The 72,089-nt window shown below is 39.6% G+C and overlaps 1 protein-coding gene across 1 annotated transcript; it reads right to left on the bottom strand.

Moving 5' to 3' along the window:
- Nucleotides 1–36,094: 36,094 nt before the first annotated feature.
- NECTIN3 (nectin cell adhesion molecule 3) lies at nt 36,095–70,269 on the bottom strand (the record flags this gene model as incomplete). The annotated part of the gene is made up of 8 exons (XM_080612681.1): nt 36,095–36,687; nt 44,034–44,185; nt 46,615–46,754; nt 48,752–48,930; nt 55,602–55,940; nt 56,457–56,471; nt 66,873–67,071; nt 70,159–70,269. The coding sequence occupies 8 exons, from the start codon at nt 70,267–70,269 to the stop codon at nt 36,095–36,097; spliced, it is 1,728 nt and encodes a 575-aa protein (XP_080468807.1).
- Between the last annotated feature and the right edge of the window lie 1,820 nt (nt 70,270–72,089).

The following is a 72,089-nucleotide window of genomic DNA, read 5'->3' as shown; positions in this document are numbered from 1 at the left end:
CTCCAGTCCCCTGATCATCCTCGTGGCCTCCTCTGGACTTGTTCCAACACTTCCATGTCCTTTTTATGTTGAGGACACCAGAACTGCACACAATACTCCAAGTGAGGTCTCACAAGAGGAGAGTAGAGGGGCAGGATCCCCTCCTTCGAGGTGATCATAAAACATAACATTATGAAGAAGTTTGCTTTGGTTTTTGCTGCACAGGAAAAGTGGTAGAGAGGAGATAGAACGGGAGCATGAAAGAATCTATAGCAAGCTGATTAGCTACAGTAGGAGATAAGCCTGTTAGCTCTAATTATTGTTCCATGACATTTATATGAAGTAAAAACATTGAAGAATACGCCTAAGTCCTGAGTATTCCCATACAGTTGATCACAATTGCACCTGACATGTGAGAAATTGTATATTAGAAAAACCAGCATTTTTGAAACATGAAAAAATAGCAACTTCTGTATTATGCAGTCAAAGAAATAAGGGTATCTTGTCACAAATATGCAGAAATTGGAAACAGGGCAAATGTATTAATGGGTGGGCATCAGAACTCCAAAATCCCCACTTCACCATCGAAAGATCCCAGTGTTTCAGATCCAAGCTTATTCACACACCACCTATCTTTCCCCTCTCTAGTGAAGAAGCTTTATTTGCTTTTCCTGATAAGGGGTGACAAGTCGATTATATTTGAATTTCAGATGTTACATGACTACGAAAATTATGCCAAGGACCAAAATAAATAAGCTGTTAGCAGGGGGGCAAACAAACCATCTATCCTTAACAACTTCATGGCTCCCCTCTTCAGCTTCCCCTGCCTGCTGGTGCAAATTTACTCCATGCAGAGAACAATCTCCGAAGAGCATATATGATGCAAAGCCTGATCTAAAGCACGGTGGAGGACTTTAAGCCCCCGTGGAAGATGTCTGTGAGCCCGCTAGCTGCCTGGACTGCTTTAAGATATGGTGTGACACAGGGTGGGAGAGGGAAGGTCTCCAGTGTGCAGCAAGACAGTGATGAGCCTGGTTTAGCCTCCGGAGGTCACAGTGGTACAAACCTCTCAGTCTTACCTGGCAAGACAACAGCAGTGACCGCTACCTCCCCCTTTGTCACTGTATTTCCATGTGATGCTGTATGACTTTCATGCTCAGCATTTCTGTTGGTGTTCTCTATAAGGAGCTCTCCCAGGCTACCTAATTCCCAGCTTTGAATTCAACAGAGATGTTCTGGCAACACAAAGGCTGTGTTAGCCTCTAGTGCATGCTTTGCATCACCCCCTAACTTAGAACCCTGATTGATTTACCTCACACTCAATAGAAACCCTCTAACCAACCAGTTCAGTTCAGCACAGGTGCAGCATCAGTTTCCTCATTTCCTTGTATCTGTTCATTTTCATTTCTACGCTAATTTGACTTTTCACTGTTCTTTAATCACAAGCAGCAGCCTCTTACAAATTTCTTGTTCTGTTATTTACTCACCTGCATTCAGGTGCTGTCTGCGACCAAAACCACCCCAGAAGTGTTTCAGTGACTCCGCTAGGTTTTGACTTGCTCTGAAACATTATCCTTCTCAGTCTTGCACCAGGAACGGACACTCTAATACCTGAGCTCATTGCTTCAGAAGATAAGGAACAGGAATCTTGGGCAAATGAACTCCCGTTGGCAGAGTTCCATTCGGCAGCAACTGGGCAAAGAAAGCAGACAGCTATGAAAGAGAATTCTGCTGTTCTTTATTTTCAGTGTCAAAGCAATTTATTAGAAGTAGGCTGACCTACAAAGAGGAAGGTCTGCTGCTGTGCAAATGCCAGCTCTCCTTACATGCCCCCTTACTACAAAGCACTGATACGACAGACTTGAGAAAGCAGCATTCCAGTTCAGACTACAGTCTCACTACAGCAACAGCCAGGCCTTCCCACTGCAGACACATGCAGAAGCACAATAGGTTTGCCACCTGAAGTCAATGCAGCCTGCGTGCTCTCAATCCTGGGCTCACAACCGCAGCCTAGCAGTGCCCACACACAGCAGACTTGCCCTGCCTGCTGAATAGATTCCCCCAAAACCAATAGTCTAATCAAGGCAGCTGTTACAGATGTTAGTGAGGACGACATCCTCCTCCCCACGATCCAAGATCTGCCCATAGCACCCTTCTCCACATGCTCACAGCACCCCGCTTCCCTTCCTGCACACATCCCTGCCTGTCTGGGCAACCACCCTGCTTGCGGAAGGCAGGCAGGAAACACAGCCAAGGCCCCCTCATTAGCACGCTGCTCTCCTCCTCAGAGCCAGAGAGCTGAGACAGGTCAGCACTGTTGGTAACAGCACACACAGCTGGAGACCAGGCAACATCTCATTAGGCACTTGCAAATCCGCCTTTAGAATTGAAAATGAAGCTCAAACACTAAAGCGGCTGCAGAAATGCATCTTTGGCCAGCCTGAGTATATCCTCAATGTACCCACTCAATCTTCCACCTGGAAGAGCATTACAAATGTCCTGCTCAACATGCCATGGCACTGTGAAGGATTTCTTGCAGGCCTTCCGATTAAGTTCAGATTTCCTTTATTATTCAGTAATGGGTCCAGATGCTTGCTTCCCAGATTCTTCCATGCTGCCAAACCTGGCTCCACTGTGACTGAGGGTTGACGTTTCTTACTGAGGTGCAGGAGCAGAGATGCAGGGGGTACAGCCAGGCCTGGATGAGCAGAACATGTGCCAGTTTAGATTAGAGCCGGAAAGAAAAAATCAACGCATCCTTCTAAAAAAGCCCAGGTCTTTGTTTCAAAGCGTTTCTGAACATGAGGTAAAGAAATGCTCTCTGCCCTTTTCTGCACTGACTGATGAGCTTATATGGTCTGAGCTGCACAGAGTACACTGAAGGGCATCCCAGCTTCCTTCTGACCCACCAGCCAAGCTGCCTTTATGGCATCTCCCCTTGTCCTCTTCCTTCAGCCATCACAGAGTAAAGCAGGCTGCCTCCTGTGCCTAACTGCTTCCCTTAACAACTAAAAATTCCTTTTCAATTTACGAGAAACTTGATTTTTTACCTCTTTCTCCAGCCTTTTGCTATTTTTGATGTACCCTTAGCATGAGACTGATCAGCATCTTCCTGCTAGCAAGGTTTTGAATACCTTAGAATTCACACTTTCTACCCAGTTTCCCAAACTAATTGAACATGTTTATGCATTTTATAAGCTAACTATTTTTCAGCACTTAAAGTAAAGTACCGCTTCTATTTAAACTTGTTACATGCTGCTCCTTAATAATGTTCTTCACCAAGCAGCTTAGGACAGGAAGACAGCACTAAGAACAAGAACAAATAGGCCAAACAATCAAGACAAGAGGAAGAACAGTTACATAAAGATTCCATGGCAATCAATGAGTTCTTTTCAACAGATTACCCCGTTTAGACCAATAACAAAACAGCAAACAAGAAAAAGGTTGTATATATCTTATTATATATCTTATATATCTTACTATAGCTGACAAGTTTGTAACCCAAGCACTTGCATGTTTCTGGGCATCAAAGAACCTTTTCTCCGCTTTCCTATCTGTACAAACAAAGGCGGAAATCCCATGTGTCTCCTCACCCATAACTGGCCGACCATTGGGTTACAAACCCATCACTGCTTAAACTCTATGTGTCGTAGCTGATGTAGCATAATGTGGTAGGCAGAAGGGTTGTTATACTGAAGGAAACACTGCTACCCTGAAAATGGCTATTTGAAAGTAACGGTAACTGGTTTATATCCCAGGGGTATTATCGCTACTGCACTCAGATGTCGACAATTAATTAGTTCATCGTCTGCCCTTGATGATTACGTGGCACTTTCTCCATGGCAACATTGATTTGTGCAGTTCGGTTTCAGAAGGAGAAGAAACCCACAGGTTCCAGCACCGCTGGCAACACCGGTAGCGAGAGCGCTCAGGCTGCAAATCCTATGAGACAGTAGCTGTTGGTCTAACTTCTGCTGTGCTTCAGCGCTGGCAGGTTTCGCCTTGCCTTGTGCTTAGCTGGCCCTCTGTGATGGGGCTTGCAGCTGATTAGCCATGTGTTGACTCATTACTTCAGACACGTTAGAAAACCAGCCAAAAGGAACAGCATGGGCTTTATCACATTTCAGGTTCCATCCTCGTCTAAACAGAGCTGGGGGGCTACTGGGGAGGTGCCATTGATTTCTTGCCGTGTTACAGCAGGACTTGCTTTATATATTCCCCATTGCCAGGCCTGATCATGCCTCTGACACCTTCTACTCTGTAGTAATAATAAGAAACAGCACCTTGGCTTTAGACTTGTTTTCTGTGTTGGAAGATCCAAAGGCAGTCAGTACATTGGGTGAAACACATTCAAGACATCTAATAACTTCCCATGCGGCGAAATCCTCCGAGTCGCACAGTGATACACATTTAGCTGCAGACATCAGAGCCCTCACAAAGCGTTAAATTGACATAACAGAACCAGAGTTACCATGACTATGACTGGGTTGGGAAGAGTTCTAGATGTTGAAAAAGGTGAAAGTTGCCAGCATTTCATCGTCCTCAAGTGAACTGGGGATCTATTGCTATATTGTAAGATGACAAAACCTCAGGAGAATTCAAAAGGAACACGATAACACTTACTGTGAAGCCAAAGAAAGCCAACCCCAATTCTTCCTCTTCAAGCAACTTATGTCTCCACTGCACAGGGGTGCTTTAACATGGGGATGATTACTCGCTACTCAGTCAGTTCTAGTCTGGCCCTCAGTATTCCCTTCTGAAGGTGCTCCGTTTTGCAAAACTTAACTAGAACAGGGAGACAAACCTTGCTTTCTGCCCACCAGAGAGCTCAATGGGGGCGGTGGATTCTTCTCCTGTCTAGCAGACACCTTGCTGTTCGCATAGATCATGTCCACCAGGAGAAACCTTCCCATTTCGGAGTGATCCTTGGCCTTTTGGCTCCAATCCTGCCCCTGACACAGGAAATAGTAGACTCTTACAGTGCAAGTTAACCCCTGGCTCTTCACTGGATGCACCTCAGCTGTGCAAAATGCTGGAGTGGGGGGAGAAGGAAGATAACTTAAGCCTCCCTGTGCACTGTTAACAGCGGAGCTGTCTAAATGAGATCCAGTAACACAAGAAAGCTTCTGCTTTGTGTTGTCGAAGTCTCAACCAGAGACATCATCGTGGTGACAGCTACAGCTTCCCACCCCTTTTGTTGGGGAACACAGAAGTATTTCAGAGGCAAACCTCATCAGGCTTGCACAGCAGCACAAGTCATTACCTAACCCGCAGACAACAGGTCCCTTGGCAGGCCACACAAGAGTGTGGGGTGGGAGCAAACAGGCAATCCCAGCTCCAGCAACGCCTGACTTGTTTGCAGTGCTCTGTTCAGCTACCAGCTTACCAGCCAGCCACACCAGCAATGCCCAGAGGGTTCGCAGTACTAATTGGTAGGATTTCGAGTCCCCTAGAAACCTGCTCTGCAGGAATTCCTGGCCACTCTGATGGAATGAATGCCATCCTAATGCCTCAATGTTCATATCATGCACCCTCCCGCTACAATAATAGCATTTCAAATAAGTAAAGCCAGGTTAATTACTCCGCCAGCCACTGCGAACACTTACAATGCCACCACATGTGGCAAAGGAACCCCATGCTGCTTTCCATGTGTCTGGATGGGGAAAGAAAAACACCCCACTCTTCTACATCTTACAGAAGAGTAATAACGCTACTAAAACATGGATGCTACACATGAGATTGGAAGGGGTATTTGGGATGCCATTTGAAAGCCTAAGTAACAAGACGAAGGCTCAGGAACTATTTGTCTCTTAGGCAGTTACATCCCATAGCCTGGCATTACGGACTGAGAGTTCAACTTGTTTAACCCAGCCCAGAGAAGGGCAATGGAGAAATACAACTGCTGCAAACAGATGCACGAAGAGGCGATAACCGTGACACCAGACAGGAAAATGCAAACTGAAGACAATTCATCTTCAGAGTCAATAGGATGGATTTACTTAACACACCTGTAAGCTGGCAACCAGGAGGTCCCCCGCCAGCAGAGCTATCAGGGGTTTAAATAGCCTATCGCAAAACAACAGCTTCACAAACGAAGCAATGCCAGTCTGTGAAAGCGAATATAAGAGCAACGCGATGTGACAGGGGGGAGCTTACTTTCACAGCCCGAGGTACGCATCCTTCTAGTCTCACATTTAAGTTCTTAAGTACTCCATATGTCCCAGCAGATTTCACGGGGACATCTTTCACGTACCAACCTCCCCCCTCCTCCCAACCACCAGCATCCCAGAGCTGCAGCATGTGCAAAAAGCAGGGCAATGATTCCTCTTCCAGGCTTTTGATCTACCCATCATCTAAAGCGGGAAGATGAAAGCATTTCAGCTCCCTGGGAAGCGCGGCCTCTAAAGTTTCCTACAGATAAAATAGCTGGGACTGCACGAAAGAAATCAAAGTTGCTCTAAGCACTTTATAAGACTTGAGAAGGAAACAATCGGGTGAGATCTGTTACACCTAAAGCAACAAGTAGCCCGCGCTCTCTCCGATTTCATTTGCAGCTTGGGTAATTCAGCAGCCGTGCTTTAATTTGCTGCTATCAATTCAGACAGCATTTCCACCGAGGTTCATGAACGTTACCTAAGTGAGGCTCCAGCAGAAGTCTGCGTGGACATTAGGATGTTTAACCAGCAGTACAAAACTCACTCTGGTCCCTTTTTCACTGCTCATCACATCATCAGCAAGCTTGTTTACACTGTCAGCTTCAGGCAGCCTTAGTAAAGGCTGAGCCCTGCCATCTCCCACTGCTAGCATTACAGATGGGATCCAAGTGCCTGCTTCAGGCTCAACCACAAGCCCGAAGGAGCAAGCAGCACCTTCTGAACTTTCTCTTTGCTTGCTGCTCAAGACAGAAGAAGATCACATCTTGTGTCCTCAGTAACAGCAGCGTGGATCAGCAGCTAAGCAGAGAATGAAAAGCACAGTTGAAAGTCACGCAGTTCTGCAGCAGGCCATGCCTCCCCCTTGACTTATTTCTGAAGCCGAATAACACACTGTTTGTTACCAAACCTCACCACGCTGCTTTCTGGAGTTGTTCCCAGGGAGTGGAGCATTGTTTGCTTTGGTTTTTAACTCCATCTGGCACACAAGGAGAGATCCACCAGTCTTTGTCCTGACAAACAGCAAGACATGTCCTTTCTCACTCATAAACCTCATCGGGACTTCCATAATGCCTCAATCTGGGTGCTTGGGTGACTCAGACAGCAAAGCCCACCTCCTGTGTGTCTTAACCTAAACCAGGTTACATTCAAGTTCTGCCAATAGGGAAGGATGCCTGCAGGACAGCAGAGAGAGCTCACTGTGTCAGGCTGCTTTCTCTTCCAGATCCGAACACAAAGGTAACCAAGAAGATTCAGGGACAGCAATATGAAAGAGGAATTTACTGCACAATTTGTTTAATATGGCCTGCAAGTCAGAGACAGCTTCCCCAAACCTGGGAAAAGTTCTGTAAAAGGCCTCAGTTACAAATTAGTTACCCCAAACCTGTGATAACGCTAAAAGACCAGTCAGATTAATAGACATAGTTATTAGAAGTTAGCCCATTATCTTACAATGAACCACATTGTGGTCACTCGCTAAAGTGATTCTGCCCTTACAATAGAATTTATGAAGAAAGAGGGGCAAAAAGTGACAGCATCATCCTTCTTTTTGCTACCCACACATATATATAATACAGTATTTTAGCTGGAGCAGGTCTCCAAAGATGATCAAGCAGGATTAAGGGCACTGTTAAGAGACTGAGCTCATCTCAAGCTGCACCCACCATAACTGCCTGGTTTGCAGAACACCTTTGGCTCATTACCATGGCAGGAAAGAGGGAACCAAGAAGCGTGACAACAAGCAAACCACAAACCTACAGCATGACCAAACACAAAGCGAATGTTCACTTCATACAAGAGCCAATGTTTTCATCAAGGTTAAAATGGAGCGATCACTACCCATCTCACCTATACGCACAGTGCACGTATGTGTTAAACCATGTATGCAGCAGGATTCAATTCCTCGGTTACAGAAGCTTAACTTGATCTGTATCTTAAAACCAAACAGAAGTGCAAAAGCAGACAGCAAGTGTTGGCCTCTGCAGGAAAGCATCTTGGGACCCTCTTGAATAACAACTTACTTGGACATGAGTGAGCTGAGTGCCCTTGCAGTGATGAGGGCTCCCTGCCCATGGGGCCCTGTTAGCGAGAGTGCAGCCAGCAGGTTGAGAGAAGTAATTGCCTCTTTCTCTCTGTATTTGTGAAGCCCCACATGGAGTACTCTGCCTAGTCTTGGCTCTCTCAGTACAAGACAGAGGTTGCCAAGTCTCTTGCAGTGACTAGGAGTGACAAAAAGCTTCCAGACGTCCAAAACGAAGCAAGAATAGAGTTGAAGCTGAAGTAGGACACCTATTCCACAAAGCCTTCTTCCCGTATGTAAATTCAGTCCATCAGTTCAGTCACCAGAGGCAATTCTGGCACCCTATGCAATTCCATCCAAGAGCAGCATCCTATCAGCTTTTCCTGTGTTCACCATGATGATCTTCATTCTTTTTAAAGCAATTCCTCAAGCATCCAGGGCATTTTTAGTCATTTGGAATGGCAAGCAGCTGCAAAAGAAGTAGTCCTTCAATTACATTTGCACCCCAGGTGGTTAGCTTCAAAGGCACAGAGGCAGGTTCAGGACTGACAGACAGATAGCCCATCTCAGTGTTTAGTATGGACTTGAAGGATGAACAATATCCATTCACTACAGCACACACTGGTAGCATACTACCCAAAAAGCACCTGCTATGCTATCAGCTTCATGCAGAGGCACTTACTGGGCTGTCTGACAGCTACTATACCTGTGACAGACTACACCACACGGATGAGCATGTCTCAATGCACAAAGAGCCTGTTGCAATACCATTCTCAGCTGTTGAAGGTGTCCCACACTGGTGCAAAAGGCTCATTTTCTGTCCTCAGCTCACTCCTGCATCCTAAGATGCACTCACACAAATGAACAGAGAGAAGCAGGATTATCAACAAATGTAGAACTGAAGAGAGATCTGTTCTCTGGCTAGACTATCATTTATCAGCAAAAAAACCCACTCAAATTCAGACTGAAGTCTGGTTTATTAGGAAATATTACAGGTGAATACATGTCTGAGACACAGCTACTGAAAGCAAAAGCACAAGTGATGGAGGACAAGTGATTGTCTTGATGAAGAACACAAACCTGAAGGAATAAAACGGAAAACTATTTCCCTTCCAGGACCTTTTTTCCTTGGAATCTCATACACAGAATTTGCACAAGACTGTTGAGATGCAACCAGGCTTCATCACAATAAAACCGGGCCTCCTCAGATTGCACCAAGGCTAAAAAGAAGCCTAGGTTCTCTCTGCTGCACAAATGGAAAACTACTCAATAGTTACACCAGGCAATCACAGACGTAATGAAGGTAGCACTATTCCCAATGTACCTGACAGCTTTCCTTTGTAACTACCTGTACGGGCCTACAGGGAAAGATGCCATCACTTTGCCCTGGTATTTATTTAGTTGAAGATAAAGAAAGCCTATTATATAGGAATTAGCTCCATGTGTTCACTTCACATATTCTGCGAACAAAAAGCATTTCAATAACAGCAAAGAAACTCACAGGGGGAAACACACAAGAAGCTGTCTAATGAAAGACAGAAGTTTAGGGAGTAGGTAGGCAAAATCCAAACGGCAGGGCAAAAAGCTCACCTATATTAATATAACAGCTACACAGAGTTCAATGTATTTCAGTTTGGTTGAAATCCATCTTTTCTTCCCTGACCAGCTGACTTCCTATGGTGACTTGCTGGAATTACAGCCTTCCTGGAAGAAGAGCTGACCCTGCTGGCCTGCGAGTTTGAATAAACATCCAGAACTATTAATTCATCTGCATTTAAAAACCAAGTGCGTACTTCTGCTGGTATTAGAGTCCAGCAAGTGTAAGAACTATCTGAGAGGACATATTCCTGTCTATTTATAGGAACATTTCGCATTGATGACAGAAGGATTCAAGAACATTTCTAATGAAGAGAGGCAGATTATATTTTAATTATTTCCTGATACTAATCAGGGCAAGACACAAGCTCTTTGATAGAACTGAAGCTATCCTGAGATAGAGCGAGTTCTATGCAGATGCACAGCAGTCCTCAATCACCATTCTCTTTAGCCTCACTTATTTAGTGCTGCAGTCAAGCACGGTGGGACTTCACCCACAGCTTTGAAAACTGGCTGTCGACACCTGTACGGAAGCACATTCAGCTTCCCACTCGGTCAGTTTGTTTGGGTGCTTTTCTTGCCTTCTTTTCAGTTTGCACCAAATATTGAATCATCATTGAATCACAGAATGGTTTGGGTTAGACCTTAAAGCAGTTCCAACCCCATCACCATGGGCAGGGACACCTTCCACTAGACCAGGTTGCTCAAAGCCCAATCCAACCTGGCCTTGAACACTGCCAGGGATTGATTGCAGTACCTTCAGAAAATAACACACACGCCTAAATCAATCTCTCATTCATACACAGGCATCTAGAAAACACAAAGCTCAGTAAAAAGACTTCTGACTAAAGTCATAAAAGTAAGGGAAGAGGTTATTAAAAAGCCCTAAACAGAGAGCTCTTGTTTAAGACTTTTTAATTATGTCAGTCAAGCATGGACAACCATGCCTGATCTTTCAGAATGCAGTTCCCATCTCCAAGGAAATAAAACAATGCTCAGTGAAATTCAGAGGAGCAGCAAGCCCATCCTTGTAACAAGGACTCAGTAAGTTTCAGGGGAAATATTAAGAATACTTAGCTTTCCTAGAGGATTCCAAAATTCCGGTTATAAAAGCCAGCAGATATTTCATGTTGGAGCATGCTATTACTGATACAATTAAACTTGGAGGAAATGCAGCGCTGGAGTTTGTGACAGGGAATGGACGGTTTCCTGACCTACATCAACCAATATGCACAAAGAATCTCGTGATACGCAAATTGTGCATAGGAAGCTTAGGAGGATCTTCTTTCACTTGTTTCCCCGCATCTTTAAAGAAGATTTATTACTGCGGGGTACCAATGGATGCTGTGGAATATTTTTTGGACTATTTTTATTTGCACGAGCAGCAACTTGGCCACCTGGAGTTAAGGTGACGTCAAGATACGTAGCTTTAAGGAAGTGTTCTCCCACTTCTTGCAAAGTTTAGCATAGTTATACCTGGGCACCTCATGGGAAGTGCTAAGCTTCCCAGTTTCTTGCCTAGAATATCCAGAGAGTAGCTCAGTAAGCTCACATATAAGCTGCATTAACAAAGTATAGCACTTAATGTGGTCGTTTTGGATTCAATTTTACTTGCGTATCTCCTGGGTGGGTTTTTTCCTCCACCTCTTTACTGGAAGTCTTTTCAGGAACCAGAAGACATGAATTGTATGTATACAAATGAAGATGCTATCTGACTATTAACATAATGCTGTGACCTGTAATAAAATCAACAGCAGAAAAACCCCACTAATACCTTTATGACTCCGTGTGGTTTCATAAGGAAGTTCTCCCTTCTAATGCAAACTGAGACTATTTCAGACACTACTTGGCTAATGGTGCTGGAGTAGGTCCAAAGCAGCTTCAGACACTCTCAGGGCACCCATTAGCCTGCTAGTACATTATCATATTTCCGGTTTACAGACATCCATTAAATCAACATCTCAGGAATGCACCAGTGTCAGTTCCTTTAACTCTAGAGCATTAGCATAAAAAACTCAGCCAAACAACCCCAAATACTGCTAAATGTGTCAGAAAGGGGATGGGAGGATGGAAGGGGAAAGGGGACAGGCATAGCAAAGCGCAGAGTTAAATCTGGTACCAACTACAATTGCTGATGTCAAGAGAACCCGAATTGCAGCAGAGGCCCTTCAAGTTACCGGGCAGCCTAGCAGAAGAGGAACAGTTTAGTAAGAGAGCTCAAAGGAGCAGTAAGCATCTATAACGTTGTCACTCACTCCATCCCTCCATCTCCCTCTCCCCCAGCTTTGTCTTTAGACACAAGGCTGATGACTTTCTCAGACAAAGGCTTGCAAAGTTCTGAATGGTTTTCAAGGTAAGAGCCTTTACATTCTTGCAAGAGAATGGCTTACCTGAAACCTGAAGCTTCCATCACAAAAGGAGCCAATGTCACTACTTGCCATACTCACTCAGCTGTAGTTTAAGCTGCTTTCTACTTTAAGCTGCCACTGTGTTCTGCGACCTTGACTGCAGCTTCTTCTTCTCGCCACCCCCCCCCGTCTTGTTAAAGAGAACAGATTTCCTTAGTTATTTCAAATGTACCGAGTTATTTCCCAGTACAGTAACCCAACTCCTTACTCTTTAATCAACGCTTTTACAAGCCTACAAGTATCCCCCAGGCATTTTATTTCACACAGATATCCATGGGGTCAATTACACTTGCTGTGCGAATCATGCACTCAAGCCTGATCAGCGACACTAGAAATTCAATTACCTTTGGCTTTTCCGATGAATCTTTTGATGGACTAGGGGACAACTATGCAGCTATTTAATCTGCATACAGATCCAATCTGAAACAGATGGCGAAACTTGGCCGTGATTTCATAGTAACACATTTGAAAGCGACAATTTTACATCTCTCACTTTGCCTCAAAACTGTGAGCTTCTGCATAACCTACAGTAACCTACAACAGTCAGCTAAGTAGCATCAACATCCAAACTAACCAGATGCTTCCTGCTATTAGGCCACACCAGACACTGAGGAACTTTCTAGACCTCTGTTACCTTTGGTTTATCTATTATGGTTTCAGCAAAATGAAAAGCCAGTCACTGCTTTGGCAGAAAGTCGTATCTTTTTGTATAATAAAGTACAATAAGACTTCAGTATAATAAAGGCATAGAGCTCATTTGTACTATCAAGAGATCAAGCTATTTTACCATGAAATCCCACCACTGAACAACCGCTACCTCACACCATTACAGAACATGAAAGAGGTGGAAAAGAAAATGGTGCAACACAATCTCAACCATTTCTACGAAATCAAAACTTACCTGTCCCAGGATGCCAGAGTACAAGCAAAAGAGACAAATATGGTAAAACATAGGACCTATTCTCCATCTTAAGTACTTTCTCCTTAATACAACCGTAAGTAGCTACCTTAGTGGAAGATATTTAGCCAAGATTATAAAGAAAAAGGAAATCCTATGGGAGAGACTGTTGCCTCTCCCTGCTGGAAAAAAATGAGATCTGAGATGACTGGGCAAAGAACCACCCTATGAATACAGAAGCAGCAAAGATGTAGGAAGGGGATAGGAGGCAGTCAAGCTACGGAATTGACAGAAACAAAATGGGTTTTCTAAGGTGTCTGATGCCTTTTCAATCAGAATTAGTTTCATTAATAGCTCTGAACGTAACTGAATGGAACACCGTCAATCTGTAAAGCTCCCTTTTAAAGAATAGAAACCAGGCAGCTCTACATTGCAGAGGGCAGGCAGAACTCGCAGGTTCTGGTTTATGTGAAGGCTAGTCTACCCAGTGTTCAAAGTCACAGGACACCAGGGGCCTTGCTGTGAGGGATCAGAATCCCACAGTGAGGGATTCTATAAAGTCATCTCTCTGTCTAGACACAATCCTTGATAATGGCCACGTCTGTGCCACACGGCTTAAGGCATCGAGCCGAGCCAGGAACACTTCCTGCTCTCCGAGGTAAGGGAAAGGGTAAAGCAGGTGGCTTGACTTCTGCAGTTACAAGTAGTGGGAAACGTTTAGGACTCAATTTTTCAGTAGCCAATTTTAGAAGTGCTTGAAGAGCCAACACAAAATACTCCCAAACACGTGAGACTTTTTGCTTTACCCAGTATTTGTTATTTGGTACCAATCCAGGTCTCCTATGAATATTCCTAGCCACAGCAAATGGATCCAGCTGACAGGGACACATTGATTAAAGTCAAAAGAATTAGAAACAGCACCATACCTGGAAATGGTGCAAGTCTTCCTCCAGCAACCTTAAGTCCTTTGTCCATTTGCTTAGCCTACCTGGATGGACCCATGTACAAGTGATGCTATCTAATAAATCTGGATTTTAAACCTATCTGGATCATTACATAGGTATTTTATTTCTCCATGGTAATTTCCCTCTTTCCTCTCAATTCACACATCAAGGAAAGAAAGATCTCTGTTAGTCGTGGGATTAAACTCAGGCAGCGTCAGGTTTTTATTGCTAATAGAACAGCCACAGAAGTAGCTGAATCTGGTCTTGAAAGAGCCTATTTAGTCAGAAGACAAACCCAACTGCCCTATGCTTTCATCTACCATACAGCCAGATTATTAATTTCATACAGATGCTAAAATGAAGTTACTTCCCAGCATTTAGACCAAAGTCACCTGGCACTGCATTGGAACCAGAGGCAAAAGTGGCAGACAAGGATCTAGTCAAAGACATCTAAATTATGAGGTTACATTAAGAGCAGTGAAAGTATCTGAGATACCATCATATACATCATAAAGAAATCTCAGAACCCATTAAAGTACGTTTTTACCGGACCAGGACTAAATTCAGGTGCAGTGCAACACCAAACGCTTAAACTTCTTCCTTCATCAATCAGCATTAAAAAATATGTTTCTTGTCCATCTGTTATCTTATAATTCTAGTTTATCTCAGTGGAAGAGTACATTTCAAGTAGGAACATAATAAAACTGTGGCGGAATTCAAGTTAAAATGTCTTTTTATTAGACGCAGCATAATCTGTGCATTCTGTGTGCAGCCCTGCACAGTTAATTGAAATTCAGCTGGTGAGCAAGCTGGAGCCTACTTTGTCTCCAACTTGGTCTCAAAATAGTAAGCTAAATTCCAATTATACAGTCTTGATACAGCCACACAAAGGGTAGAAGAATCACAGCTTGTCTCATAGGCTCCTAAGTAGAAATTATTTTCTACTGGCAACTGAAAAATCTGGATTTAGATACAGCATAAAATCAACTCAAGGAAGATCGTAAGAGTAGGAAAAGCTGCACTGAGGGGTTGCCACTGCAGATTAAAATGCCTAACACACCTTTACTTGGGTTTCACGTTGTTTGAATAATTATTACTAAGAATCAAAACTCTTTTCTTGTGCATTTAATACCATTCAGTTACAAGTTAATTACCAAGAGTAATGCCATACTTACCAATAAATACAGAAACTTGACTGTCAGAAACCAATTCTGAGGTTTATTAGAGCTTTCAACCAGTACTTCAACAGGTAGACTCCTTAACAAGTCCAGGTTTTAGCTAAGCATCAAATCACAGGCCCCTACTTTTCAAAGCAGCCGGTGGTATTGGGCACAAAGAGCTCAGCAGCACAGTCTAAAAGCTGCCTAAACTTTAAGAGACAAAGTTCTTCCAGAAAGCACTACCCACAGTTAGGTCCTTTCATAGACTGGTTTCTAAGTGAAATCACTCCTGCCTAGTGTTTTTCCAGTGCTTACAAATATTGCCAAAACATGTACCAGTTACACAGCAAGACAAAAAGAAAGAAGAATGCAGGTTGGCAGGCTTTAGTGCCACTGATTTTTCTCAATCGTTTACCTCCACAGGGGAATAAAGCGTTTTCCTGCAGGGATACAACCACTAGTTGTCACACCTTAACACTTTACCATAACTTCTGCTCATCTTTTTTGCACTTCGTTAGAGCATAACTATCTTCAACCACCTTCACAACTGGCCAGGGCATTTATGTCTTTCCACACCAAGCCAGTTCCTTTAGGTTTCCCCAAGTATTCCAGAGATCTATACCACCAGCTGGCTGCCCTCCCACTGGGCATCCAGGCAGGTAAGAACTACCAAGGCCGTTTTGGGCTTCTTTGCCTGGAGCTTCAGCTCTGCCAGTCAGTAATCTCTGCAGTGACCTACGCTGTCAAAGCAACTCAATATGCTCTGTTCCTACCGCACTTATATTCAGAGCCTTCAAGCAACGCAGTGGGTTCCCTGAAGAGTAACTTCAGGTCTGTGGCATCCAAGATGCTACTATACTACGCTTTAAGCATTTATCTATACAACACCACAGCATTCTGCACCTGAATTTGTATTGCTCAGAGAAGGCAACAGCAGCAACGCTGCCAGAAAACAGCTCAAGTTAAGAAACCTGAAAGAGCAAATCTCCCCTCTGCTCTTTGTGAATCACACCTTCTTATTAGGCTTTCTTTGAGCTGAACACCCAATACATTAGGTAATTTTGGGATGAACAGCAACAGTCATTTAATAATCTTCAGTGTTTCCATTTTTCTTTAGTTTAGTATGTTTTCTTAGTTTTCCTTTCTATTACATCCACACACATTTTGGACATATGCCAAACATTAGATCTTACCTTCTCTATTATTAGAGTAGCTTGTAGAACGTAAAGATCCTTGAGCAGATGACAATTTACATTTATCAAAGCTAGAGATGTGAATTCCTACTCTTCCCCTCCATTCCTACCTCCCTCAACAGTGGTTTTGGGTGTTCAGTTTACACCGGGTGTTCAGTTAACAGAAACCTGTTAAACAAAACAAAAGTTGTCAGGAAATCTAATTTCAGCATCCAGCATCACAGATATTCAAAAGTGGTACTGCTAGAGAAAAGAACACGTGCTCTGCATATACACCAGAGATGAGGAAACATATCACCAAGAAAAATGGATACATTTTCCATAGCTTAAGCAATCCTAAATCCAAACAACATAGCAAAAGTCTGCGTTTCAAATATTTTTATTCAAATCAGAATACAAATGCAAACATTCGAAAATGTACAAAAATACAACAGGACATTTTCTACGTCTTAAAAAAGCAGATTAAACTTCTATCTGTGCAATCCTTTCTGTGGGAAATTCTAATCAGCAGACATTTAATGTGCTCTTCAGAGCATTCTATGCTCAATCTCCCCGCCCCTAAAATCCAGCCAGACTGAAGACTACAAGCAAAGTGTCAAAAACCCCTAACACACTAAATATCCCTGAATAGATTACAAACAAACCGTTTCTCCCAGGTAATAAACATGACAATGTATTTCCCTACTGACTTCAGGGCTGATGGGTAGTTTGCAACTCAAGCTTTCTATACATAACTTAATATGTAACTTGTGCAACACAGCTGGACCCCATTTTCGTGGTTGGACCTGTTTTTATGAACTCAGAAAAGCCATTATAGCTTTGTGGGTAGCCTTCTGCCTTCCTCCTTCCCCCAAAGGTTCAACTCTTTGAACAAAAATGGATTCGCAAATAACAAGTGGTAGAAGAGGTCTGAACCCCAAATGATTGGTTTTTACATCATCTGCCAACATAAGAGGAACTGAAATGATCATCTGCTCAATATCACATTGCGCTAACAAATGCAGTGGAAGCATTATCACAATAACGCTGTTTTGAACTACTCTGTATATCCAAATAATTTTTGTATGAAGTCTTGCTCAGTGATGTTATGAAGTTATCTCACACAGTATAGTTCACCTCAATGTTCGGACAAATGTTAAAGCAAATGGAATGACTAAGACACTATTTTCTTCTCATGTTCTGGCAGTAGATGATTTTTACAGCTGCAGTAATATAAGGATAGGTAAGGCAACATCTGTGGAAAGAGGTAGCTGCTTAAAATGACATTATTGGAAAACATATTATGGGGCACACAATCCCTTCTTTACATCTCAAAAACAGCAGGAGACTTTAAAGTTGAAAACAGTTGCTCAGTTTACAGGAACATGCTCACTCCCTAAGAAAAAAGCAAGTCAAAAGTGGTTTGAATTAAGCTCATGAAAAAGAGGTTCTCTTCAATCTCTTACTTTGCCATTCCTTCCCCTGTCAACATCATCCACATCATGTAACATAAAGTCTCTTAACAAAGGAATATGGGCACCTAAGCCATAATGTAGTTGTTACCTGCGGCAAACTAGAAATACTTACCTGGCCCTGTTGTGGATAGGAATATCTCATTAACTTTTACCATCATGGAGATGAATGCAGGTTGACTACAGGTTAAAATGGCATCCTGCCTGTAGCACACTTAGCCATACCGGCTTTCAATTCTATTCCTCCTACAGCTATGACTCTTCCCTCTGAACATTCCAACATCTTCAGAGAAAACCCTAATATCACAGAAGTAATGTTTCATAATGTAACAACAGCTAGTTGAGTGTGACATAGCCATTCTTCACAATATTCTTTCAGATCATGACTGAAAATCATTATTCTGTACTAGTGTGTATAGAACACACAAGTCATTTCAGTTTCTCAAGCAAATTTTAGTCAGTGTCTTATTTCCTGGTGTCGTAAAGTACCTTCAGATTGCCCTGTAAGCTCATTCAGAATACATATTTTTTTATTTGTTAAACATTTACTTTTTGCTCCAAAGGAAAACTTTGTTATTATAAAAAGATCCTGAGCACATTTTTCAACCATCACCCCATACTCTCGGAAGTTCACATGGGAGAATGTTAGCACTGGTAACACCAACACATTCTCCAGTTACCGCACACTACTGGTTAAGATTAAAGGACAGTGCTGAAAACTACTCACAGTCTACTCAAGTTTTCCTTTTCTTGCTAAGATGTAAGAACACATCACAGGCAGTTTTATTGCAACCGAGAAGAAACCAAAGAATGCGAAGTGTATTTATTACCAAGTCTGCAAGATTTAATAAGGCAGTAACACTTGAAGTTACTATGGGAGTTACTATGGGAGTAACTAAGATTTAATATGGGAAAAACAGCTGAACAGCAATTTGTAGGCAAGATGCAGCTATACCTAAGACTCTCTTAGGAAGTTTTGTCTGTCTAGTATCTACCTCCTACAGCTAAGTTTCATACAAGAGCTACTGTGAAACTACAACCAGCAAGTAACATCAAATAACAGCCAGGATCAATATAAAACAAAATAATTTCTGATGTAAGGAAATTGCTTCACTTCTAACAAGGTGGGAAGACACACAACATATGCTATGAAACAAAGTATTTGAGAGGTAGTCTGGTTGCTCATTTGACTGGGAGAGGTAGAGCTAGTTGAGAAATCAATAGCTAACGCCAGTCAAAATGACAATTATCCCAAGTTTTCTAAGATGTGAAAAAACTACTCAGCTGAGAGTGATTATATCACCAGGGATTCAGCTGTCTTGCTCATATTTACTTACTTTTACATAGTTTTACATGGGTTATTGTAAAGTATCCATTCAGAGAGAGAATGCTCCCAGAAATAACCAGGGAAACAGGTTAACTACATTTTGGCCTGTGTCAACCAATTCATCAAGTTTATACATCTCACGACTATAAAGGTTAATAAAGCTAAATGGCTCTCCTCCTTTGGCAGGCTGATATAACTACAAATGCATACCAAAGGCTAGAAGCAAGTTAAGTCTCAAATTCCATAGGGTTTATCTATGTAATATTCTCCATGCAATTTGTTCCCACAGGAAAAAAAACCCAAAAAGAGTTATTTCACAGATGAAAGCCTACAAGACACATTGGGCATACTGTCAACAGATATTAAAATCCTCATATCTTAAAGTCATCCGGGTACAGAATCATACATAATGCTCCCTTGGATTGATGTAGACTCTTCCAGGTCCTGAGTTTTCCGGGTATCTGCTGCTCCAATTTTTGTAGTATGTTTGCTGATAAACAGGATACATATGCTGAATGCCTTCTTCTTCCTGTGGCTCTTCAGTCTCACAAGTAAGTTGTCTTCCATTCACAATGTTCTAAAGACAGACAAGAAGCAATCAGTTCCCTAATTCATGTACAGAATCTGCAATTCCTGGTTTTGTTGAAGCATTAAGCCAAACAGAAGGTGCGCTATCTGTAAAATAGCCCTATGATTCAAGGAATATGAACTTAAAAATTCCATTCACTAATAGACATGACAAACGCTTTAGCAGCTACCCAGAGTTAACCCCAAATGTTTGTTTCAAAGTAAGTTAGATTTTAAGGCTCAATAAATCTAAAAAGCAAATCAAAACTAAGAAAGTAAAGCACACAAATGCTGACATTTTATTCAACAAAATCTGTTACATATATTGTTTATATATATAAATATAAACACTAAATATAGTGTTTACGTATTAGTCAGCAAAACTACCTAGGTACTTCCCACTTCATGGATAACAAATCCACACATCCAACAGTTATTGACTAGCATGGGTAAATATTTATACTATCTCTTTATGAAAGACATCCCTATAAGCTTCTTTTAGGGAACAAGATGAAATCAAAGCTTCTATCAGGAAATTCAAGCCATCTTATTATTTACCATGTGCTGAAAGTTTCCAGTATCCTTTCCTCTGTACGGGCTTTGCAAAGCGAAACTTTCTTTCTGCAATTAGAAAAGTTCCAGTGGAAGCAAGTCAAAATTCAACACCGCAGAACAGGTCCAGTTTATACAGAAATGCCAGCCCATCACAAAATACACTCTGCCGCATGAAGCGCCTTAACTGGCGACTAACAGGAATACTTACAAGCTAAATCTCTGGTGGAAAAAGAGAACCTATGGTCAACTTAAGAAGCGTTATTTACACATTTAATTTAGCAATTTTATGTAAGCATAAGCATGGTTGAGGAAAATTAAAAAGCTTTATTTTACCATGACTGATTTTAGATAAACTGCAGGTTACATCCAAAGTAAAAGCAAAAATCAGTTCATAGAGCTTTCACACACATCATACGGATAAATGCTGAGTCTGATACTGCACAGTATTTAACGGAAAAGGAATCTACTTGTACGCTACTGAGAGTAGAAGGGAGTATTTGTTCCTTAATTTGATAACATTAAACAAAGTACTTCCCACTGAAAAATTAAGCATTTGTAATGAGAGTACGCTAAGCAAATAAAAGTAATTGCTCTTCAGTACAATTAAACTCATTTTATTTTCCCCTTATTAATTAAAGCAGCATAGATGTATTTACGGATGGTCTAACCCAGTTTGTTTCGCTGATGGATTTTCCAACTGACAGTCCACATTTCCTAGATGTTTTACCATTAACTTTTTATGTGAGGCCTAAAACCTGTTCCTCAAAGTGTATCTCTCCAAAACACTGTTTTGGACATCCAGCAAGCCCTGATAGCTAGATGCACATCAGGAACTAACTGGCATTCTATCCACAGGACAGGACAAGAGCTACTAGCAACCAAAATCCTCCCAAACATATTGCATGAACACTCTACATCTTAATGACAACTGTAGGTCTGCTCCTACTGTTCAGCATGGCTTGCTAATAAAAAATAGCCCTATACAGCAGAAAGTTCTTCTGCAGCTCACACAGGAGTCCACTGCTTGATTCATTAAGCCCATTAGACTTTTGGAACATTGGCTATGCTAGCATAGGAAAAACCCCAACTTGCCATCCAGCTAATCCTGCTACTCGATTCCCTCTCCTAGTCTTAGAAAGTCAATTTAATCTGCAGTTCCTTGCCCTGTGTTAGTTCCCCAAGAACAGTCCCCATTACCAAGATCAATATAGTTTTACTGAGTCTTTAACACTAAGTTTCAAAACTCATTAGCATCACACAGCTATTGGAATAACCAAAGTCTTAAATCTGACAGCAGTCTAGTGAGCAAAAGCATTTGAGGTATCTCTGCCACTTTACTCTTCAGTCAGGTCTTGGAGAAACTCCATACTAAAAAGAGATGTTCTCAGGTAGTCTCAGATGGTCATGGCTCTCTGCGCTACTTATACCTCTTATATTTTCAAACAAAACTGTGGCAGCTTCATGAGCTAATGCATGGAGCCTGAACACACATAGTGAACACCAGTATTCCCAACAGCATGACTATGCTTTGGTCTGACAAACGTGCTTGTGTTAGTCCTCCATTTGAGTGAACAAATGCATATCAGTAAAATTACAAATACATAAAGGCAGGCTGTGGTCAATTTGGCAGCTTCTGAAAGACAACAATAAATGTTTATCTGAGTTTCACCACACTGATCCAATGGGAAACAAGAGGCATCTAGATGTTGCTCAGGTCTGTTCCTAGTGGGATCTTGGGACTTTTACTGCTTGATTCATGATCCACTAGCAATACTTCTCAATTAAGTAGTTTCCTCCACCAACTTAAAGTTTATTCTGTAAAGCTCAAGACCTCCAATCCATTCTCCGTCCTCAGTCATCTTCCTTCTAAACAGAATCAACACTCTTCAAACATCTGGGATTGGTTTGGAAAAAAAAACCCCAAAACTCCTGGAAAACCAATAATTCCCATTTAAGCTACATAAAGTAGGTGAGTTTAAGAAGCTTTCTTCATAGTAACTTACAACCAAATATATCTTTGTCAAGAACAGGGAGTCCTCACTGAGTAGGTATCAGATTTATTCAGAAAACAGACAACTGTAGCTAAATACTGCTTGTTTTAGCTCCAGTCTGTCAAAAGCCAATTTCATACCTCTACCATTGCTTTGCCATAATATCCAGGTGACCAAGTAGGCAAAAAACTGGAACTAACATTATAGCAGCTGAAGACAACAGGCTCTGGTACAGCCAAAAAGAACAAACATGTACCCTGATGTTATGTAGACACTGGTCTAAGAAATATCAGAATGATGACTAGAAAGGTGAAGCTTTATTGACAAGCAGAACACAGCCTTAACAGTTATGAGATTATATGACAAAATGGAAGACAAAAAGTGGACAAACATATGGTGTCTGTAATTGTTTCCAAAGAGAGGACAACTGCACTGCATTAAGAGCAATAGCATGAAGAAAAATCATCCATCAAAGCTACCAAAGACCTAATACATCAAGAAGAGCTCCTTCTGTAACAGGGTTCATGTCAGAATCGAATACAAACAAGCTACACCGTATACAGTTCATAAATAACCCTATTCAGAGTGAGAATAGTTGGATATAGTTTTTCTTCACTACTTACACCAAACAGGTCATCATTTTCATCACCTGCCTGCACACATGAATTGCTGAATTATTTCTATGCAAACAATAGTTACAGCACCCATCACCTTATATACTCATCTTGAACATACAAAATAACTTAGAATTTGAATTAAGCAGAACAGCCCAGGCCCGAACTACCCCACTCATTTTCCCCAAGACAGCCTACCAAAGCACAAGAGCACAGCACTGTATCTTCAAGGACAGACAATATAAGGACCTTTCAAACAGACCAAACAGCTGAACTGAAACTCAGTTAACTTACAAGAACATGAAAGAAAATACAACTTCCCATTTTGTGCATGTTTATATACTTACCACTAATTTGACTATATCTGGGAAATAAATATCTACTTCTACCAGGAAGAAATGCTTCCTTGCACTTCTTCTGAGCTCCATGTAATAAATACACTGCACACATTACACAGAGCACACTCGAACACATCTTCAAATCCCAAGGAAGTCAGTTCTTTATTAGGCGTTTATGGTTTTAAACTCTATGAAAAATGGCAGAGAGTATCTAAAGGTTCCACTTTCCCCCTTCCCATTCCCTTCTTCATCATAGTTTTAAAAAAGAAAAACTGTACTGCAACTATACATTTGAACCTCTGCAAGTAAAGGTATTTAATTGCAGCAAAAGATTTAGAACACACTTCCTCATCAGGAGTAAACCTTCCTACAATTGAGGCAGCTTCCTGTCAGAGGGGTTGGTTATGATCTCAGTTTTCAGATTAGACAGAGCTATACATTATGCTGATTATAGAGTAAGTTACAGGAGATTCAAACCCTCCTCTTCTATAAAAGAAAGGGTCTTTTTCACTGTTATGATGGAGTACTTCTGTTAGCAAAATGGGCTATTTCCAAACATGCAGTTAATCACCAACTGCCTGAGTTAAAGCATGGCCAATTTTAATCACACCAAGCGATGCTACCTGAGAATTATCATTTAGGATACAGCTTATGCTACCAAACCATCACTCATTAAGTTTCTTCCCTCTATGCCACAGTTAGCTACTAGTATAGGGGCATAATAAGCCAAAGCAACGTCTTTCGCACAACTGAGTATTTGTTTTGTAATTCCTGTTTTTTCCAACAGTCTCACAGTGGTAGCAACAACATCAAGCGCCCAAGTTGCTGGTCTTACAGCAGAAACTCCATCATCACCCAACAAGTGCTCATACAGGCAGGTAACATTTGCAGTGGTCAAACACCCATGTTCTTGCCCTCAAAAATGTTCTCAAAAAGAACTCAATCTCAGTAATGTTCCATTCTTTTCTCCTCCTTACCCTTAACTTTTGTCCTTTCACATATTCATTTAGTTCAAGTTTTGAAGCAATTTTGAGTTATTTAAACACGACCTAAAAAGGCATCGTGACACCAGTTACAAAAACTAATCTCCCCTTTGCCAGCAGTTCTTTTCCACCATCTTCACAGGCCTTTTATTCTGCCTTCTGCTTGTCCTGTTTTCTCCCTTGTAATTCCATTTTAAACGCTTCTTCCTCCCCTGCCCCTGAAGTCATGCTGCTTTTGCTTCTCAAGTCCTAGAATGCATTCTGCAGGCCAATTCTGAGATCAGGTAATTTATTGCTTAGCAGGAGACACATTGGTCTTTCATACCTGACCTAAGCGCATGACTTCACCACATAAGAAGGCAACACGCACATGGGGAACAAGAACCCCCGTATCATCACCAAAGGCTAATGTTGTGTGAGCAAAAAAATCTGCCTGCTCATGAATTTCTACCATCAGTGGATTTAAACATGATTTAGGCAAACACTGTACACTAGAACAAGGAAATGCCAGTGGGTTCATTTATTCCAGTGGGTTCATTTATTCAATTAAACCTAGGGACAAAGGAAATCGTCTCACATGGCCTAAGAACACAACACCTTTTCTAGAGAAAGGAGTTTACTACCAGGGAGCAAATGTCTGAACTAAAATCATTAGGTTCTATCAAAGAAAACTGGTGCTCAGCTACAGTGTTTCTGTGCAGGAGGATATGGTATATGTGGGGTTTTGCGCAGTGATGCTTACAATAGTTTCCACTGTCTTACCTTATCCATTCTGCAGAGTTTCATAAAAGCATTTTTACTCTAAAGATGCTCCTTCTCAATTATTCCTTTAAAAGCCCGAAGCAATTATCTCACCAACATGTTCATTTTGATTTTTCTCATCCTTTTCAGTTTAGAAACCCTATTACAAAACTATCCACTGACAAAAAGCTCATGCATCACTTTGATCCCTGTCCAGTTAATGTGGGTTTTGTGTGGTAGGGTTCCTTCCTCTTGTCCCTCCCCAACCCCATAAGATCCTTTATCAGTATTGATGAGCTTCCCTTCCATTTAATCTTGTTTACAGCTCTCCAATCTAAGGCAAATTATACCAATAATGCTACCTTTTGCATCAAGGAAGAGACGTTCCCACCTGTATTAAGACCATTAGGAAAAGAATTAAAAGAGTATAAGACACCCATAATAAAAAATGTATCAATATCATGCTAGGTTTAAGAGTAGTGAGGGTGATCTTTTCAAACCTGTTTCAGAAATATCACCATTCAGTAAATGGTGATATATGCTTTTAACTGTGCTAATTCAATTTCACCATCATCTTTGTCCTTGTTTTGTCTGGGAAAGAGTTGATTTTCTTCCTCGTAGCTGTTGCAGGGCTGTGTTTTGGCTTTAGTCTGAGAACAATGCTGATAACAGACCTATGTTTTAGTTGTTGCTCTGTAGTGCTTACCCTGATCAAAGACTTTTCAGTCTCATTCTATGCCAGTGAGGAGGAGCACAAGAAGCCAAGTGGAAGCAGAAACAAGACACCGGACCCAAACTAGCCAAAGGGGTATTCCATATCACAGCACATCATGCCCAGTGTGTAAACTCGGGGGGAGTCACCCAGAAGGTACCAATCACAGCTCAGGTAGGGCTAGTGGATGGTGAGCAAATGTTTTGCGCATCACTTGTATTTATTGATTTTGTTTTCCTTTCCTCCCCTCACTTTTATCTCTCCTTCTCTTTGTTATTCCCCTTATTATTACAATATTGTTCTTCATTTTCATTATTAAACTGTTCCTTTTTCAACCCTCAGTTTTTGCATTCTTTTGCTTCTCCACCCCATCCTGCCCAGGGAGGGGAAAAGAGGCAGAGGGTGAGCGAATGGCTGCATGGTACCTAGTCACCATCTGGGTTTAAAACACGACATCTTTTCTGTTTTGAATAGGAATACAAAAGTTACCATTAAAGATCTTTAGAATATGACAGGGTTGCTTAGCTAAATATATAAGGTATTCTTAAAACTGCAAGTCAGTCTTCTCACAGCTAGAATTACCTACTGGGCTGTATTTCTCTTCTCAGTTAATGAAACTAACTCGAATGATTGAAAGGATTGCCTGAATTAGCACCTCTCCTTCCACTCCTCTTATAAATATTACGCAACAGAGGAATTCCTATTTAAGCCACTGGAATGGTTCCATTGTTCAACTTCCTCTTGATTTGCTCCAGAACTCGGTTGCCAAGCAGAGATTCCGCTCCCAACAAAGACACAGCCTTCAGGCTGCTCACTGCTCTTTAATGTAACATGCAAAAAGTAGTTCAGAGTAACAGAACAGTACTTCTATGACAGTGATTATTGAAAAGCTACCTGTCAAAAGCTATAGATTCGTTGCTAAAAACATTGGTAAAGATGAACTTACAATCTTGACAGTAGATAAAACTATTTACACTGCAATTTTTCCTTCGTTCCACTTAATATTCCTATGCTTTGGACTTTTGCCTCACACTTTTAAGGCCATAAGTGAACCGGTTATTCTCAATTCTTAAGTGATTCAATTAATACGTAAATGGGCATCTGCAAATACCAGTACAGAGAAATTATGAGGAGTACTCTGGTTCATGGTACTTCTACACACATGTAGCTTATTATTTAACATTAGCAAATACTTTAAGTACACTTAAAGCTTCCAAGTTGGAAGCAGTAACTATAAATGTCATTAGCTATCCAGTATTATCAAATATCTACAACATCCCCCTTCATTTTAATACCAACCCCCATCTACTCAGATATGAGTAAAACCTAGTTAAATATGGACTGCTGGGACAGAAGAATTTCAGCTTTTTCAATTGCACCTGGAATACTAGAACCAAAATATCGACTGTGCGTGATGTGAACAGTACCTGTACGGATGACTGGAATATTTGCACATGACAACTGACCAGAATCAAATTAATCAATCCACTTTCAATCCTCAGTTATTTGAGTATACAGAAGACACCATTTGTAATAATTCCCCTTGAACTTTGCACCTTCGTGCAGCCTATCATTTCCACTCAGGTTGAATTTCATCATCAACTGCTGTTGACAATGCAGTGATACTTTACCTGCATTTCTTTTCAGTGTTGCCGCAATCTGATGTGTGATCTAGAGAGGTGCTCATGACCTTGATTCTCATGTATGACTAAACAATGCTATCTAGAATATGAATTACACGGCCAGTACAAACTTTCAGTCTAATAGCACTAAACACACTGACATGCTGCTAATTTGGTTACCTCTTTACAGTTACTCAAGTGGTGGCTTATTACGCCAAAACAAGGCAACCAACCACTTCTTGACTAAAGCTAATGTTTTGACGCTTATGTTAGATAAAGCAGAGGCTCTTGCCTCAAGCATAACAGAGCACATGTTGATTATAGGTACTATCAGGTAAGAAGACTCGGCCTCCAGTTCTCTCAGATTTGGAGTTCCACAGAAGTCAAAAATAACAGGTACACTAACAACATTACGCCATTATTTTTAAATACAGCATAGTTAACATCTAACCTGGAAATGAACTGGATCTTTTGTCACCCAAACTAACTTAGAACTGTATTTATCCAGCTTGAGGGAAATGAGCACGCGGTTTAGTCTGTTTAGGGTCTCTACTTATATGTTTAGATAATCAATTGTACTCTATGTTGAACAAAGAATACAGTCAGCTTTAGCTTTTCTTAGTTCTTAAGTACTAACAGAAGCCACAGTAAGCAAAACCAAGAGGGAATTCAATGACAGCAGAGTTCCAAAGAGGAAAACAATAAGGTATACACTTCGTGAGCAACCCAGTAAAGGATAAATAATTGCATTTCCTTTCGCTGTAATTTTGCTATCTAGCAACACTACAGATGCACAAATGACACAATAGTCAATATCTTCTGATTGTACAACCAAGATAATCTTTTACCATAATAGCTAAAGAGCAGGAATGTCTTGACGGAAGCATGATTCATTGATACTTCATTTGTTGAGTACTGTAGCGACAGAAGAAAGCGTTACTACATAGTTAGCAGGAGATGCCCAACCTGAGCACAGAAAAGCATTTTCTTTTGTGTTATCTTAGGTGCTATACCACCTTCAAGATCCGAAAACAAAAATCTATCATACTTGTTGCCAACTACATGCTTTATACCTTCATAACCTTATAATTATCATGTTGCTACTAAAAGCAGCAACAGATCTCCAAAGCTTCGCGCTTCATTCAGCAACAATGTAAGCAAGCATTACTCAATGTAACATTTGTAATACACAATATTTTTTTCATGCATTACTTTCATGAGATAGAGGAAAGCTTATATCAGCAACTGAGCTTTAGTAATCAGCAATCACATTAAGAAAACCTACAAGAGTATTTTCAGCATTATTAAGAACTCCATCAAAATCTGTCTTTAGGATGGGTGAAGAATTTTTATTCCTAAAGCATCGCTCTGTAAGAAAAAAAGGCTTCTATGGTCCTTAAAGCTGTGAAAATACAATGGCTTACTGCAAAACCGCTATTTGTTATTAACAAACGACTGCCTGGATCACCTCAGTCTTTTAATTCAGCACAAGTTATTAGAATCACATTATTTATACAAGCTACTCAACACAAAACAAAAAGCCCATTAAGAACAATTACAATCTAATTCTCAGTAATACTGATAGGTGATTAATGTTTCCTTCAGTGTAAGCAGAAATAATAGAAAAAAAACCAGACTGACTGATTTCGTATATACAACCCCTACACACACACTTTAAGGGCTACAGTCAGGTCCATAGTTTTCACAGACAGACTAGTTTATTATACGAAGTGCAACAATCAATGCTGTTAACCGAAACTTGCCTCCCTTGAACAGGTCCCTTCTGTGGTGTCTAATACAGAATCATAGAATAGTTAGGGTTGGAAAGGACCTTAAGATCATCCAGTTCCAACCCCCTGCCATGGGCAGGGACACCTCACACTAAACCATGCCACCCAAGGCTCTGTCCAACCTGACCTTGAACACCGCCAGGGACAGAGCATTTACAACTTCCCTGGGCAACCCATTCCACTGCTAGAAGAAGACTTCTGAATTCACCTGGAGCTTCACAAGCAGGACAACGCAGCACAAGACCACACTGTAGCTAAGAAGGGCAGTCTTATCCTTCCCTGTTCCCCACTTATTTTAACTTTCTCATTTGCTAGACTTACTTTTCCAGTACCACCTCCATGATCCTACGATCCACACAAACTTTAACAGCTTAGAAGAACGACAGTTGTTACTAGCAAAGATGATGCTGCTGAAGTCACTTTAAATTTACCAACTGTATTTGTTACCCCACATGAAGACTGTTTTACAAAGCTATGCATATTCTTTTAATCACCACAGAATTTCAACTATAGCTTTTTCTGATTCAGGAGGCGCACAGTCTGTCAAACACTAGAGGAGATACAGGAAGGACCTATCTACCAGTTTCCTGACCTTTAAGGACAACTAACACCATGGATCTAAGATTCAGATATTACATAAAGAAGGAAATCTCTTGGTTACGACCCAAGAATTGAAATACATGACTAGGAAAGCAAAATCAGACTAAACTAACATGATAAAGTAACACTTCACGTACCTCAATTTAAGATATAAATAACTGTTTACTCACCTGAAGCATGGCTTCTTTCTGTGGTACAGAGAATGCTCTTTCTTCGTTTGAGGATGGTTTGTGAGTGGGTGGAAGATCAATCCTGTAGTAAAGAATGAAATATGACATGCTGTGTTTGCTAAGTCCAACTGAATGGTCAGAGACTATTTATTTCAGCTGCCAGATCATCTGACACGCAACATTTGGGGACACACACCTTTCAGTCAGCAATGACACATATGAAACACGGTAATGTTAACACATCCACCACTGGCAATAATTCAGCCACATACTTTGTGGAGAAAAGCACCACCTATAACTTGTTCTTTATCCTGTGAGGTGTTAAGAAGACTGAATTCCCCCATCCCTCCAAGCAGAATTAGGGACTACTGGTACCTATTATTATTTCTAGGTTATGAGATACCAACATTTACTACTACAGTCTTCCCTTGAAAAGTCTTTGAGAAAACCTTACAATTAATTATGACATGCAAGACTTCTCTATTGTAGCTTTCTCACTGAAAGTAAATGGCTCTAAAACAATTAGAGTGTTTAAAGCCATTCACATAATTATGCTTTAGCTACAGAATGTAAGAGAAACAAACCAGAAACCAGCATTTTTAACAATGTTAGAAATGACTCAGTTGTAGGAAAACACTTGACTCATCTTGCTAGCTCGAGATTCAAATGCTCCAATTTACTTCATGCTAAATGCTGTAAGTTATTTTATTCTTATTTTATACTCCTTATTAAGTATATACAGACATGACAGACATTTTCTTCCTCATTCAGTTTAAGTGTTACCAGTATATGGTACGTGTGAAAAGACTTGTATTTACAGATATTCAAAGCCATTGCCACTTTTTATGACTGTTCCAAACAGGGTCTAGACATCATCGACTTTAACTGATGAAACCTTTTCAGACTTTGTTTACTTGGTTTCGTTTGACTGTATTGGATGCTTAAAAAAGTAAACCACGTCTGTGCCACAGACTTCAAAACCCAACATGCCAGAAAGCATGTTGAGTCAGTCATTTCTAAGCACACATCTGCGGGTGCTTGCTTCATTTTACATATCTTTGTGGACCTTTACTGCTGCAAAGCACGGTCAATCTGCTCCTATGTTAGAACTACTTCGATAATAAACCAGCAGTCTGTGGCATTAGTCAAGAGAGATCTCTCCTGCGCCCTCCGGTTTAATTGATTATCAGTTTTCCTTAAAAGACCCCAACAAACTTCGGAAGAGATAAAGATCTGCATTACCTCTGAAGTCATGCCTCACCTCCTCATTTCTTTGTTAGTAAAACAAATTTCTACTCCAAAAATACAGCCTGAAATTTTGACAGCTGAACAGCTGCTAAGTAAACTCAGACACTGAGATCCCTGTATAGAACAAAGGCTTTCTGATTATTGCTTTCAATTAAACAAAACATAAAATTCAACACATACTCACACTTTGTCAAGGTAAGATGGTCTTTTTTTCCTTGGGGTCAGCAGCACTGTCACAAAGATGGTAATGATAAAAAGAGCAAGGACTGCTCCAATCACAGCCCCTGCTACAGCAACAGAAGATGTCTGCTTAAATGGCACATCTGCAATGTGATAGCATAGATTACACCTTCAAGAAGTTCACATGCTTTCAATACTCAGATAAACTATTTCAGCATTGCTCTGCTTCTTCCTTCCATGACCAAACAGAAAGCCTTGTCCTTCACTAGCATCCTTGCAGTATTGGCTCCGGTCACTCAATTAAAGAACTGGTGGTAATGTGAAAGCTCATGAATCTTCAATATGATTTCAAAAACATCATTGACTACCTTTAATAAATACTACCTGCATACTTTTTAATTTCAATTTCAGGGCAAGATGAAGTCACAGAACACAGGCTTTACACTTACAAGAGCAAATGAGTTGTTAATTCAAAAAGATAATCAACTACAGCTTTATTTGCTATCTTTATTTAGAGCCATGAAGTCTGCAGAAAGGAAAAAGTGAAACTTAAAAGCAGAGGAAAAAAGATATACTACCAGGGGCAATGAACACGAAACCACTGATACTTCACTTAGTTATCAAAACAACCATTAAAGCCATCTATGATCTCTGGGACTTCACACTTAAAACCTTAAGAAACAGTCATCTTTACAAACGAATTTTAACTGAGCAGGGAAGGGGGGAAGGAGAGAGGGAAAAATTGTTTTGTTCTTTATATTTTTATTGTTGGTTGGTTTTTGTTTAGTTGTTTTCTTCAGAAAAGGATTTCTCCTTTAACCTCAGCCTTGTCAAACCCAATGTTCAATAACTCTTATGTAGAGTTGATGCATGTCAACCTATAAAGGCCAACCACTTTGCTACACTAGGGATTCACAAAGTTGAGATCTTAACTATGAAACCTCCTAGCATACTTTAATTCAGTATTACCAATCTCAATGTTCCAAACCTCCACCAACAGGCTTATCAAAAAAGCTGCACTAAAACTTTTACCCATAAAATACGGGTAGCATGCACAAATATTGCTCTGATCTACACTAATTACTGGATCAAAAATGTAATAGCAAAGAAGTTTAACGTTAACACAGCTCTGTACTTGTAACATCTCTAATGCAATTTACTTCAGCTATTTCCTCTAAGAAATAATCACGCACTGCCTGTCTCCAAATACCACACAACCATCCTCTGTGGAATCTCCTACCAGATGAAATCTTAAGGTCAAAAAATCCCAACACCATGCAGTATGTTTTATCAATTATTAATAATTCTAATGTTGTTCCTTTTGTATGCTGGAAAGCTGGACAAAATCATCATCTTCTCATGGCTCATTTAAAAACAAACAAAACAATAAAAAAACCCCTAAAAAACCCCAAAACAAACCACCTTAATTCAAATCTGATAAAGGGATTTCTGTCTTCTTGCTGCTTACAAAAGACCTGACAGCAATACTCCCCTGGAATTGCTCATGTAGGTAAGGTTAAATACCTTGAACAAAACTGAAATAAGCATATTTTGGTGACTTTCTTTAAGTTAAGGATAAAGAGATGTATTAACAACTCGCAGAAAGGTAATCCACTCCAGAAGATGAATGTAACACACCACCTTCAGCGGGTTCTATTTTACAAAACAGCTTTCTTGACATAAGCTCTTTTGGGCTGTCAAATACTGATCTAGACATGTAAGAACAACAATTCACATTCTCCTGCAAATGGGCACACAGATCAGCAGAAAACTCACTTAACCACTGCATTGGCTTAAGTGTAGTTTACGTAAGAGTCCTCTTGCTTAAGTAAGAAAGTTGCAAGTAACTAATATACACTGTCAGGTCCAGATTCCTGAAGACACTTTGCTCTTGTGACTGTACCAGAAGATTTCCTTGACTGTCTCACACCAATTTTCAAAGTCTTCTTTTGCTAAACTGTTGAAGCATCACAAAGTATTACACTGTCACTGGAAGTTCAACCACTGAATCCCATTTTGGATGAGATGACAATAGCCACCCATTTACTTCTGAACACCAGGAAACATAGCGATATCCCATTAAGTGTAGTAATGTAGGGGAACTAAACTGCAACTACTGCAGGGTTCACTTAACTTGCTTTATTTAATTACTTTAGGAAAAATATAGTCACAAAAATTCTACCAATCTATCTGGAAGAACAAAGATGAAATGCAGCCTCCTATGCCCAGCTAAAAAAGCCAGAGAGCACCAAAGATGCACAGTGCCAGCTGCGCAGCATTTATCTACCCATTGTTTAGAAACAGATAGGAATAGATTAAAAAAAAAATACAGTTAAACCAGAGCTATAGCAATTTTACTTACTTTTATTTGAAAGAATGTTAATCTCAGATAGCGTATCAGCTGTGCTTAAAGTGAAGCTGTTTGGGTAACAACTATCCCTATTTATCACTCTCAAGTTTCATACTTTTGAATATAGTTTCTGAAGGCACCTGTTTCATAAGCTTAGGGGTCTCCAAAGGGAAATGCTATAAAGGCCATCTTAAACACTTCAGTTGCTTCTACCCAGCCTCTGGTTTTATTTATGCTTTTTTATCTCCAACTTTAAGAGCGCATCTGTCAAACATTTCTGTACACTACCTACGGTCCAGAGTGTAACAAAAAGTTTATTCACACAACAGCCATTTGTACTTACAATCAATTCTTTTTACAACAGTCATATTGTACAAAACATTGCAACACGCGTAAGCCCTATTCCTATTATCAACTCCAACTCCAAAACATTTCAACTTCTTAACCCATAAGAATTAAATATATATATAATTTTTAAAAATTAAAACAAAGAAAAAATCCACAGAGACAAAAGCAAAATATCCCATGTGGAGAACAGGTTTATGGTTGTTTATTTCTAAGTAACACCATCTTTTAAAGATGATACATCAAGTATTCTTTATTTGAAGAGAGGTATGATCTCTTTATTCCAGAAATAATTTGGATCGGAACCTTCTGCTAGAAATTTGACTCCTTTCTTTGTGTTTGCACTCAAACTACAGATACACACAGTATCACTTCCTGTTGTTCTGGTGACTTTGGTCAGTCAAGTATCGGTACTCTATTAATCCAAACACCAACTTAAGTTGTTTTAGGGATGCTTTTCCATTTGATTTTCAAATAAAGCTGTTGTCAATCTTTTTCTAAAGACATGCAGTCATAAGCAATCACAGTGTATTGTCTACAATGCTCAATACAATTATTTTTGTGAAGCTCTAAATGCTCTACGCTACCGAAGATCATGAGGATAGAGAAGACCTTAGAGCATGAGTGCTCACAAAGTAGCCATAATCATACAGCCTATTTTATTTCAAAGGTAGCAGAGATGTTTCCCTTTTCAGGTTTCAAATACTAATAGCCTTGTCAGCTTGATTTTCCTCAAGCTAAACCTCTAAAAATGGCACTTCAAAGGATCTACTATCCAAATTATTATTTATCATTGGTGTGTAATTCATCTAAAGTTATTTCATCAGAACTAGTCTGGTGAACCTTCTCAAGACCAAGTAGAACTACTTCAGATACCAAATGAGATGTCCTACAAGGAATGCCTACAGTGTCATTTTAAAGAGAAATGCATTGGTCAATAAGCATCAATTATTTGCAGGGAAAACAAATACACTGTGGCACAGACAGCAGAGTTTACATAAACTCCTGTTTCATAGATTCTATAGTGGCAGCATCAGAGAATATGTTTTCAACTACACGAAGTAGCAATGCAAGTGTCCACTTCCCTACTAATCATCTGAAATTCTAGTTACTCTCTTCAAAGTAAGCACTGTAACTTATTCAGAAGCAGCGTAAAACCACTGTTTTAACTTCTGGTCATAAAAATTCTAGCAACTGTTTATTGGCACCTGGGTAAATAAGCAAATTCACATTAGCCTCCAGCTCCAAAATCTATTAGACTTGTCTTCTTAGTTGTCTCCAGTTCTTGGGCTTGCAAACTCAATGGTAAGATTCCCACAAAGCCTCAGAATAAGGTATCTAAAACTGTACCCAGTGTACTTGCAAAGAGTCTTGTATTCATAAATGATTTTTGACATCCTGCCAATTACAGGCCTAACAAAATATCTTACTGTATGTATATACACAGACACTAGCATAAGCCTTAGAAATCAAAGACTATAAAAAAATAATTTCTCATCTTATTCCAAGACTAGCCTTTGACCTGTTTACACAGTTACTCCTCAAATTCCTGTTCTAAGTTTCAGTGCAATGACTTCTTTTAAGTACATAGTTACAAGAAGGCTCATTGAAATGCTAAGAGGTATTCATTTTTGTGCACAAAAAAAACCCCTAAAAATAAAGCTTTGACTCTGCTGTAGCTCATTTTAAGTGGTAACGTATGTGCTATATAGAAGCATTAAGTTTACCATGGATGGTATCTTAATTGGAGTAATCCACTTAATCAGTGAAGCAAAACCCCCAGAAGATTATATTTGATCATTGCCTTAGGTAAACTTGGTTTTAAGTCAGAGAGCCAAGACAGCCATTTTTTATTCTTAAACAATTTGACTGGCAACTTTAATTTAGCCTTTTTTACCTCTGAGATAGACCAATATAAGCAACTCTGCATTAAAACTCAAACAGTAGTACAGCATTGGGAAAGAAAGCAGCTCAAATACATTTTCCCCAGATTCAGTATTTCCATCGTGGTAAGTCACAATATAAAAACTTTTGGGAAAGAAAAAAAAAAAACCAACCCAGTTTCAAAAACTTTATTCTTCCTCTTGTTAAGTATAAACAATCTGAAAGCCATCACCCCACGAAATGAACTGTAGGTACATGTTTAGTTTTCAGTTGTTACTACACATACCACTCCCTTCGAGATATTACCGAGCCATCTATGTGAGAAACAAAGTCTTCTTCATTGTCATCATAACATTCACCACCCATATACTTCATTCCCAATGTTCCACCTTCATAGTAATCCATTGGTCTTTCATAACGTTCCTGGTACCTGTTAATATTGTCTATATTGTTCCACTCTGGTTTTTCAGGGTCTTCTAAATAATCTTTAGATATTAAGCTGTTCATTGGATGCTTTATTTCTTTTTTTATACTGTCAGGGTAAGAATCCACATCATCTGACTGAAGAACATCTATTTGAGACTCTTTCTGCATATCTGATGGTGGAATGTAGTTCTTAGCAAAGTAGTCACCACGGAACGTCCGTCTTCTTCTATAGCAGACGATTCCAACCAGAACACTGACAAGTATGAGGAAGAGAGCCCCACCCACCGCACTACCGATGACAGTACCCCAAGTGTCTTCCTGCATGGCTGGCAAGGTTGATGTTGGGAAATCTATTATTCTAGGTTCTGTTGCTAAACCTGTGATGCCATCAGTCGAAGGATGCCAGGGAACCGTGGGCAGTCGAGTGGTAGTAGTAGGAGGATCTAATGGAAAGAGCAAAGAAGTAGACAAGACACAGAAAAGGCACAGAATGTCAATGCAAGCTAAATCAGTTAAGGGTTTATACGAAAGCAGTTGATGGGTATGTTCTACAGGAATAGTTTTTCATTCTCAAGTTCACAGCTCTACCAGAAGTCTTACACTTCCCAAAAGATTGTGGGTTTGAGCTATGCTGCAGCAAAATAGGACGTACAGGGAGATAACGTATTAAGAATTATCTTTAAGTAGACATCTTGTCCTTCTCAAAGTAAGGAGATGCAGCTTTGCGTCTCAGATGTTGACTGTTTGAAGTTCATTATTTACCTCCCACACAGACGAAAGCTGTCTATTAGGAAAAATCCAAGCAGTTCTTTACCTTTCAAGCCAGCAGTTAGGAATACTGGATCGAAATAATTTATTATGCCACAGGGTCAATTATTCCCACTTCAGAAATTGTTCAGGGCTCTAAGTATGAGAATGAAAAACTATGAGTTTTGTGCTCAGTCAGCAGTACATGAACTACTGATTTTTAAGCTATTCTCTCCTAAAACATTTCTTGCATTAATAGAACTTACTCAGCTTCACCTGGGGATTAGCGAAAGAAGCATAGTTAAAATGGCATGTATTAATCTCAAAATAACATTTATGTTGAGCAAAGAGCTTTCAGGATTTAAAACCGAAAACCACTGAAATATTGGAAGTCAATTTTTTTTCTGTGCGTTCCTCCTAAAAGCAATTTAATCTCTCCTGCACAAATAAACGTCCATATTAATTCCTCAACATAAAATATCAACTGATTTCATGTCAGGTTATGCACGTAAACAAGGGATTGCCAGATACAAAGCTTCTCCAGCACTCAACTTTTTCCTTTGCTCTTTAGGTCTACTGGAGATGCATGCATCTGTACAGAAGACAAGATTGAAACCAAGGTCTGAAGACACAGAAAGCCTCCTGAGATGATACCAGTCAATCACAGTGTTACATGCAACTCCAGTTTCCATTTCTGTGCTGCACTGAACAGGCTTTTTTGCTTTGCCCAATGCAAAGTAACTTTAAAATCAGTAGAGCAAACACTAAACATGTTGTTATAGCTTGAGTCTTTTAGAGAGAATATTACATGGATAGCCAAGTAGCTCATTATGTCATATTACTTAGTTAAATGTCCGTAAGCAAGATCCATGGAACTACTACTACTGCAAAGGCACTCTAGATTTACCACCACTAAAACAGAACTGGAGGTACATCAAGTTTCCAGTTATTTGACAAATCATAACTTTAAAGATTCATAAATATGATTTTTAATCTTACTCAGAGACAGACATGCAATTCTCTCACAACAGACGGAATTGCCACTATGGTCATGATCACTACAGATCATACTTCAGACTGCACTTCACTGCTGAACACAACATTTTAGGCTTGACACAATAAGTAAAGTTTTACGCAGATTTTTGAAGCACATAATTATATTACTTGACTATGTAAAAGTGGTGATTTGTTAGCGAGCTATACATAAATGAAATTAATTCGACAGAAGACAGAAAACTGAACAAGGAAGATGCACTACCAAAATGAACAAGAGGAATTCAGATTGTGATTTTAGTAAAAACTGATTTAAAGTGAGTTTCATTTAATGAAGAAGTAGAGATTAAGGTATCCAAGTTTACCAGGGTTCCCATGTCCCACAAATCCATAGGTCAAGAAGTTAAACTCAACACTCTTTTCCTTGAAAACTTATTTGCTTTAGACACAGGATTTGTTAGCTTTAGATACAATTTCAGACAGCACCAGCAATATTTTCTTCCAGGCTATATATATACACTTTGTTTTTTTAAACCAACTTTGTAATTGTCCATCTATTTCCTCTGGTAAGAGGTCTTAAGTCCTATCCTCCACGTCCACAGTATAAAATAACCATTCGCAAGTATGCAGTATTTGCATCCTGGCAAGTTTAACAATCACACATGTGAAAAACACAGAGGCAATTACACTCTTATTAATATATTAATACATCAGTGTTTTACAAAAAGCTTTTCCTTCAAAACTTGCTCCTTCCACCACTTGTCAGGCTGTCCAGCTGTCTTACCTACAAGCACTAATTAACATTGCTCTAATCCAATGCAAACGTAGTATCAGTGTTGCATATATGTATTCCTGTATAAAATAATCATGCATACTTCTACCACCTATTTTTGTCGGTACTTTTTATTCTTGAACAACAACAACAAACAACTGCCCCTCCTTGTTTATACAGCCAATTACAACTAAACTCATGTGAGGTTAGCTGCTGAACTTTCTTAATGGAGTCAATTTGTTGTGGTGCTGGTGTTTGGTTTCTTTATTTTAGTGTTTGCTGGAGTCCCCCCCCCCTTCCTTTTTTAACTCCTGCACCAAGCAAGTTTCCCAAACAGAAAACATCAAGACCAGAAGAGGCAGAGTTCCTTACCTCTACTCCACAACATTTTGCTTGCAAATCACATCTCAATTATTAGCTCCAAATTATGGAAATGCCACTCTGGTTTGTTCAACAAACTGTTTAATTATAACATTTCACATCATCACCAATACCTGAATTCTGAATGTTCAGCACAAAATATTAAGCACATCATTTTGATATTGTTTCAAACGGCACTTGGCTCAAAAACATCAGTTTCCAACTGTTTTCTTCAGCTTTTTTCTTATGATGCAGTGCTTAACAGCTGTCATATTTTCACTAACATAGGTTTGTGTTGCTGCACTAACCAGAGCAACATTCTGAAGTACCCATGCAGGCCAAGGAGACAAAAGTGGCAGAACTGCTGAAAAAATCTGATTTTAGGTTGAAAGCTTCTTGATTTCCATTTCTGTCCCTTACCATGTTCTAGGACATGTTCAAATCCTTATTACATATACCCTGTAGAGCAATGATGAGAACAAGTGAAGACCCACAAAAACTTTTATCTACTATTACATGGCTACCAACTTTATTGAAATAGGAATAGGAGACATAACTAAAGAAAGCAAAGACCTATTTTCTGGTATGAAAGACTAAACCCACCAGTTCCCTCCATACATAAAAAGATGACAAGTTTTCCTAGTTTGTTACAAAGCTCTTGATGGTTTTCTACCAAGGAAAGCAAGATCTGTTCTTTACTTCACATGAAACTCTAATTTCTTCTCAAACAAAGCAGTTAAGTAACAGAAGGAAAACTTCAACTTAAAAACTTACTTAAGGAAAATTTCTTTTACACTCTTCCAATGAAAGTCAGTACCAACTTTCAACAGCTTCAGTCTGGTGTTTTCAAGTTTACCTTAAATGACTATTTCAGTACCCTTTTCCCAGTTCTTGCAATACAAACAGCTTGTCATGGGCAGGTGAGTTTCTACAATTAAGTTTAATAGAGAAATCTGACCACATGAAACATCTCTTGTCCCCAAACACTACATCTATCCACCTCAATCCCCCTGCAGTACATCCTCATTCACATGTCCAGGACCCATCTTGGCTTCCATGGGAATCCAAAGCCAACAAGAAGCCATGTGTTAGAAAGACAAATGGGCAAGGAGATGGATGGATCATCCTTAGAACCACACCATTAGCTCCAAAATTTTAGGTTAAGTCCTGTTTTTGTACCAAGAAGCACACACCATTGTAAAAATTATCTACACAACACAGTATTTTTAAACTACAAGCCAGTTTTGATTTAGCTTGCTAGGAATTATTTCAGGGATAAGGCGACCAGCTCTGTAATAAGGAAGAAAAATACTGGCACACACCTCCTTTGGTTCAAATCTGTCAGAAAGCATTATAGAACCAAAAGTTTGGAAGGGAAGGCACATTGGCAAGTTACATATTAATACAGTCAAAGTCTATCATGGCTTTTGAAACCATACAAACTCTAATTCTTCCAATTTTAACAAACAAAACGAAGCCACACAATTTAAGATCCAGACTTCAACCCCCACATCCCTTCCTCTGCCTTCTACAATACAAGGACGGACTATCAATTACATATAACCTGAAAGTGAGTTGGCTTAGCACAGATGACAAGATTTCTCTCTTTGCAGTTCTTATTTTAGTAAGTGAAAAGCATCCGCCTGCATATGCATTACATGTAGATATGTCCTTGTGTAAACATAGCTCTACTTCTTAACCTGCTGTTATTGCTAAATTTCTCTTAGATGCTACGTAGATGCTTGATAACTCTACATAGCTGTGCATTATAAAAACAATCCTTTCAAACCATCACTGAACTAGTAAGAAGTATCTGTGCCTTAAAGCCAGTATTAAAAAAACTCTCTAACTTTGAACACCATTTTAGTATTTCCCTATTCCTGCAAGGACATATCATCTCCTGTAAATAACAGCAAGTGAGTGTACCATTTAGTCCCTGTCATCTACTTGTATTTCCCTATTCTGCTTGAAGAATATTACCTGCAAACAGAACTTATTAAAAATACACCTTTTTTTCCCCAACAACGCATATTAGGACCTAAAGCATTTTTTGCTCAGCTGAACACTGAAATCTTACAACAGTTTAACGTCGTAGTTACTTTTTTCTAGCAGTTAAAAAGCTTTACAAGTACCAGCACCATGACTGTTCAGAAAAATTAGCTTCATGAATCCTTTTTGACAGCTTCATAGTTAAAAGTTGGAAGACAGTGTGATCATACACACTTGTCTGCTAATTTCCAAGTTTGGCTTTATGTTTCTGCCAGGTTTTACACAGTGGAAAATAGCTAAGATAGAAATATAATCTAATTAAACGACTGTTCTATAGGACAGCACTGCCATGTTCACCATTACTACATATCTGATCAGTTAAGTAAAATGATAAGTTGGTAAACAAAGACATAAAATAACTATTTTAGTCCTATTTTCTGTACTCCTGGTATCAGTCTCTCTGTTTCCTATGTTAGTTATCATAAATATGGTTATTATTTATGATGGACATTCTTGCTATTCTGCAGTCACTTACCCATCGTACATAAATTTAAGGTCATTTCAGTTAAAGAACTAGTCACACTGAAAAGTTATTCTCAATAAAACTTGCTTAATGTTGATATATGAAATAATGCAGGTATTACACTTTACAACTGCCTTACCTCTTTCATTTTAATCAACTTAATCACAGTGCTTTTAATCATTTTGGTATTACCCTTTCTAAGCTACCTAGAGCACAGAGCTGGATGCTTCCCTTGACATTAACCTGACGTGCACGACTCGTCTGAGCAGCTGTAGATATACAGCATCAGATTTACTGTAAGCTGCCTAAAAACCACCTGTGTTTTTCATAGCTATTGATCACACCACACATTTCAAGATTAATTTTAGTGTAACTTCATTTTAATGTCAGCTAAAGTAATTGTTTTTGCTGGTGTCCACAATTTTTTGAAGCAGGATCCTATATAATCTCTACCCAGCTGGGGTTCAGTTCTGGCACTCAATAAAAACAGCTGAGTTTTGCTATTATAGCAAAACAGAGTTGCTGAACAACTGAAAAGCAGCACACAAACAGTATCCACCAGTCCACACCAAAGACCAACTACTGCAGCTTAACTATTTCTGCAGTAAGTTATGTTGCATTTGCCACAGAACATAAGCCATCACCAGAGCTCAACTAGCATGTACGTCTGTTCTGCTTTTTGAAGAACTTAATTCATTTTGGGAAGCATGATATATGATTCCACTGTTAATCCATTTAAGTCTGTTAGTCACTAACATAACTCAAATGATAGCCTTGTATTATCATGCATGACAATCCTAAAACTTGAGTTACATGCTTTTCTAACAGCAGATAATATACACAGAACTGACAACTGGAGAAGTGGTGGACTTGAAAAACATTCCCCCTCCTCGTATTAGGATAGTTGGGATAGCGCTGAGAACACAGCTATAGTGTTACTTTCTGAATAAGTGTATTTAAATGTTACATTCCAGGAAACCTTTTGACTTATTTCATGATGATATTGTATTTATTTATTTTTCTTGATAATTCTTACTACATGACAGCCTTTTTGATTGTTCTGTGACTGTTACACAGCCATGAATTCTCCATAAATGAAGCATTAGAACCAAGCATCAAAAAGCAACTTCTTGCAGAAGTGACTTCTGTATTCATTTGCAGCACACGAAACAGTCTTAATAGCAGGAATTTTACATGGTTTGTTACAAATAATTCCACGGTCTCAAACTATTTAGGAGTTCCCAGTTAACTAGCTCATTAACTAGTCAGTTAATTAGAACTGATGAGTTATCCACAAAGGCTTGCAGTGTAGTCATGTCAGTCTCACTGAAATGCCATCTTCTGTTTCTGAACATGCAAAAAACCTATCAAATATGAATTCTGACAGATATGGCTTCAGACATCCTGACCTTTCAGTTTCAGTCTTAAGTCTTCCTTTTCATTTCAACTCTTAAGTGTTCATATCTAGCTTTAAGCTCTTACAAAGAAGTCATACATTTGTATCCTGTGACTGGCTAACACATACTCTAGCAATTCACATCATGGAATAAGTGATGTCAAGAACTTCAAGAGCAGCAGCACCATACAGCAGAAGGAAATTTTACTTTTCATGGTTTTTATCCTCCTTAAGAAATGATAATATAATAGCACTTACTGATCAAGCTAGGTATTAGCTAATTTAGCTAACCCATTATGAAATCCAGAGAGCTACTTCACACTTGGGCAGCACTATTCAAATATATCCTAAGACATGTGCTCTTTCACAAAGAAGGTGTCACAGTAAAACATTAATTACACTGTGTTAACAGACATGAAGATGTTTTCCAGCAGCAGTGGTGCTAAACAGACACACAGATTTGCCATTTTACACTAAGTAAATCAGCAAGCCATCTGCATGAGATATTTTATGATTAAATATAGATATCTGCATCCCAAGAAAAGCAGACAATGAGTAAGTGGAGTACGATACACACATTGAGAAAACAGCCATAATAAATAAAAATTAATCAAATAACCTCCTTAGTGCAGAGCCTCTTTTTCTAACTGTAGCTGTTCCCCTCCCACTACCATCTGTGCTTTCAAAACAGACAAGTTCCTGTTTATTCAGGTCAGTATGCATTGCCAAACACAGGAAAAAAAACCCACAAAGTTCACATACCAAAAGAAAGTAGTAATCTTAGAAACACTATGGGAACTACCTCAACCTTCAGGATTTCCACTGTTATGTTGCTGTTACGGAAGAGTCAGTTTAATCCCAAGCTGTATTGTATCTCAAATCCGTCTTTTCAATAGCTTTTCATGCAATTTAAAGGTGTAAATATTTTATACATCAACTGGCTCTTCAGTTAGCTATTTCAACCACTGGCCAAAAAAATTCCAAGTCTTCGCTGGAAAGTAAGACTTACCTAATATGTAGATGGTCTTCTGATCACTTCTTTGACCAAGGGCATTAGTCACCTTACAGATGTAAGTCCCAGTGTAGTTGTAAGTCAAAGGGCTGCTGAACTGCAGAGTATTGTTAACAGTTAGCAATCCCTCAGGCCATTGTCCATCCAACCTAAAACAGAACAGTTATATTCAGTCATAAAGACTCTCATTTGAAAGTTTAACTAGTTTAAAATATTTGCAATAGCATAGAGAGTCAATTTTTCACTCTGCTCCAGCAGTCAGTGGCCTTTCATTGGATATTCTCAGTGTCCACCTGAACACACAGCATTACATGTGTGCCAAATCCTTTCAATGTCAAATCTGCTGATAGCACCAAAGCTACAAAGTCTACAAATGAACACTACTACAGTTAAGAAAACAGTACCTGGAAGGAACTTGAATGGACAACCCAACTCAAGCTCTAGAAGTAACAGTCAAACTAAGCAGCACTTAGACTGTGCTGTCAATTATATGTCTGCTCTTTTGCATTCAGTTTAGCTTTCACAATGAATATGCAGGGAGAACTGTTCCTCATGTAGACATTAGATGTGCCAACCAGGAATGAGGCCCTGCTGGGGCTCATTGTGACTTGCTACTCACAAGTTAAGAAAACTTGCTTTGTAGTATCTGGGCGAGTGATAACCCTGACTATGGTGATCGCAATGCTGTGGAGTTCGGGATATGGCTGGACAGTACCAAGATGAAGATTTTAGCAGATCTAACTTCAGCTCACTCAGATTTCAAAAGGGAGCGGGGGGTCCTGGTAGGCAGAAAGCTCAATATGAGTGAACAAGGAGACACATGGAAAAGATAATGGGTACTACTGGGCACATTCCAGTTGGACACAAGGGGAACATTTTTCACAGTGAGAAGATCCAACCACTGGAACAGTCTCCCTAAGGAAACAGGGGTTTCCCCCAGGTTAGATACTTTAAAGATTCAGCTAGACAGGGTGCTGGGTAATGTTGTCTAGACTGTGTTTTTGCAAAAAAGAGATAGAGGTTAGACCAGATGACTCTTGAGGTACCCTTCCAGCCTGGAATTCCACAACCATTCTACAACTTCTGTCAGTGTATGCTTAATTTACAGGACAGTGACTAGGATTTCTAAGCCTAAATTGAAGCAGTTCCTTCCCTCTCAACCTGCCTTTTCTCAAACCCCATAATTTCTCACCTAAATTCCATCAGTGAAACCAAATTTGGTCATATATTTGCTGCTCGGTCATATATTCGGGGAAACAACTGTCGGAGGGGGGGGAAGTCTAATTTTCCTTTAGCATTCTGCACCTGGTTGCAGTAACAACTATGTTAACAGAGAAAGGGGATGAGCTAAGGCATTGGAACTATTATAACAGAACAGACGATTGTCCATTAAACACCTGTGTAATTTCATGCCACTGCATCCCATTTTGCTTTTATTTAATTATCTATTAACAGCTAAGAATTATTGTGTGTAGAGATCTCTCATCACATGGATTTTGAGCTAAGGACAGAATGGGCATGGCAGCCTACTGTAGCACATAGGTAAAGCTTCCTAAACCAACTTGAGCACAGCCACATCCTTCTGACTAGAGTTAGCTGCAACTGATTTAAGATTTCAAAGGCTGCTTTTACCATGGAGTCAGTTGTTTTGTTTTCCTGTGAAATGACCATTAAGCAATCCCATATTTATCAATACAATGTTTTTAAACCATATTATGACTACTGTTCCTAAATGCTAAATTGAGAAGGTAGAGAAATGAATTAGAGCTTCATATCAGTAAATACTCCTGTGATTTTATCAACAGAAACACTGCAACATAGCTTAACTGTCCTTAGGAAAGCTATTTCCTGTGTTTCTACATGCAACAAATCAATTTAAAATAGCTGGGCTTATTTGATTTTTTTCTTCCTCATAGGACAGATTCTGATCTAAGCTTGCTTTTATTGTCTTCCTCTGTCTCTTGCCCAAATTACATCCATGGCTGCAGAAGCAAAGCAGTAAATTTAAGAATAGGACCCACCCAATCCATATGTTCACGAAATGCAGCTCTTATTTAAGTTACTTTCTTAAACTTCGCTTCCATCACTAAGCAAAGCAATGCATTTATCTGCCTTGGTAACTGCTTGAGCAGCTTTGAAAGACATGACAATACTATAATTCAGTAAGCAGTATTTGCCATCTCAACTGCAATTTCCTAATTTTTAAATGTAGATACAAAAAGTCTGTTGAAGTGTTTACAAACTACTTGAATACTTAAAAGGAATTAATAATAGTTGGATTTCTACTAGATCTATTGGGTGTTGCACTCTATACTGCAAGATGAACAGTTTAATCTATTTTATTTAGTAACTACAGAAGATTTTATCCTGACAGCAACGACAGTGTTCGGGCTTGTGTACTCACAATATATCCACTCACCCATATTCATACATACACATCTTGCACCCTTTTAAAATGCTGGATAACACCACGACAACCCAACACAAGTCAGATAGTTCTTGTTTTCAAAACAGGTGTTTAAGCTGAAAGATTATACCACTACAATCATGTGCCAAGCCCCTTGTTAAAAATATTTACCTGGTCCACATAAATTCCATAGGTAATGGATTTGCATCAGCATTACATCTGAGCTGAACATTCTCTCTTCCAATGAACCAGTTTCCATCATAGCCAGTTACTGTAACTTCTGGGGCATCTGACAAAATAAAAGGTTTAACCTATCAACAATCACAATGTTTTCGTTAAACATGAACTGCATTATGATCAGCTCAATGGAGCAGAAGATGGCTTCTGTTTTGGTCACTATGCTTGCTGGGAAGTACTTCGGTCGGGGCTTTCTTTTGTGGTGGTGTCGGGGGTTTTTTTGATGTTGCTGGTCATTTGGGGTTTTTTTTAGTTTGTTTTTTTAACCTGAAAGCCAACAACAAAATGCCAACACTGTTCCCAACTCCAGTACAATATGCAGCAGTGGAACAGATAGGGAACAGTCAATAGTTTTAATCTGTGCAACTGTCCGACTGTGTTTTGCGTGAACATACAGCACTTAGGCAAAGTGAGAGGACTTCAGAAGAATCAGTTTAATGTGGGTTTTGTTTGGACATGAGGAGTGGTAATTTAGAGCTACTGCTCCCTAACAAGATGCAGCAAAGGATCAGAGTCAGCATTTTGAGAAGCCAGGTAATTAGGAAATCAAAGAGTTCAGAGATGGCACTTAAAAAGGTTAACAGTTACCCACTAGCATCATAATGTAGAATTATGTTATGGCTCTAAAAAGCAAGGAAGCCACTTTCAATAAGCCTGCGAGACCCAGCTGAAATATTCCATGACCCAGAACCCAGAGAACAGAACTATCAGCGTGATTTGGTATAATCCCCTATGTACAGATAGAGTAGCTGTAAAAACTGTAAGGATAAGGGAGGGACTGAAGGAAGACAACAGAACCAAGACTCTGCTTCTTGCTGCTCTGCTGCTGACCATACACTTCTGTCAAAAGCTCTGAAACATGCCTTAGCACTCAGTTCAGATAAAAGTAAGTTTAAAACCAACTTGCCCCTCGTTTCAAATATGGAAGTTGATTCTCTTACACAGTCTGAGACAATAGGGGAACAATCAACCTTTGCTTCTGTTTCTGTATCAATGGCACTTCAATCTACAACTTCATTTCAACACTGAAAACTCAATCAGCACTACTCACTATTTTATGCCCGAATAAGTGATTCTTGAACAAACAGAAAAAACCCAAACCCACATGATATTCTAGTCAAACCAAAAGCACAAAGTTAATTCTTTTCCAGCCACTACGTTTCTTCTAATTGCAATGACAGACTTCTGTGAGTTAAGGACTTAAAAGCAGCACACAGCTGAGACCAGATACCAAGAAGGAAGAATTTGTAAATAGGTCACTTTGGTCACATACACATTGCCTAACAAAAACCAGATCAATGGCTTAAAGCTTAAATATCTTAACTGGTTTTAGCTAAGCAGCATTGTAAGCCACTTAACTTTGTATTCATGTGTTTTAAAGCCACAGATTGGTTAAACAAGTCCGGTACAGGTTTGAATTACATAAGCAATCTGAAGCTGAACAACAAGTGTTAGGACATTATATATTATGTTCTTGTTTCCTTATGCTAATTAGAGTGGAAAAACCTTAGCAATTTGAAAATAACTTACTGATCCCCATAAGACCTACTCTCAACTTATCTCAAACATCAATCTTCATTAGTGCTGCTCAAACCATAAGGCATTATGAGCAGTTTACAGATAAATTAGTTTGTTGTTTTTTCTGTAACCTTTTCAATGTTAAACTAAACTGTGAATTCTGTTTACCCTTCAGCCAATATCCAAAACAAACAGTTGAAACAAGGGTATTCCAGCTTTGTGCCTCTATTTTTAACTCGTTTCTTTTTTTAATAGACACCCTAGGTTTCTATTCCTACCTGATCTACCTCTTATCACCTGCTTTCCTACACAGCTTAACTTTCCTCTTTCTTTCCTTATACTAACTGCTACTCTTCTTCTGTGGAAGGCATATAGCAATCAAGAGGGTGGTTACAGGATATATACCAAGCAGTAATTACCTTAGAAAATACTCACATTGTATGTCCAACACTTGCGGGTATCTTATCTCCTTTTCCAAAGCAGGATGCCTCACAACACAAGTTATCCGTCTTCCTCTTGCAAATCGTGTAGGGACAATCATGTACTGACTTACGACTGTCACCGTTTCGTTTGGAAACAAAGTAGAGCTGGATTCCATTTCACCAAGACCTCCTTCCCAGTCAATCTCTGCAGCAGGTTTCCCAGTGGCTGCTGTACAAGTGGCTGCTACTGTCCTATTTGCACCATCTATTAGAGGGTTTGGTCCTTTCGTTAGGCTCACAACAGGTTCAACTAGGAAAGGGAAAAACAGTAAGTTGAAACAAGACTCCACATCTTGGATAAAACTAATCCATTTGCAAAAGTCCACTCTAATCAGATATCCTAGAAATAAGATTATGTCATATACCAGAGATAACTCTACAAAGCTTTGGCCTTCTGATACAGTTCACCTTTGTCCACATTAAAGTTTCATGCTGCTCATTCTCTACAGTTAATGCAGTGACAGCATTACACTTCAAGTATTAATCTATGCTACTAGGTTTGTGCCATTTCAAAGTTAAAACACTAAGTTAAGTAACACCTGACATTAAGAATTTAAGCTCCTGTTGTTCAGAACAATATAAATTGATTCCATGCTGAAAAGGACATTTAACCTCTACCGAAGTTTTATATATACACATATATATATAAAATCAAGTAAGTACAAATAAAAATACAGATTAGACATAAATCATAGAATTTGTATGGTTTTGATATACAAATAATTTTTTCTATATATACATATAATCCTGTCTATATATATATATATATATACATATTTTGCAAATGAATCCCTACAGAAGCAAGAAATTTTAACTTAATACTATGTCCAAGACTCAAGAGAAGGATCTGACCTCCCTGTGAATCCATTGCTCACCCTTGTAAATTCTGGGGGCTTAGAGAACACAATTACTTCTAAAATGAAGTTGGATTCCTGATGTACAATTCTGCTGTTGAGAGCCATGGAATGAAAAGCTTGTTTAAATTGAGATTTCTCCTTAAATAAGAAATCTGTTCCAGCCCTGTGCAAGCCTAAGTCAGAAATACCCTGTGGTGCTCCAGATACAAACCAAGGATGGCCCATTTCTGTAATCAGTATTAGAAGATAGTTGCTCCCCAGTAGCATACCAGCCTATTACATGACCCTTGCCTTTCAATCTAATAAGGCTGAGTCCTCTGAAGTGAAATCATCACCATAAACTACATTGCTTTAGAGTACACCTCAGTTGAGCCCTCACCAATAACAAATCAGATTACTCTTCCAACTTCCGTGGCTTTCAGTATCATAGAAGGAGAAATGTAGTTCATAGATTTTCTCCAAGAAGCTGAAATCTTGAAATGCAGTAGAGTTTCCAATACCTGGGAAGATAATTCAACTACCTATACTTTCAGGAGGTAAATGGGTAACAAATATTTTCAGCTTGAGTGAATTCAGTGCCTGAATCAGGTTTTGGTTGTTTTCTGCTCAGTCTCTGAACATTGCTCACATCTGAGTAAAGTCGTTTATTATTTGCTCACTAAAAGGAAAGGCAACTGCTAAATGGATAACCTTATAAAAGTCAGTGTTTTCTGTTCTATGCCTGGAAGTGCTTAAAGAATATACCTCATTACCAAACTGAAGGTTGGTTGCGCAGATCCTGAGGGTGGATTATTTTCTGCTTTGTTTCCCTGAACCCCTACTCCCTGTGATTTGATAGTGACCTTACCATAAACACACCAACAGCAGGGTTTTCCTACAAAGTTCTACATTTACTCTTCTAGATCGAAAACATCTCTAACAGAGCTTCTTTCAATATTTTATCCCCTGCTAGCAACAACTAAACCTTTCTGCAATGAACTTCAATAATTAATCTGATGTACATAACCCATTCTAACAATTGAAAAAAGCCTTTAAAACCTACTGTGAAGAATTTGATACTACATAGCTTAGCAATCTGACTCACAATTTATCTTCCCTGATTAAATATAAACATTACTGCCTTGTTCCCCTCAAATCACTACTAACCTTTTCAATAGCCTCTGCAGTATTAGAGATACAGAAGTAAGCACACAAATTCATGCTGTCTTACAAGCATAATGATACCATTTTTGCTATATCTCCCCCTCCCAAGACTTACATCACAGTGAAATCAGTTAAAAATAGCAGCTACCACTACCTTTTCAAGCCAGAACTTATAAACCCAAATCACTTCAGCTGGAAATAAAGTCTCATTTATCTTATTCCTTTAATTAAAAACTAACAAGCAAAAAACCCCAATGGAAGTTTACTATTCCAGATTTTTTCCTCTACCCCTTTGTGAAGGGACACATAAGCCAGCAAGTCTTCACTAAGGTTGAGATACATTCAGACCCAAAGCAGAGCACCAGGTATGCTGCTTCACTTACCATATTTGAAGACATGCTCTCTTAAAAGCATTAAATAACAGCAGCCTGAGAACAGAATATAAACTCATTTAAAAGCCTAATTTTTCCCTAGATAATTTCCTTCTGAAAATTTACTTAACTATTAGGAAAAAAGCCTACTTTGCTTTCTCAAGTGGCATCAGAAATTTGTGAGATTGGCCCCTTTCAGTTCATTGTGTAATTCTTAGTTTTATACTTGTTAGAAAGACGCAAAACTGAACTATTCAGAACTACTCCCTTTCATAATTAACTTATTCCCAGTCCAATGTGTTTTGGTGCTTCAGTTGTTTTATACTTCAGAAATGGCTGGACTTCTGCTGTCACATTCCCATAAATCACGATTCTTAGACTATGCACCCACTATAAGATAACCAAATAGCCACATACTACAAAGAGGAAATCAACTGCTCAGTGCCACTTAGTCCCAGCTACTGAAGCAAACCTAGCAAAACCCCAGGTACTCATTTCTACCATCTAGCTGTTTCACTCATCAATTAATATAAATACCTAATGAATGAATCCCCTAATTACAAGGAGCCACCGGCATCTCACCTCTAACAATGGAAAAGTTATACCTTTTCAACTTGGAAAAAAGGTTACCCAAAGAATGGGGTTTGAAGGTTTGGTGGCTTTTTGTGGATTTTTGGCTGGCCTTTCTTTTTTTCTCCCCCAAATTGTAACTTAAGTTGTTGTACAGACCTCCCTAGATCACAGTGATGGTGGTAGGGGACACATGATCAAGTCTGAGAAAGCGTTAAAGAACCTGCTTCACCAGTAGAAACATTATGCTCCATTCTGGTCAAATGGCAAAGATGGTGGGAACAATGCTTAGTTTGAGAGAGGAAGCCCTTCAGTCCCGCAAAGATTCAAAATCAGAAGGGTCCTGCTTCCACAATATAAGAAATCAAGGACAGTGCTGAGTTCCCCCACCCCCTTTAAATAATCACAGTAGATAAACTGTGTCCATTCAGTCTGTTTATGTCAAAGCGTCACTACACATGGGTCATCCTATCCATATATCTTATTATAGCATGAATAATACTTGAGTTACAAGCAGTAGATGTACAGCTACTTAGGAAGCCTCAACTAATTTGCACATCTGTGCTAGCTCTTTTACTGATTCATGGCCACTATACCTAATTTAACCCTACTTACTCTAGATTCACCTTACCTTCACACAGACAGATATCTCTTGTTGCTCAAGTCCTTGTACTTCTTTATAGAAAAAGAAAATAACAAAGCATCCATAAAAACAAGAGCCTTAAACCCTTTTGCTTTAAGTTTCCAGGCCTCAAAGTTTCTCTGTGGTTTTAAATACTTCGTAAGCCTTTTTCAACTGCCTGTTAGTTTTAGAAGTGATTTTCTTCTGCCATTGTGCACAGGAGGTCTGGATGAAACTGGCAGGATTACAACACAAACAGTATTATTTCCACTTACCATTAAATTCACTAATTCCTTGGCAACAGCATGACACTGGGAATTGTCAGTCCCTTCCACATCACAACTGACATTTACTTGACTAACTTCTTTCCAAAACAGTATTTCTACTTTGTTTCTTTTCCCCCCTCTAAACCTGCAGCCTTATGTTTCTGCATACCTTCTCCAGCCCACTAATTAATGCTTTATTATGGACTTGGGTTTGCTTCTTTTCTTTTATTAAGATCAGTCAGTTCACTAATTTATCTACTTGATATCTTGGCCCAAAGTATTATATTGCACATAAAAGTGTACATTTAATCAACTAGCATTTTTTAACCACCATTACTTGATGAGAACTGCGTGTATGTTTTTTCTACACTGACTTGCACGTTTAATTCTTTGTTGTAAGACTTTCTCCATTAGTGTGTCTAAGATCTATTCATGGTGACAGACCTACACCTTTGACATTCTTATCTGTGTAGCTTGTTCTTCACTTGTAGCACTGCTAAGACTTAGTCTGCAGAAGAAAGAGGTCTACTTTATCAATACTCTAAGAAATCTAGCTTAGCAACACAGTGAAGTCAAACTGAACCAAGCCTTTGAAACACTCATGGAAAGCTCTCAAACTAGTGACATTAAAGTTACATTAGCTCTGCAAGCCACTCTGTCACACACCATCACTTCTGCCTTCAAACACCATTTTGGCCAGTTGAGCATCTTGAGAAACAGCTTGACATAAAATTCTATGTGATTTTTTGCCCTCATTTAACAAGGTAAGTTTGAAGAGCCAAGTTTTCAAGAAGATCAATACATTTGTTGATCAGAAAAGGTTTTTCGCATTTTAATTGTCTTAACCTCTTTAACAGTGCTTTTTTTTAAGAAAACATGAAGCACTACACAAAGCAATCTGAGTGAGCAAAGTCATCAAACTTGGGTGCTTAAGTAGCATAAGACAGAAGTCCTAAATACGGTCTTAAGCAATCAGGGTACTGGGGCAAAAACACACTTATTATTCCGTAGTCATTTTTTTTCCCCTTCATTTGTCTTCAGTGTCTCTGCCTGAAAGTGTGCAAGCGTAATTAAGGTGTCTACTACACACAGGAAGGAAATGAAGTCTTTGCTAAATAGGAACTGGGACTAGGAAAAAAGGCAATGCTGCTTGGGCTGGAAACAGTTTCAGACCTAAGACATGAACTTCCCTTCTCTCACTTAAGGAAGAGTTTTTTAGAACAGTGGGAGAAAGCAGTCAGAATAGAGTTGATTTTATGTTAGACCAGATTTTAAGTTTTGTTTGGAGCTATTCCATGCTTTTAGACTGCTGAGCTTGGGACTGCTGAGCTCAGGCCAGAACAGCTCAAAAATTACTCAGTTACATGCATATTCTGACAACCATTCCTTCCCCAGTACTTTTACTGTGTAAGTCTACATGTCAGTGTAGCAAAAAGTTTTCAGAAGGACAAAACATGTGCTGCCAAGGCCACTAAACATAGTTAAGTCCAACAGTGGGTTGGCTACCCAGCTACACAGGCAAGCCAATTAGTCAGTATGATGACAAGGCATCTTTGCAAGTAGCAGTTGGGTTTTACAACTCAGAGGTTGAGATACCAAGGCACTGAGAGGCTTACAGCTATCAGCAACCATCTACATCAATGATGAGAAAACATCTATGACCAGGACCACCATATGCATGAGATACTACTTCGCATATTCAAACTGCAACTTCTGTTAATACTTATCTTAAACTACTTGTGGTCCTTCAACTTTTTCAAATGTAGAGTAACACACAGGCCATACACTTGTTTCCCAAATTCCTCCTCAGGCTCTCCATAAGCCTACAATTTAAAGGGCAAAATGGACACAACAACTAATGTGGTCTGAAAAAAAACCATCGAAGAAATAGGAACTGACTAGAAGAGATGAGAGAAAGCAGTAAAAACCTCCCACTATATGTTGATAAAGCACAGCAGCAGAAACCTGAAGTCAGAAGATTACTACAACAGCCTCAGACACAGCCATTTGTAGCACAGACAGAAGACATGGAAAAGAGAGCCATAAGGATACATGGTTAGTAGATCACAGAATTTCTTGGGTCAGGTTACTTGTTTCAAATTGGATTAAGCCACTTGCTTTGATGCATTTATTTTGCCCCACCTTGTGGTGAAAACCAGTTCATGTACTGTGCTGTACCCATCTGGTTAATCTCACAGTGTTCTAGTACTGTGGAAATCAGAGATCTACGACCAAGAAGGTACTAAAAAGCACACTACTTTACAAAAATAGACTTGCTGAGGACTATGTCAGCTGTAGAAAATATCACCTGACTACTAGTGTTTATACTGCAAGTAACTTACTCTATTATAAGAAGGTATAATACTGCAAGGAGAGGGAGAATCATTAATACACTTTCAAGTTTCAGACACAGTAATCATTTTACCTCATACTGCACTACCACCAAAGCCTACCTGTGCTTCAGTACTAGTCCTTTATGATAGCGATGCTGAATCCTCAACAAGATGGACAAAAGTACTTTATGTGACAAACTGAGTTATACAAGCTTCACATCATGACAAAACACAACCAGCAAAGGGCTTAAACTGCCTCTTTATTCCCACAACTGCCAACAGTAGTCTAGACAGTTTTGCTTTACATTTACGCTCTGCAAAGAACAGTTTACATCACCAGCCCCAAGCAGCTACATAAGCTTATCATATTAGCAACACAATTTACAAGGGAATTTAGCCAAGGTGGTAGCTGAAGCTGTGTTTGGCAGCTTCTCAGCACACACATACACAGGTCCATAATATCAGCATTGCCAAGTCTAAGTTTTAAAGCACTGTCTAAACGTTTAGATGAGAACAATGCCTAAATAGGAACTGCTTATTTATTTTTTCACATATGGACAATCAAAAAGCAAGCTGTAAAGCAGCAAGGGCCAAAAGAAGTCCCCTTAATGACGTTAGTAAGAACACCAAGACACCTGTTCTGCAAGACTGACAAACACATTTTTGGTATTGATCCTGAGTTAAAAAGTAAAACACAATTAAGGTTTATTAACAATTTTGTGCTATTATTTTCACCTTCTTTCATAGCAGTTGACTTACCTAGTACTGTTACAGTTGTTGATGACTGCGTATTTCCAAGTGGGAATGTAACTGCCTTGCAAATATATTCTCCAGCATCAGAAAAGCTTACATTTTTTAAGATGATTGTTGCATCAGTAAGTGAATAGTTTTTAAATGACACTCTTCCTTGGTATTCTCCTTGAACAGATATTCCATATTCAGGATGATGAACAGCAATAGTCTGTGAACTTTTACCATGTACCTTCTCCCAGGAAACTTGTGCTATTGTTTCGTTTATATCAATAATGCATTTCAGTGCAACCTTCTTCCCCCAAACTGCTGTCACGTGTGGATCAACAATTGGTCCAGCTAAGGCACCTAAAAACAAAAGAATTATTAGCTAGCACACAAGAAGGTTATGCCTCCGAGTCTTCACATTAAGCCTTCTTCAGTAATCAGACTGCCTTTTTCAGAAGGAAATCATACTTCCTTCTGAATAACCATATTCTAGCTGATTCACAGTAGTGTGGAGACATTACAAAAGCACGCTTTAAGCAGAAACAGCAGATCAACCACTCTTCAGAGAATACTATCACTAATATACAACTTATAATCCAAATGACCTGATAATTGTGTAACTGGTGTATAGATCTTTTGGGAATTTAACTAGGTAGGAGTACTGTGTGTATTCAGATTTACTGGACAAAAAAAACCCCAACCAACCAAAGGAAAACACAGTGATCAGACATGGTACTTTAGCAGTTTAATTGCTGATCTAAAGCATCAGGGAAAAGTTCAGCTTTAACTACTACACTGATTTGTACTTACAAAAAATAAGATTCCTAATAAAGATAATTGAAGGAGAAATGCCTAAGCGTAAATTCTAGCACTTACCATACCAGTAACTAGCTAAAAAGCAAAGAATAAACAAGAATAAAAATGGCAAAACGCCAGGAACTACTCCATCTTCATAATGACAGTCAATCTAAGAAATCAATTTTACCTTCAAATCCTACTTTCCAATGGAGATATGTACCATCATACATAAGCAGTCCTTCTGCTATACTGCAGTGCAGTGTCTTCACACCAGAACTTCTTGTATTTACACAGTTAATAGGCAAGAGAAAGTACAGTCAAGTGTTTGCTTAATATTCTGTATAATTCCATTCAATGCCTAAAATACTTTCCACAGTAGCAACTATGTTCTGAGCTCAGCATTTGACACCACCTTATTTCAAGAAAAGAAATCCACTAGGACAAAATAGTCCATTAAATCACTGGTTCATGACTTGTTTTCCCAACCAGGCGCTCCAGCAACTTAAATCATTCCTTCTCTTGGATTAGGCTGCTTAAGCACTAGGCTCTTCAGTTATCAAATCAGTACTCAATCTGTTACTGCGAAAATTCACCCACGGAATAAGATTCAAGACTAAACTTTAGCAGATCCATTTTCACACACACGAAGAGGTCATTCAACTTGAGACATGAACTGCATTTTCAGTCCTACACAAGTTCCTACAAAAAAGAGAAACCATGTGTTCAGGAAAAAATTCCCTATATGTCTTTATGTGTAAGTCCATTGTTAAAAGCTTTTGGTTTCCCATCAATTGATTTATCAGCATTCACACCATGACTAAGTCAATGAAGTCACCCAAACAAGCGATTTAAAGATTCAGCTACCCATTTCTTCAGTATAAAGCTACTGACTAGTGTCAATAGTATACAAACATTTAGTTGCACAAATAAATCAAACTAAGCCAGAACTTTATACCAAGACTGTTCATATGCCAGTCACTCAGGCGGGCTGGTGAGGGGGAAAAAATAGCTAATAAACTGAAGTTTTTCATATAGACAATATCTACCATGACTTATCCATGAGTCATGCAAGAACATTTTGGCCAGTCTGCTCATGCCTCCTGAACTAATAACACATACTGTTGAGACAGACATTGGAAAGGGGGCAACAATTTGCACATTAACTGAAAAGCACAGAATTCTGCCCAAATTTTCTGTCCACTTGCCATTGCTATATTTAGCCTAATAAGCCTGAGGTAGAGTACTCTTAAGGAGTAATTGAGTATCGTGTTCTAGCTTAAGGCACACAAGGTACAGTTCTGGAAAGTATTTAAGAATGTACATGTTCTGTAATATCACTGAAGTAAAGAAAAACATGCTTTTGTTGAGAAATCAACCATGTGCAATATTTAAATCTACTGAATCTTAACCTATACTGAACCTTAACATCATAATGAGCTGTACATAACTCCTACAAACTTGGTACAGAGAAGTCTTACAAGTGAACTCACACAAAAGCTGCTCAGACTTCAGGGAAAGTAAACTGAACTGCAAAGTTATCCTAGTTAGTTGAATACAAAAGCTGATTTGTTTCCTTTCAATGTTCTGTTTTTACTTGGTTGGTGGGGTTTTTTGTTAACTCTACTCCCAATAATTAGAGGCTTTAGCTACATAGGAATGACTAGAGCACATTTAAGGAGTCAATATTCAGCTAAGACTTACTTCTTTCTTGAAGATGTGAAAAAACCCACCATTTTTTCCACCAAGGAACACCCATCTCATGGGTACCATGAAACCATTGGGTTCTCACATGAATATTTTCACATGTCAAACTTGCATTGCTGCTACTTTCAAGACTTAAAGATAGAACTGAACAGGCCTGGGATATATATATTTATATACATATATACACTTGCAGCTATAAAACATTAATCAGTTACATCTTGTTCACTGACATGCTGAAGGAAGTACAGCCAATAGATCATTACACTGCATTTTAAATGTTTATCTCATCTTCTGAAACATGTTCAGGCTCCAAAGACAGACACGCAAAAAATCAACTTATCTATGCTAATCATTTAACTTGTACATATTCATATAGTTTATACAACAGCATATACATACTCCCAAGCATTTAAAGTTTTCAAAATACCCTAAAGCTCAAGTGAGAACAATGACACCTTTATTTTGCAACAGCATCTCTGGTTTTAATCTTGAGCCACTTGTTATTTAACTAACTTCTTTTGGTTGCTGAGCAATCAAGATAACAGTTCCAACTCGCACATTAATTACCACGCCGATATTCAGGGCTCTAAGACTCAGGACTAAGATAAGTATTTCCTTTGACAGAGACTTCCACTTGAGAGTCAATATTTCACTCAAAGATAGTATGTAAATAATGAGTTAATGGCTACACAGGTACTCCTTTAGAGGCTTACAGTGCACAAGACGCTGAAGAACAAGACACTTTAAAACACACATTATTCATCTCCTTAGCTGATCCAAGATACTGATGAATAGGACACATTTACTCGTGTAAATAAAGGCTGGCTCTCCTCCTCTTTAAATCTATTGCTGAAATCTGACCTTCCTTGCTTGCACTTTCGCAATATTGAAGTCCTTGCTGATCATCATTCTCAACATGCCTTAAAGAAATAATTTACATTCCCTTACTAATCAAGATCTTATTTTGTAACTTCAATGCAAAAACAGCATCATGAAGTTTCCTTACATTTTTCTTAAATTTGACCACAGTTTTGTGGATCTTTTATTCCTTTTTGTTCATTAGAGCCACAAAAAACAGCTTCTGTCTTCTCTCTTATTTCTGCAATCTCTGACAAGTTGTATGTTCCAAAATGTCTTTGAACCATGGAATGAGGTTCTTGCATAACCCACTTAACTGAAGACATTACCAGATGACTTTGATTGGAGAACTACAATAATTGATTATTACATCATGATACGGCACGCTGCTCCACTCATTTCATAGCTTTCGATCTAACAGTATCATTTAGCCTGTACAAATGTTCTGAAACTCCAGTCACACAGACTTCCTCCTTTAACAGAAGGATTCATACTACTGTTAATGTTTCACAGGCAACAGATAGGTGATTTGCCTTGTTTGGATCAGCAAAAGACCATCCTGTACTGTTTCATATGCAGCCTGGTATTGCAGCATTGCTACATACAGTACCTTTAGATTGTTCCAGTTTTAGCTCAGTCTCTATGCACTAACTGATATTTTGATCACAGTGACCTGATTCACACTGGTAATACTTCAAGTCCAAGTCTATCACAAAACTACCTTGTACCTAAAGCTAACAGAAGTCAAGAAAGTGGATACTCCTCCTAGCTGATCTACTTGACACATCAATTTTCCAGTCCCTTTGCCAATATACTAATAAGACTTAGAACCTATTTCACAGGTAACAGCTGCATGCAGACACTGACACTCTACATACCGGCTTCTCAAACTGCAACGGTTCCTCTCTATCTCCAATTTTAACAACTGAGATAACTTTAAAGAGAAAAAGATGGTCATTTACTATTCATGGCTCCATACACTACTTAATACCATGACACCGTCCAACCTCTACTTAAACTCATAAGACAAAATCAAAAGCTGAACACTGGGTTCTCTCATTTGAGTGTGCAGGGAGGGAAAGTATAAGCCTCTTGTTCTACTATTTTTGGTCACATAACTTCTAGAGGAACATGGTTTTGGCCTTTCAGTTCTGACACCTCCTGTTTCCTCTCCAAAACGAGCTCCCGTGTTTCATCATTTCATCATGTTTCTAAACAAAATTATGGGGTTTACATTGTGTTCACTAGCTCTCCAGTTTCAGACCACTGCAACAATCTCATTCAAAACAGAAAGGCACTCACCATTCCCACTTAACTCTCAGAAAGCACTTCCTGAGTCAGCAAACAACAAAAAATCCTTACAACTCACATCTAGCATTAAAAGTCACATAACCAGGAGCTATCAAATACTGACCATGATTAAGAACTACTCCTGAATAGCTTCTGATATCAAGCTTTTCTCACCAACTGAGATACCGGGGAAACCTGCAGTCTTGAAAATACAATGATGTTCTTAATACAACAAAGTACTCCTGCTACAGAATGAGAGAGTACTCCTCACACTTCTAGGCTTGTTATTTTTTTGTAACAAACAGATTTTTCTACACAGAATAGCCATGCGCGAAGCTAATTACATAAGCTGTCTATTCAGTTACCTGCTATACAACTGTGGCCTGGTTAACAGCACACTACTGGCAAGTCAGAGACAACAGTGACACTTCCAATCCACTTATTTTGTACTTGCTGTCAACTGTTCCCACAGGACAATAAAGCCAAACTGCAGAAAACCTGAAGCTTTTCCCTGCATCAGCAAGTTATTCATGGGTGCATCAAGCCTTAGCAGGCATTAACACAGGGATCTAAGAAGAGCTACAACTACGAGTGAAGCAGAGCAACAAGAACATCCCATTTTGGTGACAGCAAAGTGCTATATCAGCACAACTTCCCATGAAGCACTCTGAAGTCCAGGCTAAGCATTATTGTTAGGTCAGTTGAGCTTTACCTGGCATCAGAGAGGTTAGACTCATTCTTAAAGCCCTCCTGCATCAGCATTCATCAGGTACCTAAGAGAGTCCAAGCTACAAGAACTCTCTTGTTTTGTTCCTGATTCAGCCTTCTGAATTGGCTCACTCCCTGCTCAGTCAGTCACAAGTGGCAATGCAACAGAGACAACAAGAGCACAGCCACACCTTCTAGTGGCATTTTCAGATTTCTTTAGCTTGCAAACCAAATCACTTAAGGACACTGCAGAAACCAAGTGTTTGAAACCTCAACTTGCGGCTTTATAAAAATACATCCTTAAATTACCGGGAAAAAGTCAGTGTGTGTCTTTAGAGTACCACTGAACAATCAAATTACTGCGTCAAAAATAAGATCAGAACCCAAGAATGGAAGAGATTCAAGATTTCAAACAAAATGCTTCAACACTAGTTTCCAATTTGAATGGTTAAGCAAGTACTTGGGGGAAAAAACTGCACTTGCACCAAAGAGGTAGCATTATAACCTAGCGGTGTTCTCACCTAAGATCTGCTTTATCACAATCCTTGCTTGAAGTGGACTGCTAATTTGTCCATGAAGTTTTTTCACACAAGTGGGCTGGGAGCAGAAACATGTCATAAGGTTGGCTTCTGTAAGCACAACATTTACAAGACTCAGATCAAGTTCCCTTTCTTGCATGGCACTCTTTTTAAAGCAAACCAGTGGTGTACTATTTCAATCTTACAAGAGCAGTTCTTACAACCCTGTTCAGTGTTTATCACAACAGAGTAAGAGGCGTACAAAAGCCTACAAGAAAGCAAAAAAATAAGGTGAAATGAGGCATAGCAACTGAATAGTCTGAAGCTGAGGCTACTGAAATACTCTCAGCCTTTCTGTGCACTCGCCAGCTATCTCAGGCTGCTTTTCATTTTATTAATGTTCAAGGCACTCAAGCCTTTGAATCCAGAGGTCAACTGATATCAAAAGGAAACTCAGAACACTAGGACAACAATTGCTTAAATAATGACATAGTCCTAGATTTCTCCCATCACATTGATATATCACTACTGCGGCTCACACACATTGATCACTTGGAAACGCATCTATTAACTTCTGAATGTTAAGTTTTCATACCCTCAAATAGACTAAAACTAGCTTCCAGTCTTAACTTTATCTAACACACAAGCAGCTCTCCTGTAGGTAACTATAGCCTACAAGCTTACAATGGCTCCAGTGAAGGGAACATAATTTCTAGCTGACAACTGTAAGAAGTTGCACCAAGGTAAGTTTTCTCAAGCAACCTTAAGACCTTTAAGACACAAGCCACAAGAACTGGTTTGGGAACTCATGAAAAGGTCAGTCTCAATGTCAGTACTGTCTCAAAACTTGACTGTTGCTGAAGGAGCAGCTTTAACTCAAAACATCAAACTCTAAACTAATTCTCACTTAAGTGCTACCATAGAACATTCTGCAGAATTGTTAAGATACTTTGAACCTCCACCTGCTACTCCTAAGGACAGCACTGACAACGTAACACACCATCTTGCCAAGAAGCTTACATTACTCAACTCCTTCATTTCTCACAGCTAATGGAAGGGACAGTCTATCTTCCTCTAGCTGCTGAATCAACATGTGTATCTATCTCTATATAGATAGATATCAAAGAACATGGATTTTTTTCAAGGAAACCTACAGCTACCATTCACAAGATAGCATCCAGAGCCCACAGGGAGAAGATGCATACTGCAAGCTGAAAGGCCAGATAATACAATACTGGACAAAATACTCTTATCCCAACACAAACGAATCAAGATAACGTACACAAACCTCTACAGTGCCATAATGAACACTTATCAGCAAGACTGACCTTCTCATCACAGAAAGCAAAGAAACATTATTTTACTCTAGAGCAACACAAAGTCAAAGAACTAAGTAGTTAAACACAGTGTTTACCATCAGCATAGCTTGAGCCCAACTCATGTAGTAATGAGTTAGAATTCAAAAAAGGTCTACACCTCTGCACTTAAAGTCAGGCATGGCTATGACCCACAATGCCATTTTCTTTACATGTTAACTGGTTCTTCTCTTCGAGTTTCATTACCTTCACACAGGGCAAAGATTGTGCCCTTGCATACTCTGCTTCCTATCATGCTGCAAACACCTATAGTAACAAGCAGCAGGAAACTAAATAGTCTAAGACTCTAGAGGAATGTTTAAAAAAAAGGTTAGGCTCATGATTCAATTTGAGTTGTGAAGGACACTCGTAGAAAGTCAATTTTATAAGGTTAAAGCTTTAAATCTAACTACTCACCAAGAATGTTTAAAGTCCCATGAACTTTAAAACTTCATCCAGAATTTCAACTTAAACCATACTGGCATTAACATAATTGTCTGTTTTACACACTCCTACATTATCTTTTATGTATGTTAACACATAGTAAATAAAGACATTCATGTTTATCATGATAACTAAGCATTCAGATGTTTACAAAACATGTTGAACTAATAAGTGAGGCAAGCTATGAGGCAGCTGGAAACTCTTCCGCAATGAACATTACAACCTCAGTTTAAGCAGACGAATCTACCAATCCCATCACCTTTAAAAGGAAACAAGCGAGACAACATGCTCTTTTTCCAACAAATGGGTCAGACTCTAAAGCAGTACTGGAGGAGAACATCTTCAGTCCTACTCCCTTGAAAAAATAGTACTAACAAACAAGTAGCTCACAAGTTAGCCATGAAAACATACACCACTTCCTCTCCTGAACAGCAGAAAAAGCTTCACAGTTCCATCCAAATCAATTTAAACACCCAAATACTAGACCAACAGACACAGATATGTTAAAAGTGCAGCAATTGACTAAAACAAGCAGTTGCTCATGTAACTCTAACCTTTAATTGCAAAGTTTGATAAAGAGAGTTCCAGGCAGCATCCAAAATCTTTTGGAACACAAAAGATGACCCAGCCGTTCGGACAAGTCAACCTGCAGGAAAATGTGAAACTCATCCTTTGTGTCGTCCAGTTTAAACACAGACTCAAAATATCTAACAGATATAGTGGGAGGTCAAAAGGAGCATTGTGCTTCTGTTCTGTATCTTGGCAGGGCTGCCAATTAACTGCATTAGATACAGAAAAAACAAGACTGAAGTTAGACATAACTTTATATAACATTATATTTATATAACATTAAAGCATAAATTTTTTCCCAGTCAGTCTGAAATAAACTTCAAGTACTGGTTGTGCCAAATTAGAATAGCAGTCAGCAGGAACAAGTGTAAGTCGCAGTTACAGGATGTTAAATAGCTGATTAGAGAGCTGAGACTGTTCCGAAAGTTACAGCAAATATAAATATATGGTGATTATGTTTCAAGAATTTAAAGTGCCACTCCAGAATATGCAGATATAGAAGGAAACACCCTGCTCCAGCCAACATCAGTGAGGTTCCATCAGGAGTTACTCAGCTCCAACACCAGCTATCAGCCATCTAGAGTCTGAAATGAAGTGGGCTCAAAGGCCCGGAAAACATGACCTACAAGGAAGGACTGGAAGACCTAACTGTTGTTCTCAAAGGCAGCAACCCAATAAAGGTCCCGAGGTACTTAGACTGCAAAAAAAGAATGCCTGCACTGCCAAATATGCCAGTGGAAATTAGCAAGGAGATAAACTGAAGCAACAAAAACCCAAGCAACAACAAAACCCACGGAAATCAAGAAAACCTTAGATGCTACACAAAGTTAATTCCTCAAATGAACACCATGGTCAAAACGATAAACCTCCATGACCTTCAGAAAGGTTTGATGTTTAGTTTTAAAACAACAAGCACCCAAACTATCTTCAGCTGATCCTGCACTGGGGTTGAAACAAGGTTTCTCAAGGATTTTGCCCGCCTAATTACCGTAAGATTATTATCAGACATTTTTATCAAAGTGATGATCAGGTATTCCTTCCAATTCTTGTTAGTTGATATGACACACATCTGACTGACTCAATTACAAGCTCTCCTTTCTGCTCCTTATTTCCAACAATCCATTCAATACACTTGTATCACTTGCTCCCTCGTGACTATTTGGTTCACCCAGACCTCACTACTCAAAAGATGATTTCAGACTACATTGCTTTTAGAAATCGCATTCCAAGTCCTCTCACTAGCAACCTGCCAATATATACTTTTTTCACCTGTGTTTCAAGACTACCCTCACTTGCTTTTCAAATCAAGGAACTAACAGTTACACACGAACCAATTCAACCTGTTCAAATAGTTTTCTCACCATTTTTCACCATTTCCTTCTTCTATTTGTACCCTTTCCAGTAAAGGTTGTCTTCTTCAGAGGGGCAGCCACCTCCCAGCATATAATCAGTCTTCTCTATTACTTATTTCTTATATTTGGACCCAAAGGCAGATATTCACCTTTTGCCATAGATTTTTTTAAAAGCTCTTAACTCCTCAAAGCTGCATATATGAATCCTCATGAAATCTCTAATAACATCAGTTTGTCCTCAACTGAGTCACTGTGACATATTCCAATCGCTCCTTAGAAGTGACTTTTCTCATTCTCAGCCACAAACAGGAGTTGGAGAAATGACAGACAGCCTTCAGCTTTGAGAAAAGTAGCTCAGAGTAACAGCTAATCACTTAGTTTTAGTTAGCTAACACTTCAACTTCCCTGCCTTCTATAAATCAAGTAGACAGAACTGTATCTGCCCTTAAGTCAGACCCATCACCTATTACCAACTGCCTATCATGATACTAAGAGACAATTATGTACATTAAACAAAAAGCTATGATTTTCTGGACATCAGTTCATTCTTACAAGGTTTCAATTAGCAACACCTGAAATATCCGTGTGTTATCAGCATTGTTCTCAACCAAAAGCCCAAACACAGCATTGCACCAGCTGCTAGGAAAATGAAAAGTAACTATTCCAGCTCTTCAGAGCTAAGTCCAGTAGTTTCAGAACTGGCACTACAAAGCAGATGCCAACATAATACCATGACAGAGTACATGCTTCAAAACAGCATGCTCCCTAATTCACACCACTATGTGCAGCTGCTTTCATGCAAGACCTCTGGCAAAGTTAGTAGTCTTTTCTCGTAAGAGTATAAAACTGAGGAGACCACACAGCTTTGTCTACAATGCAAACTTCAGAGATAAGCGTGAGGCATTCAAGCTGCTATAAATAACATTCTTCTACCACATTCAAATTTGTATGCAAGATGCTCAGCTGTGCCAGTGAAGAACCATCCAGAGGAGGCAAGGCTTACTGTAGAATTTTCCTTCAGGTGAGAGTGGCACTTAAGTCAAAGATATACCTGACTTGAGAAGGATTGCTTATACAGTTGGCTGACTATGCAGATGAAAAGAAGACATCAAAAGGTATCTGACTACAAAATAAATGTGTGACCTGAGTATTTGATATAGCTTATTGTAGACTGAGGAGGGGTGTTAATCTGTAGCCTTACCTTTCAATAACACTTAGATAAAATGATTCAAAACTACGCCAGTTCTACTTGGATATTCCTTCCCTGCACACCACAAATACTTCATCATCACCTGGAAACCTAACAGCACACGATGTCAGGATTTGCGCTCCAAGGAAAAAGTTAACCAGAGCAGTCACATACAGAAATACAGGCAATAATGTGCAGCGGGAGCGTGTCAGGACAAACATTTACTCCTAGCAGTTTCAGCTGTCCTAAGCCTTAAGCAGGGAAATTCAGGTTCGATAGAAGGAAGAAGTTTTTTCCTGTGAGGGTGGTGAGGCACTGGAACAGATTGCCCAAGGAAGTTGCGAGTGCTCCATCTCTGGAAGTGTTCAAGGCCATGCTGGACAGAGCCTTGGGCAACACGGCTCAGCATGAGGCATCCCTGCCCATGGCAGGGGTGTTGTAGCTAGATGGTCTTAAGGTCTTTTCCAACCCTAACTATTCCATGATTCTTTAAAACCTCATCTGACCTGTCAACTTAACCTTCAGATGACTTTTAAGTGCCGATCCATTTCCCACTGACTTGACAAGCTTTCTGCTTCCACAGTATCCTCTGGCAAGGTGTTCCAGAAGTCTTGCCTCCAGTTCTAAAAGCACCTTCTTAGCTTGCAACTTGCCTCCTTTTAGCTTCATCTGATGAACACCTATTTTTGCACTGTAAGAATTAATCTGCATGCACATTGTTAACATCACTCATTATTTTACACATCCCACCATATTCCTCCCACTCCTGCCCTTCTCCCAAGAAGTCACCTCTTTACTCAACTGAGAAGTCTTATCTGGCTTCACTTGGAAGCCCATCTTTATATTTTTGACCCTTACTGCCCTCCACTGAACTTACTTGAGCCTTAAGATTTAGTTTTGCTTTTATTATCAAGGGACCAAAACCAGACTATTTGAAGAACATGCAAACAACTCATTTACACGTTAGCACAACATGTTGCATTCTTTTATTCCAACACCTGGTTTGCCCCAAGGTAACATAGAAAATCATCACAGAACTGACTACTGCATACTCAAGGCCTTGTTTCTAAGTATACAAATATATAGTTTGAATAACATATATGAAGTTTACTCCCTCCCTTCATAAAGGCATCCTTCACATAGCAGTGATTGGCATCACTGAACATTTACCTATACGTCAGCTTGTTTCATTCTTCCGTCACTCAGTTTGGTAACATCCTTCCTTAACTCTGTCCAATTCATCTTTATTCCAACTTGCTACCAGGAACAAGTAATTATGTATAATTGGGGCATCTCGTACTCCAGGAAATGCAATAGACAAGATCCTACTAACCTCCAGCACCATCAGAACTTCCACCATATGACTTCTCTCCAGAAAACAGTCCCAGCAAGACGTTTTGCCGCAGTGACTGCTATAACAGAAGGTTTGGTCAGATAAATATCCTCCCACACTTCCCTCGAGACTCCAAACCCCTCAACTCTCTATTTGGAAATGCAATTTAATGCTATTCAATGCCATCACAATGCCATTTGGGATTTTTTGGTTGCTTTGTTGTGGGGTTTTCTTGTTTGTTTGGGGTTTTTATTTGGAAAAGAGAGAGAGAAAGAAGAGGACAACTCGAGGTGTAAGATCAGACATTAAATATCACAACTCAAAGAGTTACTGACCATCACTCCTGCTTCATTTCAAAATCAAGGAGTTATCATAGCAACACAGTCTCTCCCACCTAGCCACAAACCTATAAAAATGTGGGCTGGTATTCCAGGAGATGCACACTAAGTCCAACAAACAATTACCCTTCCAAGTTACACGGTTGTTGTTCCAGCACTACCATATAATAAACTTGCCATTACAGAGACTAACAGACACACAAGGCAACTGCAATCAGAATCCAACTGCAATTAGAACCCAAAAATACAACAAGAAGTCATCAGTATTGCAATTTTGTCATTGCTATTTGCTGTTTTTCATTGTAGGGCAGAAAGCCACTAGTGGTGTCCCTCAGGGCTCAGTATTAAGGCCAGCATTGTTTAGTGTCTTGTCTTATCATCTCGTTGAGGGGATCAAGTGTACCCTCTGTAAATTTGCAGATGACACCAACTTGGGTGCGAGTGTTCATCTGCTGCAAGACAGAAAGACTCTGCAGAGTGATCTGGACAGGCTGGATCGATGTGCTGTGGCCAGTGGTATGGCATTCAACAAAGTAAAGCACCAGGTCCTGCACTTGTACCGCAACAACCCCACACAATGCTACAGGCTTGGGGAAGAGGGGCTGGAAAGCTGCTCAGCAGAAAAGGACCTGGGGGTACTGACTGACGGCTGCTGAATAGGAGCCAGCTTCTGCCCAGGCAGCCAAGAAGACCAACAGCATCCTGGCCTCTATCAGCAATAGTGTGGCCAGCAGGGCCAGGGCAGTGATCATCCCCTGTACTCGGCACTGATGAGGCTGCACCTTGAATCCCATGTTCAGTTCTGTGCCCTTCACTACAAGAGAGACATTGAGGTGCTGGAGTGGGTCCTGAGAAGGGCAATGGAGCTGGTGCAGGGCCTGGAGAACAGTGTGATGGGGAACGGCTGAGGGACCTGGGGGGTTCATTGTGGAGAAGAGAAGGCTCAGGGGGGACCTTATAGCTCCCTACAACTGTCTGAAAGGAGGCTGTAGTGAGGTGGGGCTCAGCCTCTTTTCCCAGGTAAAGAGTGACACAGCCAAGAGGTAACATCCTCAAGCTGTGCCAGAGGAGGTTTAGGTTGGATATCAAGAAAGATTTCTTCACCAAAAGGGTGATCAGGCATTGGAACAGTCTTCCCAGGGAAGTGGTGCGACTATGTAGATAGGCCCTTGGTGACATGGTTTAGCGGTGGACTTGGCAGTCCTGGGGTAAAGTCAGATGCCATGATCTTAAAGGTCTTTTCCAACCTAGTTGATTCTATGATACTGTTCTGCTACACAGCAATAGATACATACACTGCCATACTAATTATAAGGGCAACTGCCATGTGTATCTTGCTGGATTACCTAGAAAATTCATGTCTGTCCCAAGAGTATAAATTACTAACAGCAAGACAGTCTTGACTTAAGCATCCTGCTTTCATCTGTGAGACCCAGACACTGAGAATGCTCAAGTCCCAAGAATCACTATTTATCAGGACCAGCTCACAGAGGAAATGCATCCACAGAAAGCTTGCGATGTCTTCAAGGTGTTCAACAGGTCATCTCTGACACAGGCATAAGCTATATTAATCATTTCCAATGAGGACACCTATCAATTACCACAAACACAAGTGAACTCCAAGGTATAGGTTTTTCATAACACATTTATCATTGGCAAAGGTACACAAGCTCTAATATTGATTTAGAGAATAATGACTTCATGTAGGTAAGAGGCAAGGGACCTCTAGAGGTCACTTAGTCCTGCTCAACGATCCGGTTACATCAGACTGCTCGAAGACTCATCCAGTTAAGTTCTGAAAATCACTATAGAATGAGCTAGATCCCTCAACCACTTGGGGCACCTGCTCCAGTGTCTGATCACACTCAGAAAGAATTATTTTTCCTTACACTAGCTCTGAATTTCCCACATGCCGGCTTGTCCCTGTACCACACCTCTGAAGAAAGCCCTGCTCTGCCTTCTTGACACACTCCCATCAAGCAGCGTTATGGGCTCCTTCCCTTCAGCCTTCCCTTTTCTATGCTGATCAGGCCCAGCTCTTGCAGCCTCTCTCTCCTCACACACCACAAGCTCCAGCCCCCAAACTAACACAGTGGTCCACCACCAGGCTCGCTCCAGTACCTCAGTATCCCTCTGGTACTGGGGAGACCCAGACAGGGCACAGCGCTCCAGTGCCAAAGAGAGGTGAAGGATCCCTTCCCACAACCTGGAGTTACGCTTAACTGAGCCCATGACGAGGTTATCTTTCTTTGCTGTAAAGCTGATACATGCTCAATTTGTTTTTTCACCAGGACTCTACACATTTGCACCTGCCAAACTGCCCTCCATCCAACTGGACCACAGCCTGTGCTGTTGCACGGGAGTTACTCCAATTCAGATGTGGAACTTAAAATCATACCATCATTTAGGCTGGAAAAGCCTTTAGGATCATTAAGTCCAACCATTAATGTCTAAGTGGTGGAGCTGGTCACTGATCATTTCCTCTTGGATGATGTGGGCTTCATTCTGCTCCCCACACAGTAACTTAATTTTCCAACAACTTCATGTTGTTCCCATGCTACACTGCACTTGTCAGACTTCACTCATCCATTCACTATTAACAATGTCTTAAGTCTGCTTTAATCTATGGACTCTGAAAAACAACTTAATTTCTAAATTACTCATTTAAAGGTGTGCCATACTGAAACATAAGGTCTACGAAATTCCTATTAAACTTAGCCAAGAATGAAGTTTTAAGCACAAGTAACATCTCCTGACCTCAGATAAGTATGGAGGAAAAACAACCAAACAAATCAACAAAGAGCATTTCAACCATTTTGGGGAACAAGACAAAAGGGGGAGAAATACTGTTGTATCAACATCTTTGTCCTCATTGGGATATTACTTTAACATACTACGATTAAAGCAAAAATTAAAGTCAAGCAGAAACAGACATCAGTCCAACTTTAAACGCAGAAGGTAACATGGCATACTCTGAGACTACTCAATGCATTTGGTGATTTTAGTGTACACAGTCCTTACAGAATGCTCAAGAATAAGCTACCAAAAATTTCTGTACAAGCAAACTTCAGAATTGCTTACAATAAACAGCCAGGGATCAGGATCTGGGGCTTGGGGGGGGTGGTTTTACGTTTTTGGGTTTGGGGTTTTTCTTGGTGAAATATTAAGGAAGGACCTGAGATTCTGCTAAGCCTATAGCAACAGTTGTAAGCATTCAGCATTCCCTGTCCTCAGAACTGTACCTACTACACTGAAATCAGAAAAGCTTTAAACACTGGTCAGGAACACTAACACATGTGATGCCTTTCTAGATGAAGGGACTAGACCTTCAAACGCCAGGAAAGCCCCGACTCCCTTAAACAGACCACTCCTCCACTTATTATAAGTTGCCTTCCCACATAGCACCTACTCTTGGAAGAACTGAAGTCTGGGGGAGAAGAGAGGTTGTACTTTGCACTACACAAAGCAGCAAAGTCAAGGAAGTTCATAAAGACAGCTAAACATTAACTAAGAATTTTCCCTTTCTTGTAAAGTTAGAATGTTATCTGCCAATGTCATTTGCATCCATATAACAAAACATGAAATAAGCATATTTTGTCAGTAGCAGCAAATCATTAAAGGCAATGCCTAAGTCTCAGCTGCTCATGACAGGATCTGGTAAGTTACCAGTAACATCACAAAGTTATGCAGACACCTGCTGCCTCCTGCACTGTTGATGCTGCTGGCTCTTTTTTATAGCTGTTAAGGCCACCCTCCACTGCAAGCTATTCCAGGAAGTTAACCCTTTTTTTGTCCAGGAACTGCATCTAGACAATAAGCCTAGTAACCAATAGCCCAGCATACTAACCCTGTGTAATAGCTGCTCAGTTTACATGCTCAGTAACTGTCACACTGCTACCCAGCTCTGTACTGTAAGACTAGTCCTACTGGCTACTTACTGAAGCAACACAAGAAATGCAGGCAAATCTTTCCTTAAGTCTCTAAAAGTTATTACTTACATTAAGAGTTAACAATCGGATCCAATTTTAAAGCAAGCTTTTAGCAGGCAAATT

Source organism: Psittacula echo (assembly GCF_963264785.1).
Source record: "Psittacula echo genome assembly, chromosome: 3".
Taxonomy (NCBI): Eukaryota; Metazoa; Chordata; class Aves; order Psittaciformes; family Psittacidae; genus Psittacula; species Psittacula echo.
This window is presented reverse-complemented; position numbering and strand designations above follow the sequence as displayed.